The sequence below is a fragment of the Haliotis rufescens genome, unplaced genomic scaffold, assembly GCF_023055435.1.
Source record: "Haliotis rufescens isolate VD_foot unplaced genomic scaffold, xgHalRufe1.0.p SCAF_32, whole genome shotgun sequence".
NCBI lineage: Eukaryota > Metazoa > Mollusca > Gastropoda > Lepetellida > Haliotidae > Haliotis > Haliotis rufescens.
The window spans coordinates 2373092-2445180 of NW_025964024.1; the positions used below are offsets into that span (position 1 = coordinate 2373092).

Here is a 72089-nt window from a genome sequence, read left to right on the forward strand (position 1 = left end):
GCTCTATCACTATACCTCGGAGGCGGTACAAACGGTCTGGGGTCGGTTGCGTGAAAATGAGCAATACAATTGTAACATTTTACTTAATTAAATGTTTGTTTAGGAAATGCGTTTAATCCAATTGTAGTACTGCTGCGTCTGCAGAAGGAAATTCCATTGTGACGTAATTACACCACGTGTTGCTTTACATCTTCAAGCCATTTAGTTTGACTCGATGACTATCTTTAGTTCTTGTATTTTCTTCCATGAGTTGGGGAGCATGCTAGAGCATACAAGAGCATGTACATACTTGTTCCACAAATGTGCAGTGGGTTGGAGTTGGGCTTTACACTGCCAGGAACGGTATTTCAGTTTTACCACGGCTGTCAGCTGTGTTTGTTGTTTAACGCCGCACTCACCAATATTCCAGCTATATGACAGCGATCTGTAAATAATCGAGTCTTGACCACACAATCCAGTGATTGACATCATGAGCATCGATCCACGTAATTGGGATACGATGACATGCATCAACCAAGTCAGCGAGCCTGACCACCCGTTCCCGTTAGTCGCCTCTTACCACAAGCGTAGTCGCCTTTTTATTGAAGACCTATTCAACCCCGGGTCTTCACGGGCCCTCTGCATAGGAATGTGTGGTACAGTCAGAAAGTGCAGCGACAGGTCTACGTTGAACATCACCAAGATTACCTTGATCTCATCTTCGAGCAAAATGACAGTAACCAGATGTTTTAATAAATAAAACAAAACACAAACTTTAGAAGCTGAGGGGGAAATAACCCGACCAGGTATGGAGGCTGCTGACCTACGTTAAAGACATAAACCAATGCATAGGGATGAAAATATCAAGGCCCTTTTTGAGGCCATCTTAGGCCCACTGGCGATTAGGTAGTTACTGCAGGTGGGTCCTTATACGGAAAATAGCAAAATGATGTCTCTGACTAAAAGATGTTATTTTTGTTTTCATTTATGAAACCAATATTCATTTCTGTATTTCAGCACTATCGATGGGTTTCCTGTCCCCGCAGACACCAGAACACGTGTCTCTAGTACACGTGCTCAAAATAACCAGAATATGTGAAATGTGTTCTTTTCTAGTGTGTGCCGTGAGACAACAGTTTGCTTTATTTAAATCGACGGAAGCCATGCTGAAAGGGAATATATTTAAGTGATTGTGTGGGAAGGTGACAAAAAAACTCATGTAAACCTACAGACTGTGAAAGATGAAAGTAGACCTGCGTTGGTTATGAAACGACTTAATGTATGGTACAGTCATGCCTCGTTTATACGGACACTTGCGTCATTTCACAATTCGTCCGTATAAACGAATTTCCGTATATGTATTAATTTCGGTGCTTATGCAGAAAATAGCAAAATGATGTCCCTGACTAAACCATGTTATTCTTGTTTTCTTTTTATGAAACCAATATTCATTTCTGTATTTCAGCACTATCAATGGGTTTCCTGTATCCAGTACACGTGCTCAAAATAACCAGAATATGTGGGTTACCAATGGGTTATATCCAAACACAAAACACTGTGTTTAAGTGTATAGCTGACGAGTTATGACAGTTCAAAGATGACGGGAGTGTCCTTTTTTGCATGTCCCCGAGTGCTGTTTGAAATTTTAACTCGAGTTTGTCTTATTGAAATGTAGTACTTCAAGTAAAGATGTAGCTTTATGAGAGTGAGTGAGTGAGTTGGGTTTAACGCCGCTTTTAACAGTATTCCAGTTATATCACGGCGTGTCAGCTTCATGTGGGAGGAAAGCCCGAAGTAATGCAGGTCTCAGACGTTTACCACTTCGGTGAAACCCACGAGCACGGGTGTGGTGCTGACAAACCTAGAAACATAATCGGGGCGACCCGGGATTTCGAACCCATAATCATAGGTTTCTGGCGTGCCCAAGGGACGCAACTCGGCGCAACGAATCGCGGCGCCTTAGACGACTTGGCCACCCGTGCCCCCTCCTTTATGAGAACAAGGAGACCTTTGTTAGAAAGTTTCACAAACAATAGTAACATTGTAACAATTTTTTTCGATATATTTATTAGATATTCTTCTTGCCCCTACAAAAAGTGGCATTACCGCAACAGCCTACTTTTTGGGGCTTACAGTCAAAGGGAGGTAATTATTTCAATAGGGTCACATGACTAGAATGTTCTGGAGGAGGTCATCTACGAAGGTCATTTACGAAGGTCATCTATGAAGGTCATTTGTGAAGGTTATCTGTGAGTGCATCGGCGGATGACTTCGTAATAGACCCTCTTTAAAAGATGCTCGGTGAACAACCGCGATTACAGAAACATTTTCTCAAATTGTACCTTGCCAAAGATGTAGTCCAGTTACAAACAAGAACTTCGATCCCAAGAAACCATAGTGACAGGGTGTCAAAGCAAGCCTAATAAAGGTTAAAGCGATCGCTCGTCACACCTCAAGGTCATTCTTGGTGTCTCTTGTCACGATATCGATGGCATATTGCATAAACAAGGACAAATCCCACCTATATCCTCCCAAGGATACAGTCGGTTAAAGCATTGTCTGACTGTCATGGTGGCATCACACAGAGCGGAAAGAAATTTCAATGTCAACAGTACTTAAGGAGAGTACAGAAACCGCATTCCCTACACAAAATAACATGGTGACAAGGCAAAAATGATAAAAAAGACTCGCCAACTAATAATTAGAATTATAGCAACATTATATCTTTTTATTGCCTAAATCGTCAATATCATGACTTTAAATGTTCATTTAATCACATCTATAATTTGTGAATTGATTTAATAGCATGTGAAGAGAGTCGATATTGATTTGACATCTGTGTATCAAAAGCGCGGGTATTGTAAGTCGACATTGGAATAGAAGTCCTTTCCAGTCCGTGATTTGAATCTCTGTTGAACATGATTACTTCAATTATTGCATCTCTTTACTTCTAAAAAACTTCTGTTGATGGAGAAGGCTTTATCCCCCGCCTTATTACCCATTTCCGCATACACCGAGAAGAAACTCTAGATCATTAGGACACATAATAACGTCGGTTCTCAACTTGTATGAATGAAAGAAGTTCTAAAAAATGCCGTGTTTTAATATAATTGTGTTCCTAAAATCTTAAACCCGCAACCCTATAATTAAAAGTCTGGGTTTTGTGTGATCAAAGACCGTGCTAGTCATACATACTCCGCTAAGCTTGATCGGGGAGGTCGTGGCTTTCTCTCAAGGCGTCGGCTGTCGTCTCATGCGCTGCTACATTAAATCCGGTTGAAACGTTAACAAAATGATCAGTCAGGTTTGGTTATGAGAATGCAGATGCACCCTCGTCTCTGTAACCTTTCCCAAACAACCTCCCCTCGTTACCAACCCATGATGACATCCTCCCCGCTGATGAAATCAAAAGGAATATGTAATCCCAGAGATGCTTTCTTCCACAAATCCGTAGGTTCATTACATTTTATAATTTCATCTGGTTGATATTTCCTATTGAGCTGTTAGTGATTTCAGGTTTGATAAAGTTCGACTGTACCCGCGGTTTGTGGTACCTGCGCGTTAATTGGGTGAATTTACCCTAGCAGCTCGTTCCGATTGATAACGCACCTAATGTTGGAAGGTGTTTTGTGTGGATTGGAGCGTCACGAAAAAACAGAGATCATGAATGTTACGGGCAATGTGGGTATTCGCCGAATGGGCAGGTATCTTTAACGTCTTCACTCTGCAGATAATCACACGTGTGAATAAAATGGTATGCGCTCAGAAATATACACAAAGACAAAACGTTAAGCACAAGCATATATTTCGTTATTGTTTGGTCCCAATATTTGTAACAGTCATGAAAGATATGGGAAGAATCATGTTTTCTCGAGATGTAATCAGTCATGCGTGACGAAAGCTCACGTGCCATGCATAGTATGCCCGTGCAGCATGCTACCCTCGAGTATTTCTAAAAGCAGTATATCCAAACGTTAAAATTGCTTTCTTTAGCTCGGTTTTAAACAGTTGTTCCATGACATTGTGTGACCAAGATGGCAAATAATCGGCATGCATAACGCAGGAATGTCTTGTAATGCCATTGGTCGGAATTTGGGGTATAAACACACTGTCGTAAGCTGTTTAGTCGAGAAACATGCTCAGACGGGTGATGTTCAGGACGGTCCCAGATCCAGAAGACCTCCTGTAACGACACATCGCGAAGACAGGGACCTTCTTCGTCTCATACGCCGAGAATCCTTTTCAACAAGTACTAGTCTAAAACAGCTGTGGTTGCCCCATCGTCGTTTAAGCACCAGAACCGTCAGGAACCGGCTGAAAGCAGCACGACTGAGGGCTAGACGAGTCATAAAGTGTCCCTTGTTGAGAGATCACCACAAGGCTGCTCGTTTAGCATGGTGTATTGCGCGACAGAACTGGGCCTACTTGCACAAAGCGATCTTAGCGCTAAGATGATCGTAACTCCCATACTTTAACATAGGCTTACAATGGTTTTAGCGCTAAGATCGCTTTGTGCAAGTGGGCCCTGGAATCTGAGAACATGGAGACGTATCCACGTTTAGGTCAAAGTCGCTTTCTCCTCCACGTTACTGATGGAAGAACGAGAGTTCGGAGGCACCGGCACACGGCCTACACCTCCAGGAACATTAAACCGACTGTTGCATACAGCGGGGGCTCGGTAATGGTTTGAGGGGTGTATCTCTCATGATTGCAGGTTGGATTTGGTCACCATAAGGGGCAACTTAACAGGGGCTCAGTACATCCGGGACGTTTTCAGGCCAGTCGTCGTTCCTCATTTTGACAACCACCCTCTTGCTACTCGACCTCAGTACATGGATAACAATGACAGCCCTCATCGTCCGCATGCAGTCGTGGATTACATGAGGGCCAATGCAATAACGACTCTACCCTGGCCAGCAATGAGCCCAGATTTGAACACCCTTAAATATGTTTGGGATATTCTGGGGCGGCGCATACAGGCACGAGATCCTCCTGTACAAGATTTACGCCAATTGGAAGCAGCATTGCATCAGGAGTGGTTGTTGTTGACTGGAGGCATGAGGCGTAGGGTGGAATGCGTCATCCGGGTACGTGGCGGTTTTACCCGCTACTGATCGTGTCATGTCAAGTAGAGACTTTAAGGAACATGTTCACCTGAAACATCCAACGTAACTCGTTTACTTAATCCTGCAGCTTCATATATTTTTTAGGTATTGTCTTATGTCAAAAACAGTGCCTTTTGTTACCTTGATTTTTTTGTCAGTAAATTTCAATCACAACTCACCAATATCTTCTTTATTTGTTGTCAAATGTTTGTTCTATCCAATGACATTAGCATCGCCCAGCTCCTGTGGTCAGTCATCCCATGCCATGACTTTTGCCATTTGTCATGGTTCATAAATAGGGGTGTGCTTAACTTTTTTCTTTGTGTATATGTAGACGCAAAATATTGAACAAAAATGTTCATTGGACGGGAGATCACGTCATGTGTTGGCGGTTCACCCGTGTGAAGTGTTCACCGCCAGAAACTGTTGCTTCCATAGGGTGAGTATTGTTTTACGCCGCTTTTAGCAATATTCCAGCAATATCACGGCGGTGAACACCAGAAATGGGCTTCACACATTGTACCCATATTGAGAATCGAACCCGGGTCTTAGGCGTGTCGAGCGAACGCTTTAAACGCTAGGCTACCCCAACCCTTGTTTTCATAGAGGTTCTGAAATAAACAAATACTGATAAACAGTTGGTACTTTACCATTTGTTTTTGTCTAAATGCACCATGTTGAAGAGACGAGTATTGAAGCTGATAACTTTCGATCAAGAGAGACCCCACTTCACTCCCGACATCACCGATCTAATGTTTGTTTGTTTGTTGTTAAACGCCCCATTCTGCAATATTACAGCTATATGACTGCGTTCTATAAATAATTAAGTCTGGACCTGGTAATCTAGTGATTAACATCATGAGCATCGATCTACGTAATAGGGATACGATAACACTCATCAACCAAGTCAGCGAGCCGTTAGTTGCCCCTTCGGATAAGCGTGGGTTGCTGGGGACTAATTCTAACCCGGCTGTTCACGGGGGACAAGCATGGGTTGATGAAGACTAATTCTAACCCGGATGTTCATGGGGGCCGGTCTACTGAAGCATGGGTAGCCAAGTTGTCATACGCGACTCAATTCGATGTGCAGAGTTGCGTGTCTCAGTCTCATAATCGTGAGTTCAAATCCCAGATCACGTTTTTAGGTTTGTCAGCACCATCTTCCCGTACTCAAAGTTTACCACCAAAGTGGAAAACGTCAAAGACCTAAATTCGGGTTTCCTCCCACATCAAGCTGACACGTAGGGAGATAACTGAAAAACTGTTTAATGTGACGTTAAACCTAACCTACTCACTCACTACTGAACCAGGAACACTGCAGTGACATTGGACCCTAATGCGACACACGCCGGTATGTCTGCCTTGTGAAGGTGAAGATGGTAACATCACTCTCGCACAACACTACTGTAGCATCAATAATTCAACTGTCGTAGCAAGTAGTACAGGGGATACAACTTGTGCCGCAAAGCCGCATTGAAAGTACAACTTCGAAATCCCATCCAATCTTCACTATTTGTTTAAATAGTATGGAAATAATATTTTGAATTGCATTATTTTTTTTCAATTGCTATCCTGTATCCCTGTTATTGCTTATATTGGCTGATATTTCCCTATTACGTTCAACGGTACATGCATATGTGCTTGTGTTGACTGATGTGCCTCTATTACGTTCCACGGTACATGTATATGTGCTTATATTGACTGATGTACTCCTATTACGTTCCACGGTACATGTATATGTGCTTATATTGACTGATGTACTCCTATTACGCTCTACGGTACATGTATATGTGCTTATATTGACAGATGAACTCCCATTACGCTCTACGGTACATGCATATGTGCTTGTGTTGACTGATGTGCCTCTATTACGTTCCACGGTACATGTATATGTGCTTATATTGACTGATGTACTCATATTACGTTCCACGGTACATGTATATGTGCTTATATTGACTGATGTACTCCCATTACGTGCCACGGTACATGTATATGTGCTTATATTGACTGATGTGCTTCTATTACGCTCTACGGTACATGTATATGTTTATATATTTACTGATGTACTCCCATTACGTTCCACGGTACATGTATATGTGCTTATATTGACTGATGTACTCCTATTACGTTCCACGGTACATGTATATGTGCTTATATTGACTGATGAACCCCTATTACGTTCCACGGTACATGTATATCTGCTTGTATTGACTGCTGTGCTTCTATTACGACCCACGGTACATGTATATGTGCTTATATTGACTGCTGTGCTTCTATTACGTTCCACGGTACATGTATATGTGCTTATATTGACCGATGTACCCCTATTACGTTCCACGGTACATGTATATGTGCTTAAATCGACTGATGTGCTTCTATTACGATCCACGGTACATGTATATGTGCTTATATTGACTGATGTACTCCCATTACGTTCCGAGGTACATGTACCCTTATACCCAAATGGATAATCTTCAATCTCATCTATTGTATTTCGGTTTATCCCAAGTGAGACAATCCTCCGAATAAGTCTCTCCTTTAAAAGCACGATTGTCTCGCACGCTCTTGTTAGTCGGGGCCCGTGAGTTTACTACTCGGCATAGAAATGTTCTCATATTGGAGTCTTCAGCAATGGTCGAAAGGAACCTTAGCACATCAACATTGTCTAGCTATAAGTTGGAGTTGTCTCGCTTGTCTTTCATCCATATCCCCAATTATACAAATGTTGACCACCGATTGTCGTATATTAGACATGCCCTGGCGAGATGAAAAAAAATACGAACAGGTGCGTGTACTTTACATACCATCGTACAACACACACGGCCATCTAGCATCTACACGGATCATCAGCGTTACACGTGTTGTGGTCAAATCAACCATCAAAGTGTCACATGTCTTGGACCATGTTAAATTGTTGTGCGCATGAGCGGGCAGTCGTCGGCCATGACACTGTTTGTTCAGAACCCCGCGACATGCGTATTCCGCTGACAGAAGTCACGGATTCTGGATTTAATGTAGACGGGTAGGTCTTCATGGGAGATGAATCTGTTCTGGAAGATTGGTTTGGCGAAAGATGGTGAAAGCACATGCACATGTCAATGAACAGGAAAAACTCACTTTATTAGACTATATGATTTGTCCGCAAACATGCACAAGACGTCAGGGACAGGAGTGTGTGTGTGTGTGTGTGTGTGTGTGTGTGTCTGTGTGTGTCTGTGTGTCTGTGGTGATCAGTCACAGTACCGTATCATATTTTGCATCACCAAAATATTCGAAATATCCGCACAATTGGGATAACTAATATTCGACATATCCACACATTCGTAATATCAACACGTATTGACAAGTCAATCAAGATATCCATACATTCGAGGTAACCGCACATTCGAGATATCCATATTTTCGAGAACAACGTTCAACACCAGTCAACAACACATTATGCATGTGGATTGAAAAATACACTAATCGATGGAAAAAGGTATTTATGTGAATATTTTATATTCAAAATCATGAGACAGTATTTAATGAAGCTTACATACACAATCCATTTCAGAAACTGGCTAAGTTATCTGACACTACAGTTCACGCTTTGCTACAGACTAAACCATGGTTACAAATATATCACGTTAATAATTAACGAGGGGTGGGTTTCTCACTTTCTGCATGGTCTAATTCGAGATTCGTTATTTGACTTAACTGTAGGCAATGCAACTTCGTATTTACGCAAAGCTTTTAATTTACTCATAACTTATTGCCAGTATAAGAAGACATGGCGACGAAGGTAGACGGTCACGTGGCTTGAAAGGTATCTGTCTGGGCCAATGCGCAACTTGTGAATGGAGTTTAATTTTAATTTTTTTTTCTGTGTTATTTATTTTCAATTCAAGTGCGATTAATAGATTAAAGGGGTTATGCAGTACTAGTCAGCATGGCTAATTTCATGGTTGTGTGTTTAATGAACAAATACCTTTCACACCACAATCCTCCCACCTCGTAATCTTTCGTGCTCCAACACAGAGACACATTAAGATATTTTGTATGGGATAATTATAGGACACAGTTGAAAAACAAATATACCTTCACCCTTTGATGCATTCTTGACGTGAAACGTTTATCACCGGGGAAGCTAAAATGGAACTTATCATAAACCAAAAGATTGATCGATTAAACATTTCTCAAAGAAAGCATATAATTTCACGAAGGCTATTAAGCAGATATACCTGACTTTCTGAAGGTGTCATATGTTTTTCAAATTTAATATATGTAAAGACGAACAATATTCAAATATTATTCACAATTTCTGAATAACTCTATGTCCTCCATTTAATTATCACACACTGGTGTCTGGAAGCTGGTGGTTAAGTGAGTGGGGCTTTTATCAATGTGTCACAGTCGAGTCTGCAGCAGACAATCCAGTGATCGATAGAATTACGATTTTCTACATAGGAAATATTACGATGAAGCGCTACGAAGGCAAACCACCTTTCATACAGGTCACGGTTGACAATTAATCTTGCCTTGTTTATTCGCAAACTTATACATCAGCCATTTTGACCACTCGATCTCCACTGTATTAACCGTCTACAACGACAAACATGTGGTATAACAAGCCTATCTGCCTCGCCCGATAACCCCTCAGGGGTCCTTGTTTGATAAACCAGTTCTGAAAGATGCAACAGTGATATCTGAGCGTTGAGAGTTAAGTGGGCGCGACATTTATTTATAACCGAGTGCGTGGCCAGCACGCGGTGCAGAAACCGGTTCCCCGCAAGCGTCTCTAACCTTTCTGTTGGGTAGGTACAAATAGATAGTTGGGCGTCACGTGACATGCTTGGCACAGCGCCAGAGTGGGAGGCGGTAGGCCAGGGCGCGTGCCTGGCTCGTGAGGTCAGAGGTCAACCAGGGCCGAGACGAAAGGTGGCGGTTAGCGTGCGACATTCGGGTATCAGGAATTGCGTCATCTATATTCATAGTGGTCTATCTGTTCAATGCATGAATATGGGTTTAGATAGATTATTGTTAATAGAAAATTAACATTCGTTTTCATAAGGTAATTACAAATTCAAATCTGAATTTTAAAATATATTTTGAAATAATGCATAACGAATTCAGGAAAAATACCAGGTCTAGAACTGTGCAAACGTGAAAATATCAATAACTGTAATTTAATAAGACTTTTGAAATAGAAATATAGGTCAATGTCAAGACAGAAAATAATGCAAAATCATACATTTTATATGAAATAAACTTTATCAACATAACCTTTTGTCATGCCAAAGGTTATGTCATTCTGATTCAAAGGCAACGGACATAAAGTCTTTGAAACTGTTAACATTCTGTCCCAGACATATATACCCAACACCACCTAAGATGCAGCGTTCCCGGGCCTAGGTGGCCAGTAACATGCATATATGTTCGAAGCTACAACTGACATAGGCCATACTATCCACCGTATAATTTTGCTGTGTTTGAGGAAAGCATTAATTTTATAAAATGTCATTTTCTTCTTGAAAAAGCATCAGAAATGGCTGAATTTCTGCAGAATATGACAGATCGGCAAACCTAAGGTGAGACTGGGGAGAGGTAGCTAGATACATTGGGGGTGGGGGGTTAGAAGTATAGAGGTCGACTGACACTTTTATATTTCTGCGGAGACCTCAATCGTACCATGTTCCTGGTGACTGTAGGCGACATATATCGCCACGGGGACCTATCTGGACTGCTCGACTAACATTTATATCGTATAATTTGAGATTAGTATTTTACATTTAACAAAATGAAACAGGTACCACGAGGCATACCCAGCTACAGCAAAATCTCCACAACCCATATTATATGTGATATGTGTTTCAACGGCCATTGACGTATGCAAGGCTAAGATTTATGTATGTGTAGTTTGACATGGAATTTGGGAGGGTTGAGGGAGGGGTTGAGACGAAATAGGCTCACATTATATAAAGACAAGATGGGGTGGGGGGTGAGGCTGACCGCGCTGGGCTAATGTAGGGCACGAGGCGGTCGCGTGCAGACAAAACTGGGACAGGGTCCTTCCCTCCCTCTTGAGCTCATCTTCACCGGGCCCCACCCTCGGGCACCTGGGTCCGACTAGGGGTAGCGAGGGCGAGGGTACGTCGTTCTACACTAACTGCATTAGTACCATAGCAGGGAGGGTTATTCACGAACGGGGGAGGGGTTTGATAAAACCACTTCATTTTCATACAGCTGGTTTGCCTCGTGGAGGAGTCACGTGACTATTTGGAGCACCTCTTTCAACAAGTGTCTGTGGGTCGTAGGAGAGAGAGATTTCTTAGTCGAGCTATTTTTGCAGGAAATCGATATGTTCAGGTAAACAGACTTGTTGATAGAACTTAATAGGCGAGTCCTCGATGCTCAATTTATTTTGAGGGCTTTGTATGAATGCTTGTTAATTTGACGTAATGCATATCTTATCGAGCAGATGGCTTTGTCCAGTGGCATGGGGAAAATACTAGGCTTGGAAGCAGAAGGGCAGTGTTAGGGGCGGGGAGGAGGGGGAGACGCGAATATTGAAGACATAATAAATTTACAAATAAATTTGATTTAAATATGTTTGATTTCATATCAATGTTGAGAAGCCAATCAATTTGGATAACGTCACGTGCCTCTCACGTAAGATTTATTACTCAATTGTTCGAGCACTATTTGATTATTTCTTTGCAAAACATATCATTTTGCAATCTTAAACAACAGACACCCTGCTTTGCAGTCTCAGTAACAACTACAAAGGGTTCTCATTTAAAACGGTATTTTTTATGCTTCATTTTTGTGTATTTTCTTTGTTGGTATTTTATATTTTTGAAAACTCGCCATCGAAACAAATCTGAACAGCAACATTTATTTGATTGTAACTTAGCCAATAAACGTCTGGCATAATGCATATGATTTTAAACCTCCATTTAAGTACATGGTTTAAAAGTCTCATACAGAAATCTGAAAAACAATTTCCACGTTAAAGAATGTTAATGCATTTTTCATTACCATCTTCGTTTAGAATTTCAAAACAAATATTTTTTAAACTTGTGTAAATATCCTTTTTGGGGGGGGCCACCTGTCTCTTCAGCTGTTTGTATGCCACCTTCTTATCTCCATGGAAACAATTTTGGTAAGGCTCAGTACATTTTAAAATGTCCATATTAATGGACCCTCTTTGAAGAGCACACATAATAAATATGGCGTTTTGTAAATGTTACCCAACCATAAAACATCTATTTACAAAAACACACACTCATGTGCATTTTATGATAACTTAAACAACCAATCATCGTCAGCGGTGTTTTGTAAAAGTGTTAAAAATATGTTTATTATCACATTAAAATTACGCTTAAAAGGTAGCCTAGTGACAAGAAAAAGTCACGAATGCTTAAGGAAACTTTTCTGTGTGAATTGAGAAAAATATAAGTTTTACGAATCATATATTGTTTCCACAAATATTTCACATACATCTTATGTGTGTTGATAAAATTAAGACAAAATGTACTTTGATGTAAAAATCAGAAACCTTGTCAGATAATGTCAGTTATCTACGTCAGCTGTCCTATCTATAGTATGTAAATATGTACTTCAAGCTTAGAAGCCTAACGAAATGTAACCCGTATTTACCATCACATTCGACAATAATGCTAAAAACAAGTCACTCACTATGCAACAATTGCACATGTATGTTGTAATTGTGTTAAATCGGAAAATGATTTACTGAGTGCTGATTTCAAATCTCCTATTCTCGATTCCCCGTCAGCCCGTATCATGGGTAAAGAGGCCCCTCAGCCCCTTAGTCCACTAAGGAGATTTCAGAAGCCATGTGCTTGTGGCCACTAGATGGCGTCAGTGACGCTGTCGCACGTGCAGACTCCCGCTATCTACCCTCTTACCTCGAACTGAGTAACTATATAACACGGTCAAGGTCAGAGGGGTCAAGAGAGGGTGATAACTCGTTCCTATGATTACTTTATATCAGTGCCTTTGTTTCAAAACGGTTTTTTTATACCCCCATGGCTTACACCAGAACATGACAAATTGCTGTTAAAACAGAAACTAACTTTTCATTATTTTTTGCAGCTTCATTTAATTTTGAAAAGGCCCCTAAGCCGTGTTTTCCTAATCGATGAAAATTTTCAAAGTTACTCATGTTGATATGATGTTACACAAAACTACGGTTATAACGAACTCAAAGAGACCACTAATTTTAGTTCGTAATAACCGTAGTTCGTTATAAGCATATGTACAGAATATATACAACAAATGACCGGGACTAAAATATAAGTTATATCGGTCAGTTCGTTATAAGCGTGTTCGTTATAAACTTAGTTTACTGTATCTCGTTCGTGAACACCACTATATTTTTCCGTGGTGGACAGTTAATTGAAATGTATACATTTGCAACTTTCTGATGCAATTTAATTGTTAGGGATCGATCATTTGATATTCTGGAAATGGTGGGGGTTTGGGCCTGGGATTATCTCAAAACAATTATATTGTCCCAGAAAAAATCAATTATGCTTCAAACTGTTGAAAAAAAAAAAATTCGTGCCACAAAATGGATATTGTAGCCAGGTGTTTTTACTTTTTTAATATACATTCAAGTTCATAGTTTTAAGTAAACAGATTTTGTAACTGTTCCTGAAACAATATCTAATCTTGATACAAAATATGAAAAATAACCACACAGCTAGAACCACAAAATAATGCATGATTTCTGATTAACCACACCGTTTGACAGCATGTTAATGCTAAAATAGAAACGGTTTGTGGACATTATCCCCTTCTTGAAGCCACGAGCGTCACTGTGATGGAAACATACCACAATAGGAGCCGAAACGGGATTCGAAACAATCACAGTTATACTGACTCATTTTAAAATAATTATCTATGGAACCATATAGTTTAGTTTGTAGAAACATGATTTGTTTGTTTGTTTAACGTCGCACTCAGCAATATTCCAGCTATATGACGGCGGTCTGTATGCTGTCAGGCACGCCATAATCCCATTCGTGACCAACTCGTGTTATTCCGGGACAAACCGAATAGCGACTCGTGCCCCTCTCATGGCCATTTTTGAGACTGGGTTCCGTCTTAGCGCAAACGGGCATACCTAAAACAATTGTCAACTCGTTGCGTAATGGTTCACATATATTTCCTCATATATTACATATATTTCAGATGCAATTTAAAGCACACCAGGACGTGCGGAGTTATACGGTATTATTGAACACATTTAACTGTGTCTTGGGTATATATTTAGATGCAAGACATATATGTAAAATCAAAAAATAATTCTGAGGGATTCTTTGACGAAGAACTTGAAATCATACGCGCATTCTGATTGGTTTGTCGTATTTTCGCACATAACATTCATTGATAGGGGGACGAGTCTTCTTGCAGGTCACGGAAACGGGCGAGTGGTGCCGAAAGGCCATAATCCAAGTCGCCGAGCCTGACCACCCGATCCCTTAGGTCACTTCTTACGACCAGCTTAGGCTACTTGTCCGCACTGACAGTAAACCCACTATGAATATGCATTTTATATACCTCTTCATATTTCATTTCAATTTCATCACAATTACGATATTAATGAGGTCAAGAGGGAAGCCAAACGATCACAACAAATCTCGTCGTTACGAGATGTGAAAGGGCGAGACTTGTGTGAGGGTATATTTACATGGCGAGTACATTCTGCAATGTCACGTTCTCAAATCTTTAATCTAACAATGCCAGGTTTTTGTTTTGAACGAAACATATGCTAACTGACAATAAGAAGGAGGGCGCGTTGTCCGCAGGTCGCCTTCTATTCTGGGACGGCCGCGTCTCCATCTTGTTCGTTGTATGCATCGTCGTTGCAATGTTTGCTCAGTACGGCTGTAACCGCGCCATCTAGCGGCGACGGGGACTCTCAGCTATTTCACTTTGTTAACATGTCTACTTTCAATGTGGCAAACATTTCCTTTTTTTCAATGTTTGTATTCCCCCGTTACGACGCAATGCCTCCTCCCCGTTCGGGGTACTCCAACAAAGTGACAAGACTCCGACCGTGGGGAACAGCGGGAGGGGTCCCCAAATATACCCTCTCCCGTTCTTCCTCATCGCGTGTGCTGTTTTAATTGCTATGCTAATAAGCAGTTCCGAGCTACTATGTTCCGTTTTATTAAAGCTTTTCTAAAGAATTTAAACAAGTTTGAAAGCTATTTTAAAGGTGAAGAAACGGTAGAGAGATCTTTGCTACCGCGCCCCTTGAAGAGAGCGTTGACTCTCCAGCCCACCCTCCCGTCGTCGCACGGCATTATGGGAAATTGTTTGAGTGACAGCCGACGTCGATGGATTTATACACCGTCTAAGTCGACGCACAATCGAAAACTACTTGCCATTCACACGATAAATTGGGTTTTGACATGATGCAAATCAACTTTAAATTTACAGTTCAATCCCCAAGGCTTTATAGAGCGAGCTCACGGTGTTGAAAGAGAAAATTAAAAATACACTGGAGCGCGATGGTAATTGGTATTCGGTGCACCTCTGGGAAGGGGGTAAGGAAGGAGCCACGGCACAGTTATCGTGAGGGGGGATTCAACATCATGTATAATTTATCTATTTATTTATGGGCTCCTTGAAAGTGTCACAAAAGTCGTAATTCTCACTCATTAGTTACAGAAAGCAGGTCACGTGATTGGGCATGAGCTGGGAGCGACACTTGCCACAAGGGGGCGCTGATGGCATGGATTAAATACCCATGAAGGGCACATTGTGAGCTTGTTACAGAAATACACGTACTGATTTGCACTTAATTGCATCTGACGTGAACTATTGCCGCTTGAAGCAGTTGTAGACGACAAGGCAGTGTGCAGTGGCTGCTGATGCTGGACGGGAGTTGATGTCCCCCCCTGCAGCTGGGGATGAGTGCTGAAGTCCCCTGAGAACCTGATCACGATCACTGTTGGTTGATGGTTCTTTATATACGCTAATACAATAATCAGTGTAAGTTTAGCTCTAATGCCATCGACATATTCTTTGCAAATGCCGTAGAGAAGTTTTATTTGAATGTGCAAATGAAAAGGGGAGCAGCAAGAATGGACAAGACCCTGGTATGAGCGAGGGGGGCATCTGGACACAGACACGCCGACCCTGGGGCTGGGGGAGAATGATAGTTGTCATGTTTGACGGTATCATTCGGACACATGGTGTATGGTAGTCTGGAACATGATGAACATATTGGACAATGTCCTGCTGCTCGGCAGGCCTACTCTTAGATGGTCTGATGTGTGAAGGTTTGATGGTCTGTTCCTCGATGATGAGTTAGGTTTGTTCCTCGATGATATGTTTGGTGTGTTCCTCGATGATATGTTTGGTCTGTTCCTCGATGATATGTTTGGTCTGTTCCTCGATGATATGTTTGGTCTTTCCTCGATGATATGTTTGGTCTTTCCTCGATGATATGTTAGTTCTGTTCCTCGATGATATGTTAGTTCTGTTCCTCGATGATATGTTTGGTCTGTTCCTCGATGATATGTTTGGTCTTTCCTCGATGATATGTTAGTTCTGTTCCTCGATGATATGTTTGGTCTGTTCCTCGATGATATGTTTGGTCTTTCCTCGATGATATGTTTGGTCTTTCCTCGATGATATGTTTGGTCTTTCCTCAATGATATGTTAGGTCTGTTCCTCGATGATATGTTTGGTCTGTTCCTCGATGATATGTTTGGTCTTTCCTCGATGATATGTTAGTTCTGTTCCTCGATGATATGTTTGGTCTGTTCCTCGATGATATGTTTGGTCTTTCCTCGATGATATGTTAGTTCTGTTCCTCGATGATATGTTTGGTCTGTTCCTCGATGATATGTTTGGTCTTTCCTCGATGATATGTTTGGTCTTTCCTCGATGATATGTTTGGTCTTTCCTCGATGATATGTTAGCTTTGTTCCTTGATGATATGTTAGTTCTGTTCCTCGATGATATGTTAGGTCTGTTCCTCGATGATATGTTTGGTCTTTCCTCGTTGATATGTTTGGTCTGTTCTTCGATGATATGTTAGGTCTGTTCCTCGTTGATATGTTAGTTCTGTTCCTCAATGATATGTTAGGTTTGTTCCTTGATGATATGTTAGGTCTGTTCCTCGATGATATGTTTGGTCTTTCCTCGTTGATATGTTTGGTCTGTTCCTCGATGATATGTTAGGTTTGTTCCTCGTTGACATGTTAGTTCTGTTCCTCAATGATATGTTAGGTCTGTTCCTCGTTGATATGTTAGGTCTGTTTCTAGTTGATATGTTTGGTTTGTTCCTCGATGATATGTTAGGTCTGTTCCTCGATGATATGTTAGGTCTGTTACTCGTTGATATGTTAGTTCTGTTCCTTGTCGATATGTTAGGTCTGTTCCTCGATGATATGTTAGGTCTGTTCCTCGATGATATGTTAGGTCTGTTCCTCGATGATATGTTAGGTCTGTTCCTTGACGATATGTTAGGTCTGTTCCTCGATGATATGTTAGGTCTGTTCCTCGATGATATGATATATATTGTGCGACGCATGATTATATACTGTGCGGGGCATGATGATATTTTGTGCGGGGCATGCTGATATATTGTACGAGGTATGATGATATACTGTGCGAGTCATGATGATATATTGTGCGACGCATGATTATATACTGTGCGGGGCATGGTGATATATTGTGCGGGGCATGATGATATATTGTGCGGGGCATGATGATATATTGTACGAGGCATGATGATATACTGTGCGAGTCATGATGATATATTGTGCGAGGCATGATGATATACTGTGCGAGTCATAATGATATATTGTGCGAGGCATGATTATATACTGTGCGAGTCATGATGTCATAATGAGCGAGGCATGGTGATATATTGTGCGGGGCGTGATGATATATTGTACGGGGCATGATGATATATTATACGAGGTATGATGATATATTATGCCAGCCTTCCAGACATGATGCCATATTGTGCGAGGCATGATGATATACTGTGCGAGTCATGATGTTATATTGTGAGAGGCATGATGATATACTGTGCGAGTCATGATGATATATTGTGCGAGGCATGATTATATACTGTACGAGTCATGATGTCATAATGAGCGAGGCATGGTGATATATTGTACGAGGTATGATGATATATTGTGCGGGGCATTGTGGATCATATAGGGTTAAACGTGAAAGCACAGCCTCATGTGCACGAATCTGTTTACAAGTAATGGATTATCGAAATATATTTTATATCATAGTCTGAGGTCTTGTAATTCATTGCCTTCCAACTTTTTGAACATAAAATAACATGAAATAATAAAAAACCCAAATGGCCTAAAAAGGCTTTCGTAATAATCTCTATTCCGCTCTATATATATACTGTGATAAACATCCTCAACAACAGGCAACATGAATAAGAAACGTGTTTGTGTCATGTTCACATTGACATAGCTTCCATCAATTTTAGCGTTATACTCTTTAGTACATGGGGACATGGGATTTTATCGAAAAAATATATTGGCCCAGAAAATCCTTGAAAAATATAATTATGCTTCTTACTGTGAAAAAAAGAAGAAATTGTCTGCCACACAAATTGCATTTTTGCAAGGTGTTTTCCTTCAAAAACATATTCAGGCACATAGTTTTGATTAAAATAATATCTGGTTTTGCCGCTGTAGCTGAAAAAATATGAAATCTCCAGAAAAAAATCCTGTAAGTCGCCTTACAACAGGCATAGGTTACTGACCAGCTCTAAACCGGAATCCACACGAGGGTTAATGGTATACTGGGTAGTGCGGAGGAATAAGATTCGGAGAGAATATCACTTAAAATTTCGATGTTAATTTGCAAACCGACAAAGACAAACCCAACGAACCAAAGAAGGAACATTACATATTTTGAAAGTTGAAAACGAATATAGACATCAATTCTCGAAAATTGTCTCGAAATCAACATAACAAAGATCACGTGAATGATATTATTAATAAAAGAGTCTAAGCTGAAGCTTGGTCCTATAGGAACGGGGTCTGTTTTTTTTCACGCACTGGTCCACCATTGAGGCAGGCTTGTATGTAAATTATATGTGATGCAAATATAGATGAATGAATACAACTAGAAAACGAAAGAAGAAAATCTTTAGAAATGCCACCTGCGCGTTCACTGAGACAAGACGGGTGCTGGTGGTTCTAGCAGAAGTCAAACAAACCCCTATTCAACTGATGTAGATATCATGGGAATTATACAACAGAAAACATTCGAGAATCTGGTACAATCTGATTAAATGAACTAAAACAGCCTTTACTCAACTGATCGACATTGGTCATGTAAAAAAGACCCGTCTGACTAACCTGTACGATAATATCAGTCATCTAAAGTACCGGGCAAAAGAAAGTATACACCCATGTTCGACGGTAGCTTAAAATGAAAGAAGAAATGATTATTCGATGGCCATGTATCTAATACAATGATGAAGTTTGTAGTGTTTCGGCGACTGTTTTCAGCATCTTAACGTTTTGATAACGATTGCAATTTATTTTGGCAAAACCAAATTTCGAGTGTATACTTTCTTTGCATGTTCACGGAATGTGTGGATTTTACATGTCAAATTAATGGATCGTTCACATAATTTGCTCTTAAATGGCACACGCTCTTTCAGAGATTTTGTCATTCTATGACTTAATATCAAACTGAAATATTTCAATTGTTTGAAATTGATTAATCATGTCGTGGATACAATATACAAACTATAAAAATAAACGATATATTGTATGCAGTTATGAATAGATAGATAAGCGTTATACACCTTTATTGTGGTCAGCTTTCGGTCTGATCAGTTTCATTTCGTCATCCGATGGTCATTCCCGAAATGCGAGAACTTCAGAGACACATCTTAGCCTCAGTATCAGCCAAACACAAGCTGCTGTATAATAGTCCTGTGTGTGGTAATGTACGGAGGCCTTTTAAGGCCATTTGTTTTTTTAATGTTTCTCTTGAAATCTCAAGATGATATGTTGAAATTCCAAGTCACAAAGTTGAAATTTCAAGTTCGTATCTTGAAATGTCAAGTTACAAAGTTGAAATTTCTAGTTCGTATCTTGAAATTTCAAGTTATTATCTTGAAATTTCAACTTAGCATCTTGACATTTCAAGTCAGTATCTTGATATTTCAAGAAAAAAACAAAAAAAACAAATGGCCCTGAAAGGCTTCCGTAGTAATCTCTATCCCTCTCTCTATATATCATACTATGCCAAATGTCTTTACCATGACGGCTTGTGCGTGTGACACAAAAATAAACATTCTCTCTCTCTCTCTCTCTCTCTCTCTCTCTCTCTCTCTCTCTCTCTCTCTCTCTCTCTCTCTATATATATATATATATATATATATATATATATATACTGTGATAGACATCCTAAAATAACATAAAATAAAAAAAACAAATGGTCCTATTTTAAAGGCTTTCGTAGTAATCTCTATTCCTCCATACATATGCTGTGATAGACATCCTCAACAACAGGCAACATAAATAAGATACGTGTTTGTGCCATGTTCACATTGATATAGCTTCCATCAGTCTTGGTGTTACGCTCATCAGGCGACAGACATGATGGGGAACTGATGGAGATACAGTCATACAGTCAGTACTCGGATAGCTATGCGACAGCTTAAAATAAACGGCGATCTAGACATTAACGCATCAAATCCATCATAGTTAATAATGCCTGTTTTTAGAACAAAGCAGGCGTTTTGAAGTTCTTTCAACAATAGAACATTTAATTTGATTCAGTTATTCAATGAATAATTCGTTTGAAAGTTCACAACCAAATCAACAGTTATGCACATAAGGAAGAGAATATATAGATGTCGACTTCTTTATTATGAGGAACACAACGTTTCGGGTATATGCTAACTCCTTCATCAGGTGAATGATATACTCCGAAACGTTGTGTTCCTCATAATACAGAAGTTGACATCCATATAATCTCTTCCTTATGTGTATCACTTCTAAATGCCTTTCAAAGACCAGTTATGCACATAGTTTATTGATGGGATGTCACAGTTTTACTTTCATACTCTTGTCCATTATTAAAAGGTTAATGCCGTTTTACTCTTGATAAGACATTAATGTAATCACATTAATCTGTACGAGGTAACAGTCTCTGAGTGGATTTCAAAGCTTAGCATTGTTGTTGCAAACAGCAAATACCTTGATTATCGATGATTCATGACAACTCCCAAAATTTTGGAACTAACACAGCCGGGTGAGCTTATTATAAGACTATTGATTGCTGAACACATAAAGCAATAACATAAACGTATATTATAACATATCACGTATATAATAACATATCACGTATATAATAACATATCACGTATATAATAACATAGCACGTATATAACAACATAGCGCGTATATAATAACATTGCACGTATATAATAACATAGCACGTATATAATAACAGCACATGTATTATAACATAGCACGTATATAATAACATATCACGTATTTAATAACATAGCACGTTTATTATAACATAGCACGTATATAATAACATAGCACGTTCATTATAACACAGCACGTATATTATAACATAGCACGTATATTATAACATAGCACGTATATAATAACATAGCGCGTATATAATAACAGAGCACACGCGGATATGCTTTCAATAACATTCTGCTGTGGTGGGATAGCATGTACCCCCTTCCCTCTCGCACTCTCCAAAAGAGCCCCCCCCCCTTTCCAGCCTTGCTGCACAGTGTAGTCTACCCTAGGGCCTACGTTACTTGCATGGTCGCCCCAACTGGTCGCGTTAGCCACGCTTGTAAGCAAGCTCGCTCGTCCGTCTTATACAACCATTTAGGAAAAAAAGATTCAAATTTTGGGCTATGTTGAGAATGATGTGATTGAAGTTGTAAAGAGTCTGGTTAAAGATGAGCGCTGGTGTGGAGCTATACAACGCGCTCGCTCGTGCGTAACGGCGCGTGGAGTCTAGAACAAGGCATTTGGACTCCGTCTTGGCTTAAGAGGCGTGGTTTGCCTTGGGGGGCACACAGCGCGTCCTAACCCTCATCAAATGTCCCCTGAAATAGGCATATCGTGGAAGCGTGTAATCGGGTAATTTTAATATGTTACAGCGAGATGCGGCGGTGTAACAAGTGACAAAGCCGAGCGTTGTTTGAAAAAAAAACTTGAACAGGTAGCTACCGACTGGCCGTGCCGCGTGGCAGAGGGAACGCTGGGAGATGGGGCTAGTACTTAGCAGCGCGCACACAACATTTATAACTGTAACCACAAACTACTCTCCAAATGTAGCGCAATTATAGACCACATGCTTCTTTATTACGATGATAAATTTCAAAAGTTAATGCGGCGAACTCGTAAAAAGATTCTAGATGATATCCTGTCTACGCCAAAAAACCCAACTAAGTGTGAGTTACAGTCTAAATACGTTCCAGAAAGGCTTTTTGTCTTTAATTTGATGTCAGTGTGGTTTTTTAACAAAGGCCGTAAGACGAGATGTCTGAGCGATGGAGTTTACAAGACGCTCTGCGTTATTTGTTTTTTATCGCGTGCAATAAATATGAACATGGTTCAAGCGCAGTTCTGACACAGGGGCACCTTAAAGCCCTGAAGACAGAATATTTAATTTAGTTATGTTCACATACATGTTGATGTAGATCCGGGGTAGGATAGGTCTTCAGCAACCCATGCTTGCCGTAAAAGGCGACTTTGCTTGTCGTAAGAGGCGACTAACGGGATCGGATGGTCAGGCTCGCTGACTTGGTTGATGCATGTCATCATATCTCAATTGCGTTGGTCGATGCTCATGATATCAATCACTGGATTGTCTGGTCCAGACTCCATTATTTACAGACCGCCGTCATTTAGCTGAAATATTGCCGAGTGCGGCGTTAAACAACAAACAAACAAACAAACATGTTGATGTACAATTTTTAAGTAAAGATTTATGTTGTTATCACCAAAGACATATCTAAAAACAATATTTAGGAAATGATGTAAACCTTTAAAAGATCCACTCAGTTAAAAAAACACTAACTTGTTACTATAGCCCTTGCCACTTGAAATAAAATCACGAAATATCGCGATGATTAATTAACGAAGACAGCTGCATGTGTGCTAATACTTATAAAGGGAAAACAAGACAGTCCGGCGATAAGGAATATTTATTTTCAGTAATGACAAAAATTGCAAAGTGCGTTTTTCAAGTAATATCCTTTTTGTTAACGGTAAACATCCTCACTTAGTTTTGATCACGTCGTTACAACCCGTATAAGACCCGACAGTCAGGTGACTGCGAGTGGTTATGTTTAACAGTGAACTTGGTAAATAGGGCTTTATATTTCAATACTACATCTGCACGTTTTTTGCTTTCGGTTCGTGCTTGTGATATACGTACTGTGCACACTCTGCTAAACATAGCCGCTCACAGTCACGATATTTCGTGATTATGTTTTAAGAGGCTTAAGAGTATGCATATGATCATGCCTTACTGATTTAAAATTTCTAGAAACTTCTAACAGAAAACAATAATTAAAATATTAGAAAAGAAGAATTTCGAATTTTCAAAATGTTGCACAGCTGACTTAGTGATCGTTGTGGAGAGTTGTCGCCCCTAGATTCCTGACTCCGAGTCAGAATCTCAGACTTGTCCCAATTATCGTCAGTCCGAGTTTCACCGAAATGGTGAAGGTATTCACTCTTCACTTCTTTAATTTTCCCCTCACAATAGCCCGGAAAGCCGTTATGTAAGTGAAATATTATTTAAATCGGCGTTAAACCCAACTCCCTCACTCACTCACTTATATCCATTCAGGAGTTAGTCCGGGTCTTGTGTAGGCTTTTGGCTATGATCGTTTCCCCAGAGATGTTTTTTTGTTTGTTTTTTTGTTTAACGCCGCACTCTGCAACATTCCAGTTATATGACGGCGGTCTGTAAATAATTAAGTCTGGACCAGACAATCCAGTGATTGATATCATGAGCATGGATCCACGCAATTGGGATACGATGACATGGAGCAACCAAGTCAGCGAGCCTGACCACCCGATCCCGTTAATCGCCTCTTACGACAAGCATAGTCGCTTTTTACGGTAAGCATGGGTTGCTAAAGACCTATTCTCCCATGGATCTTCACGGGCCCCCCAGCGATGTGGAGCGACACATTCCCATTTATATTTATAGATATAACAGTACACACCAACGTGATTCTTGGGGATTTTAGACCTAAACTGTTACAATTACTCTTTGCATTTATAAAATAATTAGAAAGAGCAATTGTAACAGTTTGTACCAGAGACCACACAATAGATGTCTCTGGTCTGTACATATTAATTAGATTTTATTTTATATTAGCTGATGTTGTTATTTCATTGTTTCAGTTGACGTACGTATTACATTCTGAAAAAAATCTACATGCTGAATAACGTCATCAGCCTCACATCCTGCAGCTGTTTGTGGTCATTGCCGACGCTACCTCGTCGACTATCAGATGCCCCAAACATGTCGCTGTCACACAGGTGTATGCTGCTGATCGTCAAGGCCGATTACAATGGAGGTTGTGCGGATGCGCGTCACGTACCCCGATCGTTGCTTAATGAATGTGGGAGAAAAGTCCGAAGTGATGCAGGTCTCAGACGTTTACCACTTCGGTAAAACCCACGAGCACGGGTATGGTGCTGACAAACCTAGAAACATGATTGGGGCGAACCGGGATTCGAACCCACAATCATAGGTTCTGGCGTGCCCAAGGGACACAATTCTGCACAGCGAATCGCGGCGCCTTAGACGACTGGGCCACCCGTGCCCCGAGTGACCGTGAACGCCCTAAATGGGGTCAAAGAGAAAAGGCCATTCCCAGTCTTCCCCTCCTTGATATTGTCTGGCAACAATTGAAGAAATAGACGGCCGTGTTTTTACATAAAAGACAAAAAATATAATTTCAATCAACGATACAAACACTAGTTTTATGACATGGGTAGGGGCTGAGCCAGGGCGGACGCTTCTAACATGTGTCTATCTTTAATATACTCCATGTTACCTCTTTCGGCATGTGATGTCCTTTTTAATACTGGGTAATCGACCGGACTAAGACATGCCGCGATTAACAAACCTTGTTTCAGAGTTGTCCTTTGTATATATGGATAAACATTCCTAGAGTATTTGTCTGGAGCGTGGGCTTTCTAGACTAACAGGGTTTACGGACTAATAGAGTTTCTGTACTAACAGGGTTTCCAGACTAACAGGGTTTTTGGACAAATAAGGTTTCCGGACCAATAGGGTTTCTGGACTAGCAGGGTTATTGGACAAACAAGGTTTCCGGACTAATAGGGTTTCTGTCCTAACAGGGTTTTTGGACACACAAGGTTTTCGGCTAATAGGGTTTCCGGACTAACAGGGTTTTTATACAAACACAGTTTCCGGACTAAAAGGGTTTCTGTACTAACAGGGTTTCCGGACTAACGTTCTTTTTAGACAAACAAGGTTTCCGGACTAAAAGGGTTTCTGTTCTAACAGGGTGTTTGGACACACAAGGACCAAATACCAAAAAATGTTAGAAGATTGTTCTTGTTACCCTGTCTGGCGCTCGGCATTAAGGGGTTAAAACAAGGACTGGTCGGCTCGGAGTCCGTATACTGTGTCTGAGTGGGATATTCATGTTAAACTGCGGCATTGTATCTCAGTATGCTAGCACTATAAATCGGCATCACTCCGGACTAGTACAAGCAGCCACACACACACACACACACATACACGTGCATGCACGTCGCTATATAAGTGCAATAATCTTGGACGCGACGTTAAACCCCATTTCACCTCACCTCCTTACTCGAACATATAAAAGTCAGAACGAATGCCTGCATAGTGAGAAAGAAATGTGAATATTAGCTATACTTGTAGTGTAACCATTCAGTTTTATTGTTTATGTCATAACATCATATCACGTGACTAACCCCGGGTCCGGGTAGTCATGTGGGTACCCGGGTGCTCCTCAGGACCCACCCGACCCGAGTACCCGAGTTACCCGTCCCATCCTATTGTTTACCTTCAGGAAATACCCTTTCCTACGGTGAGGTGAGGTGAAATGGGATTTAACGTCGCTTTCAAGATTATTGCACTTGTATAGCTACATAAAATCACGTATCTGTGGCTTCTTGTACAAGGCCGGACAAATGCTGGTTTTATAGTACTAGCCCACTGGGATACCCTGCCGCAGTTTAACATGGATACCCCACTAAGACACGGTAAATTGACTCCGAGCCGACCAGTGCTTGTTTTAGCCCCTTGCCAAGCGCCAGACAGGGTAACTACAACGTCTTTTAGTATGACACGGTCGGGCATCGAGCCCCGGACCTTCCGCTCTCCGGTCAAACACTCAATTCATTAGACCTGAGACGGACGCTACGGTAAATAATACAATTTACATTTGGGGAAATATATTAAAGATGTCTCATCTGGTTCTGTGATCCAGGTAACCAATAAAATATTAATGGTAATATACAAACACGTTTTACATATCGCACATTCTTATTTTATATTTGCATTCCAGAAAACTGGTTTGTCTATCTGGTAGCTTTGAAATGCATTAACAAAATATCTATAATATCTACCAGAGTTTTTTCATGCATACGAAACGAAAGTGATAATGTGATATAAATGGTTATATGTACATACTGATGTACAGTCAAGTTTCGTTAATCCGACACTCGTTAATCCGACACTCGGCAATGTACATTAATTATTTTGTTATAATTCAAATGTACAGAACAGGTAGCGAGCTCGCTATTTTAGCGGGATGGAGGGGCGTCGTCTACATCACGTGACGTGGATATAACAGGTAACACCACGTGACCTAGATGATGGATGAGGTCGCGTGGCAAGGGGAGGTCACTCATGTGTAACGGCGTGAGAAGTGTATTCTGCGCAAGGGTCTACACGCTCGCCGATTTGCGCGTGCCAACAACCGCGCCGAAAATAAAATCAAGCTACGGTCTGTTTTATGAATCAGATGTACCTCCGGTCAAGCTAAGACATACCTGATGGGTCATTGCGGGGGTGTCCCTGGGGTCAGGGAGGGGTCACACCTACCGGACACTGTCCGGCACATCTAGATCTTCTCACTAAATAAACAGAAAATAAATCTCTCCCATAAACGATTCAGAAATCATATTACAGTTTTTATCAACAGAATAATTGAGCTTGTCAGAACTGACCGGCGTTCAATCATACCACCAGTGCTAGGTAAACACGGAATATAATTTTGGAGGTTTTTTTAGGGGTAAATACGGGTGAAAGTCTACAATAATTTTACAGAAAGTGTCAAGCAAAGACTGAATACATGTTGACATGCGTTTGTTCTGTATCTGCCAGGCTGAACTTGATTTCAATTTGTGAGGAATGCCTGTGAAAATGGTTTTAACAAAATACATTGCAAACATTCTGAAAATGACAGAATGATTACATACCACATCAACAGATAACACTGTTTTGAAATGCGGAATTTATGAATTTAACTGCTTGGCAAAAGATGGACGTGGATTTGGATTGATCAATTGAAAATTGGATTTGACCAAAAGATTACAAACGTTATCGAAACGTTACTGGTATGAAAACACTCCGAAACACTGTAAAAATAAGATCAAAAACATAACTTATGATGCCGGGATCAAATACTTTTTTGTTTTATTTTTTGCTACCGTATATGCAGCATGGGGGTATACTTTCTTTTGCCAGGTTGTTTATTTCGTTTTGAATTTCATTATAGCCACTCAGCTGCAAACCCCTACGTCCATATGTATATATTTGAATTAATAATATATTTGGGCATTTCTCATACAGCATTGTATAAGATTCCACTCCATGTGAACGTGACCCGTGAAGATCCGGGATGGGTAGGTCTTCAGCAACCAATGCTTGCCGTAAAAGGCGACTTTACTTGTCGTAAGAGGCGACTAACGGGATCGGGTGGTCAGGCTCGCTGACTTGGTTGATGCATGTTATCGTATCCCAATTGCGTGGGTCGATGTTCATGATATCAATCACTGGATTGTCTGGTCCAGACTCGATTATTTACCGCCGTCATATAGCTGGAATATTGCTGAGTGCGGCGTTAACCAACAAACAAACAAAACTATGTGAACGTTGTGGGTACCCCCACTAGAATAAGCAGAACCTGCTCCGATGTACATTGTACATTATGTAACTAAGACTTAAGACACAACTATGATACACCTATCCCTTCATAGTGGAAACAACGCATTGACAATATAAAATACCTGCATCAACATAACTTCAAATGTCGATGTATAAGAGCTAATGTTGATCTCTTGCTGGTTAAGATTTTTGGGTAACACGGTGCATACCTGTACAATGTTATATTCGAAAGAAGCGTGGTTTATACAGATATCGGCCATGATACAAGTTTTTGGCCTCTGCACTAAGCAACCAACTGCCGCTAGAACAGAAACTGTCTCCAACGCTTCCATCTTCGAAGGGTGGACTGTAAACACATCTGTTACAGAAATATTACGGCCTAACATGAATTGTTCTTCATATCATGCATCAGTTTTATTAACCCTTTTGCGCTATAAGAACCACCTGTGAATGGAATTTTGCACAATACAAATGTACTTCTCTTCTTCTTCTCCTCCTTCTTTCTCTTCTCCTTTCTCTTCTCCCCTCCTTCTTTCTCTTCTCCTTTCTCTTCTCCCCTCCTTCTTTCTCTTCTCCTTTCCCTCTTTTCCTCCTTTCTCTTCTTCTTTTTCTCCTCCTCCTTTCTCTCCTACTCCTTTTTCTTCTCCTCCTCTTTCTTTCTCTTCTTCTTCTCCTTCTCCTTTTTCTTCTTCTTCTTAGCATTAAAGGTATGTGTTTGTGTCTGTTTTTACTTACATTTTGCAGTTTAAAATGAAGGTCTTAAATTGACAACCACATACTGCGTATGAAAACAAATAATTTAAATAAGTAACGAGTGTGGAAATAGAAAAAGAAATATCTTTGTTGTGGGTAAATTACAAGATGTACGTTTTCTGAGCAGAGTAGGAGTTCAGTCGGAACGGGGGAGATGGTTCGAGTTTTAACCTGGTTTTAAACACCCAATATCTTGATCCCGGCGTTTAGAAGGGATATTGAACGAAATAGGAAACACTCCAAAGAGTATCATTGTGGGTGGGGTGGTGTATCAGTGCGGGGTGAGAGTGAGGGGAGGGGATCCCTGTGTGTGGTGAGGGAGGTGAAGGGGATGAGTTTTCCTCCCCACTGTCAAGTCGTCATTCCGCCTCCCACAAACTGACCACAAACCTATCAATGCTTACTCAAGGTTGAAATAGCTTGCTTTATGATCGTCTCATGAAATGGTCGTTAGTCCAACTCGCCCTACACCTGAGGTAACCTGACAGGTGTGTTGACAGCGTCCAATCTACCTGTCACACCTACACATCCCCGCCGACCCGCATAACGCCGATCCCCACAACTGCTAGTGTCCAGATAACATCAACTTGACCGCTTCTCCAACCACGCCACACACGCCGACTCCAGATCTATGTAATGTACATTCCAGACCGTATTTGTGTCCAGGGGTAATGAAGTATACACCGTCCTCTTCTCACCTCGGACCTGTCAACTTGTGTATGCATGGGTGAAAAGTCTGGCAATATTTGAAGAAATAGAGACGGCTGTGGTTTCACACAAAAGACACCAAATATCATTAAATTAAACGATACAAACATTAGCTTAGCGTTATAGGTAGGGGCTGAGTCATGGCGGTCACTACCAACATGTTCAACTCTAAGCTTCAAATGTTTTTTTTTATAAATTCTTCGTCTTGTCTTTTTTTAATACAGTAAAGTACGGTTATAACGAACTCTAGGTGAAGAATAATTTTAATTCGTTATAACCGTTGTTCGTTATAAGCATATGTACAGTATATATACAGCAAAATGACGGGACCAAATACAGTTAGTTATATCCGTCAGTTCGTTATGAGCGTGTTCGTTATAAAAGTAGTTTACTGTATGGTTTTATGGACTCTGAAATGTCAGTATGTATAATCTTAAATACTGGGAACATGTAAATAACATTTAGCATACAATGCGTCAAGTTCTCGGCAGGATATAGCGGACAAAAATATATCCGTTGGGGGCACCCCCGGATAAATATGGAAATATGAAAGGTTAGGTGCTTTTTGTCGATTCTCCTGTCAGTGTTTACCAACAAACATGTCGTCGCCCTTGTCTATCGTCGATCGAGTCCAAACTGAAAATCGGGGTTCTGATCAAATTACTTGGATAACTTTCATCATTATTAAAATAATAATCTAAGATACCGAAAATCGGTGTTTAACAGGGACGTAACTGATGCCTGGGACACGTGACTGAATTTCGTTACGTTATGACATGCCATGCAGAGTATAACAAACGCCTCATAGACTGGAGTAACGTCCCTTTAGCAAAGGGCAATTACTCTTGCGGGCGGACTGAAGGATTGCCGCGAAAGGCGATCACTGACACTGAAAAAAATATGTATAGGCAATTGTGTTTTGGCCTACATGTAAATGGTAGTTTAAATACAAGTTGAAGTTGGAACCAACTACTGTCACTACCCGACTGGCTAAACGCCCACCTTTTAACGTAATACATTAACGCGCACATTCCAGGAAAACTTGTTAAGTTAGGGTATCGTTGGAAAGAGATGATAATACGTGATCGACGATAGAAATTAAGAATTACGTTATATGATAAACAGCTTATCACGCTTGTGTATTTTGGGATGGTAAATATCCTCAATTAAGAAGAAACGTTGAATTTAGTAAGCCTTGGCGTTGGTATTTACCATCCAAAAACACACTTCCGTGGTAAACTCTATTATTAACCCTTTAGCTACCCCGGCAGGTTTTAGTATCTTGTCAGCCAATAAGGCTGGATGCTTCAAGTACGCGACTCTATGCCTATATAAGTATGTTTCATCTCCTTGTTTCCTTCTCCCTGACTTGCAGTTGGCAGAGAGTACGAGAAGAAAATACCTACATTTAAAATAAGCAAAACCACAAATGATTTATGGAAATGAATGAATACTTCTAAGTTTGGATTAAAAAACTGAGAAACTACACGTCACCATCAAACAGGACGAGAATCTGCACCTGCGTGGCGTTACGTATTATGGGCGTATGGCCTTCATACTGAATAAATCTATGTCTATCTGTATCAAAAGAAACGCAGGTACGAGTTAAATCACCACTACCAATTGCCTTCCCAAAAACATATTTACACCGTTTTTTTCCAAAATTTGATATCACTTAGTTTTAAATTCATTTTCTATAAATGGTCCAAAATTCAGAATGCCTCCCCAGACCGGGAGTTGTAACGTAACCACGCCCTTGCATGATATATATTCATATCTAGACTATCTAACTTATCTAACAAGACAGACCGCTTGAGGCCCTCGTACATTGGTATAAGCTCTTTGCAGCGTGTCGTCGCCAGGCTCCACACAGCCACCTGTACGTCCCATCCCATGACTCATGCATGTCGGAAGGTTTTTAGCCGAAAACTTGAGATGTCAGGGTGTAATATATTCTGTAATCCCGTCTCAGGTCTGGCGCCATTCCCTTCGCCCTCCAGCTAGACCCGAGCTCGTGAGCCGCGCGTGGCGTCACGGACCGTGTCACATATACCTACTATATACAGAGAACTATAAGTTAGACAACGAGTAATGTTTGGCTGTCTGTGTTTCGGGCTCAAGAAAATGAGAGCCTTTCAACTGTATCAAAATCTCACTTTTAGGTAATAACAAACGTAGGCGCTTCTCAAGCATAGATAAGTGTAGCAATAAAACATTGTTATCAAAATGGGCGATTGAAAATACACCGACCTACTTCACTTCAAGACGACGGGCGCAATAATTATTTTAAAGCTTTATTAAACATTAGTAATTCACTCGGTGTGTTATACCCCATATTTATATTTATATTGCTTCCCAATTCAGATACTGAAATTGCGTTTGAAGAAGCTTGAGAAAAATTCGCACAAAAGAGCATATTCAGTGATCCGCTATTCATGACAAGGAACTGCCACGTGCTAGGGCAATGTGTTCAACGAAGTGTTAGTTTGTCGTTGAGAGCTTTGATGGCCAATCCCAATGTGACAAACTGTGTGGTTTTATTCGGTTAATGTTGATGTAGTGATATTAAAGGTACGGTTTATCATGTTAAAGCACAACACATTTTGAAATTAACCAGTCCTTAGAAACATATACTCAGTATATGATTAAGTGTTTGAATGGCGTTTAAAAGCGATAGACACGAGGATGTGAATTTATGGATGTCAACTTCTTTATTATGAGGAACACAACATTTCGGAGTATTTACTTACTCCTTCATCAAGTGAATAAATGCAATGAAGCAGAGCACATACACATGTATCTGGAAGAACAACAAAAACAACATAACATGACTGATGTTATCGACAAACTATGCAGCCAGGATCTCGTGTAAAAGCGTGTATACATTTAATTATTACAAACTGGATTTTTTCTGCTTCACTTACATTTATTACATTTTAAACATCGATACATGGTGTGTAATAAATATATACTGCTTAGTTGTTGATACGGAGCCTGAGAAATACTACTTCAAAAGAAGTTAGACCCGTGAAGATCCGGGGTAGAATAGGTCTTCAGTAACCCATGCTTGCCGTAAAAGGCGACTACGCTTGTCGTAAGAGGTGACTAACGGGATCGGGTGGTCAGGCTCGCTGACTTGGTTGAAGCATGTCATAGATCCCAATTGCGTGGATCGATGCTCATGATATCAATCACTGGATTGTCAGGTCCAGACTCGTAATACAGCTGGAATATTGCTGAGTGCGGCGTAAAACAACATACAAACAAACAAGGAACCAGGGATCGTGGATTCCAATCCTGGCCCGGTTTCACAAATCGGCCATAGCGCTACGACTGTCGTAACTCCTATACCACACTGTCTCCCAGACCTAGAAAATATAAAGAAATGAATCCAACTCAAGTCTACTATTATTTGGCAAGTCTAGATTGCCCAAACCTGGAAATAAGCATTGTTCTGAGCTCCATGTGGAATATATTTTTTTATTACAAGATATATTTTGATTAAATAAGATCACTTTATTTGGGGGATACCAAATCAAGTAAAGGACCACCAATCCTTTCATATTACTAAAGTGTATTAGTCATGCCACTGTCCTTAAATTATTTTGAGTGGTATATCGCATAATGAGACGAAACCCAGAGGATGTATGTATGTATGTATGTATGAATGTATGTATGTGTGTGTGCGTGCGTGCGTGCGTGCGTGCGTGCGTGCGTGCGTGTCTTTCTGTGTCTGTGTCTGTGAGAGCACTATTTATAAGTATATCACCAACAAATACATGTATATATTTTTGAATGTGTGTGTTTACTTGAGTGTGTGTGACTGATGGAGATGGATGTCTGTACGTAACTTACATGTATGTATGGGTCTGTCCATATCTGTGTGTATACAATGTTTAAATTGTATCTATATGTAGGGAATGTACATACATGTGTATAATCAAAGTTAATTATCATATATCATATATTTTAACTGAATCTCGGTAGCACGCATGCACGGTATCTCGTAGACCTATTGAATGTTGTTATTTACTTTACAGGTAATATCTCTTTTTATTAACATATTTTTCATGTATGTTGCTCTTGTATTTTATGTGGTGCATGTACCCTTAGACACGTATACAAAATCTCTCACCACCTTTACAGAGTGTTTCGCGTATAACAATATGATATAATTGTATTCTTATGTTCTTTGACATGTACATGTATATAAGATGTCTGTCTGTCTGTTTTTAGGATGGTTTTACTCTGCATTTTACGTTATTGTACAGAAAGTGAGACCTAAATACACAATTTTCTCTGTGTGTGTGGAATACTCTTTTTTCTAATGTGTGATGGTATTAAAATCTGATGTGTACACTGGTCAGTGTGTGACCTTGATACGTTCGTGAAAAACAACAGTCCCTACGTCTAGATGCTTACTCCATGATACCCCCTCTTCATCAACACAACTTCTTTGATGAGTCTTTGTAGTCGCGAGTGCGGCAAACTTCACAGTATAAGTGATGATAAAAAGAGAAATTTTGACGAGTTAAGTCCAGCTATCTCGAGGGTATGTATTATCTCTCCGGGGAGAGGTGCAGTTCAGGTAGGGGTCAGTCACAACAAGTGATTAGAAGAGGGAGAATTAACGCGGATTATCCTCCATATATCACCAGAGGCGGGACCGTCCACGTGGACGCGGATTAGTATGGCCATTTGCCCATCTATACATGACTCCATGTCCAGCGTCCGCCGAGTGCTTATACAGAACCAGTCACAATAGATCCTTGACAGCCGAAACGACTCGGAACACGCCGACGTCAACGCGACACAACGCACGAGGCCAATTTATGGCAATACCTCCCAACCCCCTATTTAATCCATATTCTGTACATGGCCGTTTTACAGCGGGACATATTGTCGGAGGTCAGTAATTACAACAAGTAGCGAGCAATCTCATGTTATTACTAATGAGACCAGGATGGGCGTACTGTCTCGCCTACAGTGACGGGGGCGCCTGCAACGACTTGTCCCGAGTGGACATTATTATGCGCTCTCGACAGAGACCTGGCTACAGCGTTTCTTCACGGGAATTTTAACGCGCCGACTTGAAATCAAGTGGACATAAACATTATAAAAATGTGAAGACAATCAAAGCTACGATATTTCGTCTTGGAAGCGTCAAGGTTTGAGATATAGTAGGCATAAAACCTCCCCCAATCAGCCGCCACATATAGCGTTTTTCATCCAAACATTTGAACATTCCCATGACAACTGGCGGCTTTTTCAATGAAATTCTACTTTTCTACAGACATGGTTTAAGTGTTAATGTTTCAAACAATAGACGTTTATTTGTGTGAGAACCGGATACACCTTTGCACATGAAAACCGGATACAGGTTTTCTGTTAAATGAGATAGATAAAAAAACAACCAAGCTATTTAACATATATTATGTAAAAAAACCGGAAAAAACAACAAACAAAAAACAGACTCGGGTCTTTTGTGCTGTTTGCTATATAAACTGCTGGGCAAAAGAATGTATACACTTGAAAACAAGATTTGCCCCAAAAATTACAAACGTTATGAACACTTTACTTGGCTGAAAACAGTCAAACCTAAGGACGAAAACGCAAGTGACATCAATACTAAACGCAGCACCACTGAATAACAATTTCCTGTTTGTTTCATTTTTAGCCGACCCGTGAAGATTCCGGGGTAGAATAGGTCTTCAGGAACCCATGCTTGCCATAAAAGGTGACTATGCTTGTCGTAAAAGGCGACTAACGGGATCGGGGTGTCAGGCTCGCTGACTTGGTTGATGCATGTCATCGATCCCAATTGCGTGGGTCGATGCTCATGATATCAATCCCTGGATTGTCTGGTCCAGACTCGATTATTTACAGACCGCCGTCATATAGCTGGAATATTGCTGAGCGCGGCGTTAAACAACAAACCAACCAACCAAATCATTTTAGCCACCATCAAACATTAGTGTATACTTTCTTTTGCCTGACACAAAAACACAACTGTTTTTCGAGTCTGCAATAAAAAACAAACTCAGATGCGATAATCAACCGACACGGCTGGTGTTCTCTGTGGGATTTTAACATATTTTTTTCCTTTCACAGAAATATGGTTTTAAATAAAATATTAACAATATATTACCTATGTCAATATGATTATATCATACCGTGTACATGCATAAATCATTACTTCCTGCAGAGATGTTCTTACATTATGTGACCTTTTATTCCAGCCCTTAAATTCTTATGTATATATACACTGTATGTGGTGAGGCGTCGCGAAGGGATATGTCTACCTGTGCTGCGATATATGGGTCAGGCAACCTCATGCTGTAGGTGCGAGGCAATGTGCTATCATTAACAAAAGACATCATTCAACTATTAGTGTTGGCGGTTTTTCATGCAGTCATGAAGTGCGGTAGAGGGGGATTGGGGTTATTTTGTGAACTGAACCAGGGAATACGGATGGGGTCGGGTTGGTGTGGTGTGGAAGGGGTGAGGATTAGTGGGGTGGGGGGGAATTGCGAGAGTGGGGGTCGTGTTGATGTGGTCGTGGGGAGAGAAATAGGTGCGGATCGGGTGAAATAGGTGCGGATCGGGTGGGATTACGAGAGTGGGGGTTGGGTTGGTGTGGTCGTTGGGTGAGAAATAGGTGCGGATCGGGTGGGATTGCGAGAGTGGGGGTCAGGCTGGTGTGGTGTGGTTCCTGGGGCGAGGAGTAGGTGGGGATCGGGTGGGGTTGCGGGAGTGGGGGTCAGGCTTGTGTGGTCGTGGGGTGAGAAATAGGTGCGGATCGGGTGGGATTGCGAGAGTGGGGGTCAGGCTGGTGTGGTGTGGTGTGGTGTGGTCGTGGGGTAAGGAGTAGGTGGGGATCGGGACGGATTGCGGGAGTGGGGGTCAGGCTGGTGTGGTCGTGGTGTGAGAAATAGGTGCGGATCGGGTGGGATTGCGAGAGTGGGGGTCAGGTTGGTGTGGTCGAGGGGTGAGAAATAGGTGCGGATCGGGTGGGATTGCGAGAGTGGCGGTCAGGCTGGTGTCGTGTGGTGTGGTCGTGGGGTAAGGAGTAGGTGGGGATCGGGTGGGATTGCGGGAGTGGGGGTCAGGCTGGTGTCGGCGTGGGTTGAGAAGCAGGTGGGGTCGGGTGGGATTGCGAGAGTGGGGGTCAGGCTGGTGTGGTCGTGGGGTGAGAAGCAGGTGGGGTCTGGTGGGGTTGAGAGAGTGGGGGTCAGGCTGGTGTGGTGTGGTCGTGGGGTGAGGAGTAGGTGCGAATCGGGTGGGATTACGGGAGTGGGGGTCGGGTTGGTGTGGTGTGGTCGTGGTCGTGGGGTAAGGAGTAGGTGCGGATCGGGTGGGATTGCGATAGAATTGTGGGAATGGAATAGAATGGGTTGAGATGGGGACGTGATTTGGATTTGGATTGATGTTGGTTTTGAGGTTGGGGTTGGGGTTGGGGTTGGGGTTGGGGTTGGGGTTGGGGTTGTGATTGATGTCAACATTGGGGCTGAGGTTGATTTTAGTATTGGGATTGAGGTTTGGATTGGGATTGGAATTAAGGTTGAGGGTTGAGGGTTGAGGGTTGAGGTTTAGACCGAAGTTGAGATTTGGATTGAGATTGGGGTTGAGGTTCAGACTGAGGTTGAGATTGGGATTGAGTGGGCATAGGAAGCGGACAGTGTGTGGATTTAGGTTAAAGTATTGATGTGATGGCGTGAGATGGACTGAAGTGGATATCGAGTGGGAACGGAGTTGATGTTGATTGGCTGGGCATTAAATGAGAAAATGATGGATGGTGGTGGGACTCCGCTGACAAATTAATAAATTTCCTTTCCACGGAAACCTAAAAAAAACTGCAATAAAAACCCAATGAGACAACTTGCCTCTTGTTTCGTGTGATTAATGATCTACGCCTGCGTGTCATCATCACGGGTGACGTCATACGTCACCATTTGGAAAACAAGGGGGAGAAGCGGATGTAGGGAGGGGTGCCCGAGGCTGTCACGTGACCTGGACATTAGATTGATAACCCCCCAGCCATTACCATACAGCTGAGTGGCTTCATTATGGTCCGCCATTCAAATCAGACCATGACAACTCCATATACCAGTCTCACAGCTTGTACTTTTTATATTGCATAATATCCTAATGCGTGAATACCCTCGGTGATATATCTAACCCTCTTCAATACATCACAATAAAATATAACCCACAAACTTAATTCATCAGTTTGTTCCTTTCTGTTTCAGATGTTGCCAGAATATATACTATTCTATGATTTCAATGATTTTCGAATGAAATTAAATGTGACTCTTGGGATCAAAGTGGTTTTGTTCCCATATGACCTTTTTTTAAAATTTATTGTTTTATGTCCGCAGTCCTGACTTTGCAAGATTTAACAGGTCAGAATTAGATTATTTTATTCAAATGGAAAATTAACGTTCAAATAAAACAGTTTAATCTTTTATCATCAACTTATTTTTCCTATCATATCTTCAGCGAAACAGAAATAGTTTTCTGGTATTATGTTGTTAATTTTGCACTGGCGAAATCTCAACTACCAATGTTTCCTAGCCGAACAGGACGTTCCAGCAACAGAACTGTACATGCCAGTTGAACAAAGAATGTTTCACTTATTCTTTAGCCTTTACTTCTGAAGCAAGCATCCCACGTCTATCTCAGTGCTTAATCTTAAATAATCTGATTCTGTCTCAAGTCTGTCATTTTAAATTGCTTTTTCGCCTTTTCTCCCTCCGACAATTAACGCTAGCAAATAATACATTCTTCCAAACATTTTAATCTGTACCCGCCCCAAGATTTCCATGTCTCCGTTCCCCCTCTTCATAATAATCCTACCTAAAGCCTCCCTACCCTTTTCTTTTCCCTAAACGTTTTCTCCACCCGTTCCCAAACCCCTTTCGCAAATTAGTCCCCCCCCTACCAAAACTAAACACTCCACCCCGAACCCTGTCCGACTTCAAGAACAATTCTACCCTAATGTTCTTCCCGAATTCGGTTTCCCCTCTAAATCTCCCCACCCCATCCCCTACCCCTACGCTACCTTCCCCACCCAGCCCTGCCCCCTCGCTGAAACCAGGTTTAACGGTCTCCGTTGCCGTACAAAGCGCTCTCACCAATGCATTGTTTAACCACCATAACGAACACTGAGGCAAGGAAGCGAAACACGCCAAGTTGGGCGAAGGCGTCATCTAGCTTTGATGGCGAACTGTTAGGGGCTAAAGACATTATTATTTCACAAACTTTGATGTCGGAGAGGTGTATGGTTTCCTGTCAGATTGCGATCCTTCCAAGCAACAATGGGAAACACCACCTTTATAATGAATTAAGGCTGAAATGAAATTTTGACAGAGGGGGACAAAACGTCCCCAATCAGTGTTCAGTTCAGGAATTATTTAATCATTTCATGATAGAAAATTAATTCAATATACTGTTCCAATAAACAGTGCCAGTGTTGTTTCTAAACATGAATTGCTCATAACCCTGGGAACGAGAAAAGAGACACAATGTCATGCAAGACTTACTCGAATCTCGTTCTTATTTGAATGTCAATCAATCACCTGCATGCATTGCTGAAATCGTTAATTTCACATTTCGTATTCAGTCTCCTATATCGTAAAAAAATATCTAACGAAGAAACCCTTAGCATATTTAAATTGTGATCTAAAAAGAGTTTTATTTTGGAAATATCTTCAGGAGTACGTTTAGTTCAGATACCCTTTTTTTATCCACTTTCAGCATCAACCGTGTCTGGATGCCTTTACCAATTCCAACTTTAATGGGTGCAACGTGTATTTCATTTGCCGTAGCCACCATCTTATCAATTTTGATAGATCAAGGGACGTTGTGATTTGATGACGGTTGACGTCCCGAAAAAGCAACTCTCCCGAGTTGAGATATTTCGATTTAAATAAAGTTAGGTGTTATAAAAGGATTGTTTTGCAGACATTGTTTGACGACAGTGCCTCACGTGAGCTAATTTTTCCACGAAGCATTTCGCGACATGCCTCGCGTCGATCAACAACAAAATATATACATAATTTTACGTCTATTATTGAAACAAGAAGATAGAAAAATCTAAACTTCCGCACCCATTAGTAAATTAATAGATCCGGGTTTGGAACATTTTATTCCCCCCAGACAATTCAAATAATAAGAATATATTACCCATGTCGATATGATTATATCACCACAGTGGACATGCATATGTTATTACATACAGCAGGGGAGGAGTGCGATCCCATTGCCCCCCCCCCCCCCCCCCCCACACACACACACACACACACACACACACCACACACACACACACACCCATCACCACACACTTTGGATCCATGTATTCAGTCTAATGTATATATCTAATGAAGGAAGTACATTCCGTCCCTATCGGTCGTATCGGCGTATCTTTCCAGGCATGGTGGCCTCTTGGAGTCTGCAGAGAAACATGTAGAGTTCTGCCACGGAATACACAGATTCCATTGCGAACTTGCTGGGATGAAACTCCTATGAACTTCTAGATGCTAAACTGTTCACTTGTCATGTATAAAACAGTGCCGACAATGCATACTATATTTTTGTCTCTACACCCCTATTTGTAAAATGTGGGAATGCTGTGTTTTGAGATTGTTAATATCCAGGTACTGATCCGGTCGAACACTGTTTTCTTAACTATATATTCGACCCACGGGGGTGACAAAACCATCACATACCGTCAGTGCCCAGTTAATCGCCCCCACCCCCACCCCCACCCCCCCAAAAAAACAACCGTCCTTCTCCCCCCAACCCCGCCTTCCCCATCCCCTCTGTAAACAGCTCCAAGTGTAATCTGGGTGATATTGCCTGCGTCCAACGACCCGTGACCAGTCAGCACGCGCCAGGTCGGGCGGGCCCTTTGATGTGTGCCACCTATTGGTGACCTCCCGCAATCTCATATCTTCCAATCAGTGCTCTCATTACGGCCTCTGATAGTCTCCACAACAATTGTTCACAGATAGCCGCCGACGGATTGCTAGACGGAGCGCGATGGTCACAAATTAGGACTGCATCGATTTTCACCATTGCCATTCCTTTGCTCTTAGCGGCTGGCGCCAATACCAGCGTCATGGATTTAGATTCCTCTAGATGTGGTGGCCATTGTGGGCGGGATCTCCATGAGGTCCTCCTCTCTATGGACAATGGCTTATTGACCTAACTAGACCACACGTGATCTAGCGTGTGTGTGAGAGTATGAGTAAGCGCTTGTCTAAGGGTGTGTTCAAGAATATGGGTAAAACTATGTTTAATAATGTGTGCGAGGGTTTGTAAAAGAGTTGGTGCAAGGATGTTGGGGTAAAAGTGTTTTGGTTTTGTTGTTTAACGCCGCACGTGTATGCATGGCAGCGGTCAGCAAATAATCGAGTCTGGACCAGACAATCCAGATGCCATAAGCTGTCTTCTTCTTCTTATGTGTGTCTTCATACAGTGTAACCCCGTTAATCAGGAAATCTCGATAGTTCAGACCCCGTTAGCTTGTAAAACTCGATAGTTCTGATCCATTAGTCGCAGACTCCTTAATGCGAACTGCGCCCTTAACGTAGATATTGTCTTGGATCCTATGCACATCCTACACCCGTGGAGACTGGATTTCCTCGCCTGCAGCCGCTGGGGTTGGGGGGTTGGAGGGGGGGGGGGGGGGGGGGGGGGGAGGGCAGGGTACCAGTCTAGCTCTATCCGTCCTATTATCTCATACAGCATTTCGCTGCGGTGAAACGTTGGCCCATTTCCGTGGGTGTCTGTCGAGAGGGACGGTAACAGGCCTATCGCATATCGCTCTGCGGGAAACGTTAACCTAGTTTCCGTGTAGCGAGATATTAGCATTTTTGGACAGTGTGAATAATTGACGTGTCAGGCTACAGGAGTAAACATATTACCATTAGGAACGTAACTCTCATAGAGAATTATGGTTCATGGTTAAAAATAACAGTAAGTGTTTCAAGTTTAACAATGTCTGCATGTCTCCATGTCTCCATGTGCAGATCTACTTCATTACAAAATAATATTACAACACTGTAGCTATTACTTTGAAAAGATTAATCATGAAAAAAATATTAATAACTTTACCACTGTAGATATATCATTGTCAGACGTATCATGTAAATCTATTATGATTTTGTCAACCTTATCCCCCATGGTCCTTGAAAACAATAACAAATGTTTCAGGAAGCCATTGTTGTGAAAGAACATCACTAGGTTTGTTTTCTACTTTCAATTTACATAAATATTTAAACTGAAATATGCCATATTCCCATTCCTTAATCTGAAGGTACCGCATGCAAGTTACAATCTATTTTATCTTCTCGGTAACACTTGTGCACTTTATAGGTACTTTGTTACAGGGCAGTGTAACAATGTAACAATGACTGTAACTGTGTTACATTGGGTTTTTTTCAGATTCGGTAGACGCTCATTGCATTGTATTTGGACAGTGATTATTCGTCAGGAATGTTGTGCCATTTGGGGCATTTGTCGGGAAGTTACTATATTTAGACGCTAGCGTAATGTGTAAACTTCCGGAAACGGCGAGACTGGCCCCGCATTGTATAGAGCCTTACATCACTGTCTGGAAAGTTCAGGAAGCTAGTTGGAATGTATATATAGGAGACACGAGTGTGTTTACGCATATCTCACAGATTTGGTCTCTCAATCATTTCGTGTCTCAATCATTTCATCGCTCTGGAACCAGCTTTCATGTGAGGATCGCTCAACATCCTTGATTCCTTGCCGAGCCTATCTCGGAAGCTTGAATATATATTATTATCACTGAATTTTGCCATCCCCACTATATTTTTGCATTTGATACTGACCACTGTCATCATATTATATATTGTCATTGAATATTGTACTACCACTCTATTGTTTACTGCCTTTGTAATTGCTGTGCAGTAATTTGCATTGGTTTATAAACTTAGTAGATGTTGTAATACATTTGTTGAACGTATACCATTGATTGATTGTTTGTTGGTTTCACACTAAGTTCTTTTACGTACAGACTTCTGGATTGACATATTGTTTTAATTTGAGAATCACACGTAACAACTTGCATCAATAGGAGCTTCGCTGCAAAGTTCCTTTGTGCCGTGTTGATCCTCAGGAGTCCTGTATAGCTTTGTAACCATCTAGGTTACGGCATGGCGAAGAAGCTATTCTGATCTATGTCATATGCAACCGAACAAGGCGACAGGGTCTCCCTGACCGTTTGACACAGTTACCTCCCCTTCATTGGTAGTCATTCGTATTCGTGGCCATCATGGGGCACTCGTGTCATTCCGAGAGAAGCCGAATGTCTTGCAGGTTACGGTATGGGGCGAGTGGAGACGAATAGCGCCATCGGTTAGTATCGTTCCTTTCCGAATATTGCCGTTTACAAGAAAGATAATTTATATATATATCGTCCAAGCAACCATTTGAAGATAGGGGCGTCATGGTGGAACGTCAGTATGAAGTACTGACCATTTGAGTTATGGTGTGTTTGTTTGTTTAACGCCGCACTCAGCAATATTCCAGCTATATGACAGCGGTCTGTAAATAATCGAGTCCGGATTAGACAGTGAAGTGATTGAGCACCGATCTACGCAATTGGGAAACGATGCCATGCATCAACAAAGTCAGCGAGTCTGACCACTCGATCCCGTTAGTCTCCCCTCACGACAAGCATGGGTTGCTGAAGACCCGGGTTCATTTGAAGACATAACTAAAGAAATTGAACCAGTCATAAAGTATAAAACCAAAGTAACCTAATCATTTATTAAAGGGATATTTACATTAGGACAATTCAGTGTTTGACATTATGAGCATCCTTCAACGCTATTCGTTGGTTGTGTGAAGCCCATTTCTGGTGTCCCCCGCTGTGATATTGCTGGAATATTGCTAAAAGCGGCGTAAAACCATACTCACTCACTCACTATTGGCTGGTTGGTTGGTCGGTTGGTTGCTTGGTTGGTTGGTTTGTTGTTTAACGCCGCACTCATCAATATTCCAGCTATATGACGGCGGTCTGAAAATAACCGAGTCTGGATCAAACAATCCAGTGATTGATATACTGAGCAATTGAGATGGATGACATGCATGAAGCAAGTCAGCGAGTCTGACCATCCGATCCCGTTAGTCGCCTCTTACGACAAGCATAGTCGCCTTTTACGGCAAGCATGGGTTGCTGAAGACCTATTCTACCCCGGATCTTCACGGGTCTCCACGCAATTTGGATAAAATGACATGCATCAACCAAGTCGGCGAGCCTGACCACCCGATTCCGTTAGTCGCCTCTTACGACCAACATAGTCGCCTTTTACGGCAAGCATGGGTTGCTGAAGACCTATTCTACCCCGGATCTTCACGGGTCTCCACGCAATTGGGATACAATGACATGCATCAACCAAGTCGGCGAGCCTGACCACCCGATTCCGTTAGTCGCCTCTTACGACCAACATAGTCGCCTTTTACGGCAAGCATGGGTTGCTGAAGACCTATTCTACCTCAGGTCTTCACGGGTCCTCAGGTTTATGGCACGATGAGACACAACTCTGTACTTACGCATTGAAACACTAACACACTTAAGTCATTCGTACCCAAGTGTGAAGCAGGCGGTTGTCAACGTGGATGAATCAAAACACGTTACTAGAAAACGCGAAATTATAATTAGAAAATACAATTTCGACTTTAATAGAAAAGTGAGTCATTTTAAAAAAATAAATCAATCATCATTTTCAAACCGGATGTGCTACTGGGTGTTTCAAACAATCGCGTTTAACCGTCATCATTATTTCAACGAGGTCACAAAAACGGATGTTTCCGATGTGCATTCTTAGAGTGAGTGAGTGAGTTGGGTTTAACGCCGCTTTTAACAGTATTGCAGTTATATCACGGCGTGTCAGCCTAATGTGGGAGGAAAGCCCGAAGTGATGCAGGTCTCAGACGTTTACCACTTCGGTGAAACTGCATTCTTAGAAATGTTCAGTTATTATACCACAACATAATATAGAAATATCTGTGGATCTTAGGAACATTACTTTGTTGTTCTTTGTACAATGGGCTTTTATTCTGAGTGAGTGAGTGAGTGAGTTGGGTTTAACGCCGCTTTTAACAATATTCCAGTTATATCGCGGCGTGTCAGCTTAATGTGGGAGGAAAGTCTGAAGTGATGCAGGTCTCAGACGTTTACCACTTCGGTGAAACCCACGAGCACGGGTATGGTGCTGACAAACCTAGAAACATAATCGGGGCGAACCGGGATTCGAACCCACAATCATAGGTTTCTGGCGTGTCAAGGGGACGCAACTCTGCACAGCGAATCGCGGCGCCTTAGACGACTGGGCCACCCGTGCCCCCCTTTTATTCTGAAGTTATGTGAACTCTTTATGTCGGATACGATATTGCCAATTAGTAGCTCATATGTGAGGGTAAGAAACCACCCAGACTTGAACCATCTAGACTTCTACTGAATGGTTACGCAGCACACACAATAGTAAATGAATCATGTTTTACGTCGCAGTCATTACTCCAACTTTATCACGGTGGTCGTGAAGTGCGACTCTGGACCAGGCAAACCACCGACTCATTGGCACCGAGGGGGCACGGGTGGCTGGTCCAGTCGTCTAAGGCGCCGCGATTCGCTGTGCAGAGTTGCGTCCCTTGGGAACGCCAGAAACCTATGATTGTGGGTTCGAATCCAGGTTCGCCCCGATTATGTTTCAAGGTTTGGCAGCACCATACCCGTGCTCGTGGGTTTCACCGAAGTGGTAAACGTCTAAGACCTGCATCACGTCGGGCTTTCCTCCCACATTAAGCTGACACGCCGTGATATAACTGGAATACTGTTAAAAGCGGCTTTAAACCCAACTCACCCACTCACTCATTCATTAGCAACGAGTCACAGAGCCAAACCACCAGATCATCTTTAGTCGACTCCTGCGAAAAGCATAGGGTATTGTGGACGTAATGTTCCGGGAACATCAACGTTAAAGTAAATTGCCGTGCAAAAACAGTATACACCCATGCTTGATAGTGGCTAAATGAAACGAACAAGAGACGGTCATTCGATGGCGATGTCTTTGATACGGGTTTCACAGTTGTGTTTCGGCGACTGTTTTCAGCCCAGTAACGTTTTGATAACGTTTGTATTTTTTTTTAACAAATCCAATTTCAGGTGTATAATTTCCTTTGCCCGGTAGGTTAAAGAGCGTATGTTATAACTGGTTCCATCTTTGATATACTACAAAGGTCTTCTCTAAATGTGTGTATGAGTCAGTGGATATTGGGTAGTGTGAGTGAGTCAATGATCGAATGAGTGAGTGAGTGAATGAACGAAAGAGAAATAAAACCGATCTATATGTTTGTTTGTTCTTTGTAGTTTAACGCCGCACTCAACAATATTCCAGCTCAATGACGGCGGTCTGTAAATAATCGAGTCTGGACCAGACAATCCAGCGACTGACATCATGAGCATCGGTCCAGGCAATTGAGATACGATGACATGCATCAACCAAGTCAGCAAGCCTGGCCACCCGATCCCGTTAGTCGCCTCTTACAACAAGCATAGTCGCCTCTTATGTCAAGCATCGGTTGCTGAAGATCTATTCTCTAACCAGATCTTCAGGGGTCCTATATAATATACATTAAACAATCGCACTACCCAAATGCTAACCCAGCGTCTTGCTACCCATTAGAATTGAAAGTGTTTCCTTTCACAAAGGCACCGAAAGTGATCGCAACTTCCCAGAATCAGCCGCCGACTTCGTAATGTCACGACCACATCCCCAGACTCCTGATCCAGTCTCTCCCTATCTCTTCATCAGCATCCCTCCCCGGCCTGGTCCCTCGGGGGTGGCAACCCCCTGTTGACACGCTCCCCAGGTATCCGCATGTACCCACGGGCAGACACCCCTGATGTGAGGCCTCGACCCACCACAACTACGGAGACAGATTCATAACTCCGCACAGCCGCGGAGGCAACAAAGAAGAAAGAAGTGTCGTGGTTTCATAATAGGAAAAACGATCCGTGTTCCTTTGTTGCTTATCTGATATAAACACAATCTATAAATTAGGGTAATAATGGTGAGGAACAAGACGTCATTTCTGAGCAAATAGCGTGTGCTGCCTCGTCACTAAGCACTGTTATGCCTTAGTTTCCGAGTAATAACCGTTACAGCAAATCTACCCCAGCCCCTATATCGTCTCGGTTTGCGTTTTTTAGGGTATGTGTCATATTGTATTCATATTATACGTGGTATTGCACTTATCATTGCCGCCTGTTTCCATTGCAGCAGTATCCATGGTCACCGCTTGTGTGGAAACCACCTTTAAAAGTAAGTCCGATATCCTCGTTTTGCACGTGCTCGGACAGAACATGCCATGTCATACTTTTGTTTTCTCCGCGAAGAAAGTTGCATTTCAGCTCTCTGTTCCAGCTCTCTGTTCCCGCTCTCTGTTCCAGCTCTCAGTTCCCGCTTTCTGTTCCCGCTTTCTGTTCCAGCTCTCTGTTCCCGCTCTCTGTTCCAGCTCTCAGTTCCCGCTCTCTGTTCCCGCTCTCTGTTCCAGCTCTCTGTTCCAGCTCTCTGTTCATGCTTAACATGTTTTCAAATCACTGGTCATATGTTTTGTTTGTTTGTTTATTTGTTGTGTAACGCCGCACTCAGCAATATTCCAGCTATATGACGGCGGTCTGTAAATACTAGTAATCGAGTCTGGACCAGACAATCCAGTGACTGACATAAAGAGCATCGATCCACGCAGTTGGGATACGATGACATGCATTGGTGATATGTACGTACCCTTTTGGCCCAACCTAAATACTCCAACCAATACAAGCTAAATGCTGGATGACACACGATTTATACCACAGTGTATTTAGTTTTATAATTGTTTGTTGTTTAACGCCGCACTCAGAATTATTCCAACAATATGACGATAAATTCCAATAAAATAATCGAGTCTGGACCACACAATCCAGTGATTGACAGCATGAGCATCGATCCACACAATTGGGATACGATGACATGCATCAACCAAGTCAGCGAGCCTGACCACCCGATCCCGTTAGTTGGCTTTTACGGCAAGCATGGGTTGCTAAAAATCTATTCTACCCCGGATCTTCGCGGGTCTAGGAACAACGCCTATGGTATATGACCTATCGTGATGAGGAAATGAAGTGATGACAAAAGTCCAACTCATAATACCAACTAACCATACACAAAACTATGCCTTTACTACAAAAAGCCAATTTAAATGTAAACATTTTGTATATATGCAACACAAAAATATTCTACCACCTATTTCAAACTAAAAATTAAAAGAAGCGTTTATTTGCGACGAGTGATACATATTTTTTATAGACGAACTCGCGCCGAAGACAAACAATCTTATTTCCTGTTTTTTTAGAAGAAGATATCGTCAGTGGCTCGTTGGCGATTACGATTGCTGATAGAAATATGATTCATAAGATTTAACAGTTACTGTTGGTCTAGACCTCTGTGAGTGACGTCAGTATGACGTAAATCGGAACACAAACACATATTGTTTTTCATATTTCTTTTATTTTAGTCAGTACCACCGAGTCCAAACCCACAAAAACAAGACAACGCTTTGAGCCAGTGTTTCCAGTGAACGACTTGTTTTTTGTTTTGTTTTTGTTTTGTTGGTTAACGCCGCACTCCGCAATATTGCAGTTATATGACGGCGGTCTGTATTTAATCGAGACTGGACCAGATAATCCAGTGATTGACAACATGAGCATCGATCCACGCAATTGGGATACGATGACATACATCAACCAAGTCAGCGAGCCTGACCATTAGTCGCCTTTTACGACAATCATAGTCGCCACTTACGGCAAGCATAGTCGCCACTTACGGCAAGCATGGGTTTTGAAGACCTATTCTATGCTGTAGACCAGCTCACAGAGCACTTATGCACAGTGAATGCTGCGCTAACACTAACAATGCATTAGAGCAAAGTCAGGCCTACAGTTGACTCAAAGATGGTTATTTACGGTATGACTTTGTAATACAAGTTGATAATATTGATAATGAAATATGACAAGAATGTAAGCTTTGACATGTTGTCGATATCACAGCATCATCATCAGCAGTCAGCGTCCGATGTAAACGGCGTCGTTCTGTACGCGGAATATGTTGACGTTGGCGTCTGAATCTCAGCCTTGCTTTGTGTTGCGTCTTTCGCTTACCTCACAACCCCGAACCTATTCGTATTGACGTTAAAGTGTCACTTGCTGTGTTATAATGGCATGTTACATTCTTCTGCACCTCATTAATTACACGTGCCACGTGCTTGTGACCAGTTGTGACAGTTCTGAAACAACACACACCCCCTCCCCTTGCTCGAACTGTAACTAACGCGTAACATGCACGTGCTGTAACCACGCGCCGGTTGCTTGTTACATCCCCGTATTCATGAATATCCGCGTGGCGCACAAGCGTGGGAAAAGACTTATTTATTTTTTACTATTTGAACAAAAAGTACCATTGCTAACACTGTACAAAATATTTTTTTTACCATATTGTTTAGTAGACTGGTATTAGACCTTGGCAAATGTCAAGAAATCGCTTGGTGAGATAGTATGGATTAATAAATCATATTTCACAAATCTCTATTTAACTCGTTCGCGTGGACCTCAGTTACTCAATATTCTGTCACAGACTACGGCTCTTTGCTTTCCAGCTGAAATCTTCTTTATTCGTCATCATTCAGAGGTTTTGTAACCGCACTGCTGCTGTGACCATAAATACTTTTTCAAACGTTTTTTAGTCATCGTGCAGGTCTTTTAAACATATTGTGGGAACGATTTGATTTCCGTGCGATCAATAACGCTTGGTTTTGTCCGCTTAAAAATCCGTAATTGTTGTTTTTATATTAGTTTTGTGGAATTGACGATTGCCCGGATGTGATGGTTCAGGTGGTGAAGTTATAAAGGCGACGTAGACCCCAAAGAGTTTATTTGCGCCCATCAAGAAAGAGCCATCTTTATCTTTCCTTGCTTATAAACTATTCCGCTATAGTTTCTGACGACTTTTCTGCAGACTGAGATAATAAAAACGGGGACAGTAATCTATGACCCGTGACAAAACACATCAAAGGAGTTTCTAGATGTCCACACCCGGGCTGGATGACCAGAAAATGACAAACGCTGACAAACCGCCCATGATGAGATTCCGTTACAGAATAAGTCCCATCACCCCATGCTTGTTGTAGGAATCGACGTCGATTAAGCTCGTCCATATGGATCATTTTTCTGTATTCGCTGATTCGCTTGGACTATACATTTAGTTATGCATAAGCCGTTACACTATCGCTTGAGAACGCCTCCTTGGTCTATTGGTAGAGCGTCCGCCCGGAGATCGGAAGGTCCGGGGTTCGATTCCCGGCCGCATAAAACCAAAAGACGTTAAAAGATGGCACTTGTTGTTACCCTGCCTGGGCATTAATGGGCAAAAATAAGGACTCGTCTGCTCAGTGTACTGTGCATGAGTTGGGTATTCACTGGGTATTAACTGCGGCGTGGTATCTCATTGGGCTAGCACTATAAAATCGGCATTAGTCCGGACTAGCACAAGCAGCCACACACACACACACACACACACACACACACACACACACACGTGCATTCACGTCGCTATACAAGTGCAACAATCTTGGACGCGACGTTAAACCCAACTTCACCTCACCAATTCACTTACAACACATAGGGGCGGTCGGGTAGCCTTGTGGTTAAAGCGTTCGCTCGTCACGCCGAAGACCCGGGTTCGATTTCCGACATAGGTACAATGTGTGAAGCCCATTTCTGGTGTCCCCCGTCGTGATATTGCTGGAATATTGCTAAAAGCGGCGTAAAACCAAACTCACTCACGACAACACATAACTCTTACCAGCTCTGTGATTTGACATGTAGACTTGGTCGATGGTTGCGAGAAACCCAGTACAAAAGATTAAGGATAATTTAATGAGTGCTGAAATAAAGAAACATTGAGGCTGATAACCATAATGTGGCACACGTCTCACTAACCTTCCACTTGGCTACCAACCATCCACCAGTCATCGTCCACCATCCCAGCCTCTGCAAATATACGTATTTGTTGGACACAAAGCCGTTGCATACATTTGGCGGACAAGTGGTAGAAACTCAAAGTCCAGTGCAGAATTTGACTTTGTTTTCAACCAATATTTGAAGATAGGAACCAATTATCGTCTTGCCAGAAATGAAAGTTGTCAGTTACACTTATCCAGATTTGCCACCGGACCTCAAACTGATATCGATCAGATCTCTTTCTAAAATATTGTTGTAATCGTGCATGTTATTCGGAGGCATAGTCAACTTGGCGTTATATTGCTACACTCCTCAGCCCCAACCCCCCCCCCCCCCCCCCCCCCAACCTTCTCACTGGGGTCCTGGGTATGGGGTGAGCATGCACATCGGTGTTCACGTCCAAGATAATTTCAAATGTCACAGGCGACTTCACATAATGTAATATTATGTTTAATTCTAGCCCAGGAATAACCCTGTCAGCCTCGCATTTCCTTCTTAAGAAACTCTACTTTAATTATGTCTTAATTATACCCGCTGAGTGAAGGTAGTGTGTCCCGTCACATTACTTCCAGCCCATACAGGGACAGAACTGCTGTAATGTACCCGTAATACACCCGGCCACGCCCACAATACACCCTTCATATGAATTACATGTGAGGAATAACGGTGCGATAGCCACAGGCTGTTGCCTTCATTTGGGGAAGGGGTATATATACAATGGTCGCAGACAGACAGCACCAACCCATCACCCCTTACCCTCACACGTCCGCAACACCTCCCCCGGGCCAATTCAACAGTTTTCACTCGTGGGAATAATGTGTGTAGTTAACCCACAATCATTGCTGCCACCAGAGGTGTAGGTTAAGTACACTAGGCTTTGCTAGTAGCACATCCCGTGCAACCCACCTGTCGCGTGGAAGGGTGATGTTCCACGGCTATCAACGCCCAGCATCTCCCCTTCTCCGCTACCCGAGTCCCCTGACACACGTCGAGTGATGAGACTCAAGGTACTGTTACACGCTGGGTAGGTTGTTTGGGGTGGGGGAAGTATGCTGGTCGGGACAGAAATTGGGAAGGGGTTGATGGAAGTGAAACGGAGAGGATGCTTGTTCCACAGTCCTCGTGCCGTGTGGGTGACGGGAAGGGAGAAGGATGCTGGTGGGGGTGGGGTGGAAGAAGGATGCTGGTGGGGTTGGGGGTGGGGAAGGATGCTGGAGGGGTGGGAGAAGGATGGTGGTGGGAGAAGGATGCAGGTAGGATGGGAGAAGGATGCTGGTGGGGTGGAAAAGGATGCTGGTGGGGTGGGAGAAGGATGCTGGTGGGGTGGGAGAGGGATGCTGGTGGGTTGGAAGAAGGAAATTGTAGGGTGGGAGAAGGATGCCGGTGTGTTTGATGGATACGAAGGGCTGGTCAAAAAGTTTCAAGTCTGACTAACTTTCAACTTTGGCCCATAACAAAGTGAACTGGTCAATGTAGTACATTGTTTGAGTGGTTCATTGCAAGTGTATTTGGTCTGTTGAGGTCTGTTGGTCTGTATATTATTGACAGTCAGTTGGACGTGATAGGGGTCCAAATGGACACAGAAATGGTAAAGAACGAGTACCGAGCAGTCATCACGTTTTTTTACTTTAGAGAAAAAGTACTCCAAAAGAAAAGCTTGACCGCATGTCACAAGTGTATGGGGATAAGTGTCCTAGCTATTCCACTGTTGGACATTTAACAGCTATGTTTAAGGCGTGGAGAACAAGCCTTGATGATGGTCCTCGGTATGGATGTCCCTCAACTTTTATCAGTGAAGATTCAATCAAGGAGATAGAAAAACTTATACTGTCAGATAGACGTATCACCACTGCTAAACTTGAGGAAGACACAGGTCTAAGCTATGGATCCATTGAAACTATCACTAGTATTCATGAATATTTACAGATGAATAGGGTATCTGCTCGTTGGGTGCCGAAGGAAAAAAGAACTGACATTGCTAGAGAAGATTTAGAGCTAATTGAGGAGGATTTCGTAATAATTCAAAAGAGATCAGTAACGCTTGATGAAACATGGGTCTACCACTTTGATCCCGAGTCAAAGCAACAATCTATGGAATGGCACCATTCCATTTCTCCGGCACCAAAGATATTCAAGTCTTCAAGATCAGTGAAGAAAGTTATGGCCACTGTATTCTGGGATGCAAACGGTGTGATACTTGCTCATTACTTAGAAAGTCATAAGACGATTACCGGTGCCTACTTTGCTGATTTTCTTCATCGCCTGCGAGATTATATCAAAGAACAGCGGCGAGGAATGTTGACTGTTGGAGTTCTACTACTTCATGGCAATGCCCCTTCTCACCTCTCGACTTGCAAAGGCTGCTGTGAGACAAATCTGGATTCGAAGAGCTTCCTCGCCCTCCACACTCGCCACACCTAGCACCATGTGATTTCCTCCTGTTTCCTAAACTGGAAGAACACCTTCGTGGAAAGCGCTATGACGACAACGATGACCTCACAGCTGCCGTGAATTGGTTTTTCAGGGCGGTTTCAGAAAACTTATTCCTGACTGGAATTTAAAAACTTCACTATCGATATCGGAACTGTATTGAAAAGCAGGGCGATTATGTTGAAACATATCTTTTCAAACACTTTCACAATTGTTGGTTTTGTTTGTTGGTCTCAGAACTTTTTGACCTACCCTCGTATTTGAAGGATGGGAGAAGGATCCGGTAGGGTAGGAGAAGGATACGTAGGGGGGGGAAGAGAAGGATATTGGTCGGGTGGGAGGATGCAGGTGTCTTTACCATCAAGATCACATACTAAATTGTTTACAACAACACAATACACTTGTCTAATGCTTGCTGCCTGGATTAAAAAAAACAATTAAAAAAACCGAAAAGAATAATTTGAATCCTGCCTTCAATCCCATAAAAGACATTTTTTTGATTAATCACTTTATCATACATATCACCTGTGATTGCAATTGTGAAAACCCTGGCAATGGATGGAGCAGGTGTCTGACAGGTCTCCCCGACAACGCGACATCTATCGCCAAAACAGACAATATCATGACATAAAATATGAAATTATAATAAAATGTGATAATCAGTTAATAATTACGCGGTGATGTTCAACTACGAGGGGAACTGCGTGACTGATGCCTCTGTATTATATGTTTGAGGAGGGAGACAAATTGCTAATGCTGTGTCCCCGCCGTCGTGTATCAGGTGGGGGTCACTTGTAGCTCCGCCGTCCTCTACTAGGGGACATGTAGCTCAGGCGTCCTGTATAAGGGGGATTGTAGCTCCGGCGTCCTGTATTCGGGGAACCTGTAGCTCCGGCGTACTGTATTAGGGGGATTGTAGCTCCGGCGTCCTGTATTAGGGGGATTGTAGCTCCGCCGCTCTGTATTAGTGAGTGAGTGAGTATGGTTTTACGCCGCTTTTAACAATATTCCAGCAATATCACTGTGGGGGACACCAGAAATGGGCTTCACAATTTGTACCCATGTCGGGAATCGAACCCGGGTCTTCGGCGTGACGAGCGAACGCTTTAACCACTGGGCTACCCGACCGCCCCTCCGTTCTGTTTTAGGGGGAATGTAGCTCCGCCGCTCTGAATTAGGTTACCTGTAGCTCCGGCGTGCTGGAAGAGGGAGGGGTGGTCTGTAGCTCCGCCGTTCTGTATTATGGGGACTGTACCTCCGCCGTTCTGTATTAGGGGGAATGTAGCTCGGACTTCTGTATTAAGGGGGGCCATGTAGCTCGGCCTTCTGTATTAAGGGGGGCCATGTAGCTCGGCCTTCTGTATTAAGGGGGGCCATGTAGCTCGGCCTTCTGTATTAAGGGGGGCCATGTAGCTCGGACTTCTGTATTAAGGGGGGACATGTAGCTCGGCCTTCTGTATTAAGGGGGGACATGTAGCTCGGCCTTCTGTATTAAGGGGGGACATGTAGCTCCGGCCTTCTGTATTAAGGGGGGACATGTAGCTCGGCCTTCTGTATTAAGGGGGGCCATGTAGCTCCGGCCTTCTGTATTAAGGGGGGCCATGTAGCTCGGCCTGCTGTATTAAGGGGGGACATGTAGCTCGGCGTTCTGTATTAGTGAGACATGTAGCTCGGCCTTCTGTATTAAGGGGGGCCATGTAGCTCGGCCTTCTGTATTAGGGGGACTGTAGCTCCGGCTTCCTGTATTAGGGGGACTGTAGCTCCCCCGCCCTGCATTAGAGAGACCTGTAGCCCGGCGTTGGCCGAGAAAACACGAGTCCGATAGCTCACCTCACGCTGCACCTTCGTTATGCGTTCATTACATATTTGAATAATTTATGATAGGGGCTCGAGTTGAGCAGACACTTGTACACGCCAGTTCTGCGGGCACCGATCCTCGCGCATTGCGAAGTTCAACAAACCAACTTTGTAAACATATGGCCCTGGGTAGAAACTTATTGAAATGTCACCGACTTGAATAACGAGCTACCTGTCAAAATGTAGATACTTTTGTTCGAGCCAGTCTTGTTTTTTCTGGCATATTTGTTCGAGTCCCGTGTCCCCCTCTCCCGACACGGTGCTGACACATGAGCGCACGTGGCAGGAGCGAGCCGCACACAAATCACGCTCTAAATTTCCCCCGGGCTCTTATACGTTGTCATGGTAACTTAGAACTTGACGCAACACCCGAACCCCACTGGTGACCCTGTCTTCCTATTTTGATATAAAGTGAATAAGATTTTCCTCCCCGTGTGTCGTAACAGACGTGTAGTTGGGGAGGGGTTTGGAGGAGGGGGGAGGGGTTTGGGGGAGGGGTTTGGGGGAGGGGCATAACTTGATTATCATACAGGTGAAGCGACGGGTACTCACACAATCTCCACCACGCCATACATGACGTTTAACATCAAGCTATACGCTCCTCTTTTGAACACATTAATTTAGATTTAAATGTCCTGATATTTTCCTACGTGAAGACCATGCTTTCACAGTTTGCGGAGAGTGGAGAAAGGAACAGCAGCTATGAAATATTCATACCCCTTTACAGGGTTAAAGAACTCTGCGACAACCCTGCCCCCTTGCCCCCAATACAGGGGAAGGATAAAGGCATCAAAAGACAGACAAAGTTATCATTTATAATCTCGCCAGTGTTCAAACAAACGCTACCCCGTCCCCCCAAAACTACAACACCCATTTGCACCTCAGTCGAGGCGTGTTTACAATGGTTAAGTCCCAATAACACCTTACTGGGCCCGATGACGCGACGTGACAAGACCTAGGCTTGGTTAAATTTCACGTTGCAATCACCTTGATTGTATTTATAACCATACACCAGATAATGACATGAGCTATACAGGGGCTTTCTTGAGGAGTGCGAGGGAAAGATATGTGTGTTAGGGTGAGCTGGACGTCTGGCGTCGGATGGGACGGTTGGAGAGAGGCTGGGAGGGGTAGGGGAAGGGGTAGGGGGAGGGGGAGGGCACCTGCTGTCGAGATAACGGAACCAGGGTAGATATACCGTAGTGACAATAGTGTCAATGGCGGAATTCAAATATATAACAGCACAATGATGCTGTTACAGTTTCAGCTGCAGAATCAGATGTGGTGTTGAATTTGGAAGTGGCGTCCGTGTTGATCCGTCAGTCATGTTGTGTTTGTTTGATGTTTAACGCCGCACTCTGCGCAAGTCCAGCTCAAGTACAGCTCAAGTATGGCGGCATGTGAGTAATCGAGTCTGGACCAGACTATCCAGTGGTCGATATTGTGAGCAACAATCCACAATTTGACACGTGACGATGATTCTTACAAACAATTACTAATTACAATGACGACTGCCGAAGCAGACATTCACTTTTAAGGACAAGGAAAAGATTTACCGAACTTCCCAGATGACACTGATATCCGCATCGTATTCATGAACAGTATATATGTATTGCGATGTCGGCCAGCATTAGTAGTGAGTTTGGTTTAACGCCGCTTTTAACAATATTCCAGCAATATCACGGTGGGGGGCACCAGAAATGGGCTTCACACAATGTACCCATGTCGAGAATCGAACCCGGGTCTTCGGCGTGACGAGCGAACGCTTTAACCACTGGGCTACCCCACCGCCCCGGCCAGCATTAATACAATGGACACATGGGTTACATCCCTCTCCCTGACCGTGACTTCCACCGTCATTCTTATGATGCTAATAAAGTGTCACACACACAAACATACTCTTATTTCAGATGCTGGGCGGTTCTGAGCGAATTACAAATATAACATAATCGACCAGGACCTGGCAACCAGTGGTCGATGGCACGAGTGCTGCCCGACGCTGTTAAGGTGTACTCCAACGCAGTTTGCCAGACAACATTTGAGTGAGTGAGTTGGGTTTTATGCCGATTTGAGCAATATCACATAATATCATGGCTGGGATAAGAGCAACCTTCACACATGATGATGATGATGATGATGATTATGATGATGATGAGGTTACACACAGGCAGCTAAAACGTTATAAGTTAAGGTTTTGTTTTCGTTTGGAGGGAGGAGCCTTGCGATAGAGGATGGCTCCTTCTAATTTACCACGGAAATTGTGAAAAAACACAATGAAACCAAACCGGAAAGACTGCCACAGCGTGGTCTGTTATTCTGATTTGGTTCTTGTTAAAAGCTGTTGTCGTTGCACTACCGTTGGTGTATTTCAGAGACAAAATGTTTCTGTATCTGAAAAACCTAGAATCGGAGACGTAGTCTAAACGATGATGATGATGATGATGATGATGGCGATGATGATGATGATGATGATGATGATGATGATGATGATGATGATTATCATTACGATGACGGTGATGGTGGTGGTGATACTTCTACTTCTAATGTCCATTTTATTGCAGTACATTATTATTACCCCGATCTCCGATCTGTGCATTCAGATTTCATTCTCACCTCCCTGGGGACCAAACAACCCAGGCTGACGTCTGAGGCGTTTGACGAGGGTCCGTGTTCGAACCCGGGCCTTTGGCCTGGCGCGCGAACTCTTTAGGCTACCATTAGGCCACCTACCTGTCCCCCACAGTAGGTTTTCGAGGTGGTCATCACTCATACAATTCGGCTTTAATAAAATCAACAACACAAGTTACTGGGACACCTATCCGTCCGACCCGTGAAGATCCGGGATAGAATAGGTCTTCAGCAACCCATGCTTGCCTTGAAAGGCGACTGCGCTTGTCGTAAGAGGCGACTAACGGGATCGGGTGGTCAGGAAGGCTGACTTGGTTGATGCATGTCATTGCATCCCAATTGCGAAGATCGATGCTCATGATGTCAATCACTGGATTATCTGGTCTAGACTCGATTATTTACAGACCGCCGCTGGAATATTGCTGAGTGTGGCGTTAAACAGCAAACGAACAACCGAACGAACCTATACGTCCATGATTATTTTTGTTCTTGAGCTGGTATAACAAAGGACGATTGTATCACAGAAATGAGCAGTTCAAAAGTACAAAATGTATAATTAATCAAATCGGCCAGTACTCGCGGAGCTGTCGCTCTGACGCCGACATTGCACCGATCGGTACATAAGAAAAAGGACGTACTTCCGGTAAAGCTCTACAAACGGAAGGCTGCTTTCACCACCCCGTGATTTTCATGCCAAGACGTCAAACTTGTCGGCGGTGCCTCGGGCGCCCACTTTAGCCTCTCACAGGCAGGAATTAGCGGCAATTGACTATACAGTTAAACCAAGACAGCTACAGGACCTGTTAACGCCGCAAAGACAAAGATAGTATTAAGGCTGATTAATCCGACATCAGGACAACACAAGAAATGATTCATCACATGGAGGCAAAATGTAATATATTACTCAAGCGAACTTAAAGACACCCCCCCTCCCCCCCCTCCCCCCCCCCCCCCCTCCCCCGCCACACACACACACACACACACAACCCATCCCCATCCCCCCAACCTCCCCAACGATTCTTTCATATCGGGTGTTCTTTAACTGCTATAGAGTTGAATATATATTGTCGATACGGTTGTAAGGTTAGGTTAGGTGAAATTGGGTTTCACGTCGCGTTCAAGAGTTTTGTATTTACACAGCGCGTGTGTGTATGTGTGGCTGCTTGTTCTAATCCGATTTTAATGCTAGCCCACTGAGACACCATGTCGCAGTTTTACATGAATACACACTCAGACACCATGTACTGACTCCGAGCCGACCAGTCCTTGTCTTATCTCACTGATATGCTGAGCGCAAGGAAGGGTAACAACAAGTACCACCTTTTAGCGTCTTTTGGTATGACGTGGTCGGGGATCGAACCCTAGCCTTCCGCTCTCCGGGCAGACGGTCTTTCTACTACACCACGGAGGCGGTCCGATAAAAAAGTTTCTCAAACGTATATGGTGTGTCGTGTGTACTCCGTGTTTCTAACATGTATACAGCACAGGTTGTGCAAGATGTGGCGTGTGTACTTCGTGTTTCTACCATGTATACAGCACAGGTTGTGCAAGGTGTGGCGTGTGTACTCCGTGTTTCTATCATGTATAGAGCACAGGTTGTGCAAGATGTGGCGTGTGTACTCCGTGTTTCTACTATGTATAGAGTACAGGTTGTGCAAGGTGTGGCGTGTGTACTCCGTGTTTCTATCATGTATAGAGTACAGGTTGTGAAGATGTGGCGTGTGTACTTCGTGTTTCTACCATGTATAGAGCACAGGTTGTGCAAGGTGTGGCGTGTGTACTCCGTGTTTCTATCATGTATAGAGTACAGGTTGTTCAAGGTGTGGCGTGTGTACTTCGTGTTTCTATCATGTATAGAGTACAGGTTGTGCAAGAGGTGGCGTGTGTACTCCGTGTTTCTACCATGTATAGAGTACAGGTTGTTCAAGGTGTGGCGTGTGTACTTCGTGTTTCTATCATGTATAGAGTACAGGTTGTGCAAGATGTGGCGTGTGTACTCCGTGTTACTACTATGTATAGAGTACAGGTTGTGCAAGGTGTGGCGTGTGTACTCCGTGTTTCTATCATGTATAGAGTACAGGTTGTTCAAGGTGTGGCGTGTGTACTCCGTGTTACTACTATGTATAGAGTACAGGTTGTGCAAGATGTGGCGTGTGTACTTCGTGTTTCTATAATGTATAGAGTACAGGTTGTGCAAGAGGTGGCGTGTGTACTCCGTGTTTCTACCATGTATACAGCACAGGTTGTGCAAGATGTGGCGTGTGTACTCCGTGTTACTACTATGTATAGAGCACAGGTTGTGCAAGATGTGGCGTGTGTACTCCGTGTTTCTACCATGTATAGAGCACAGGTTGTGCAAGATGTGGCGTGTGTACTCCGTGTTTCTATCATGTATAGAGTACAGGTTGTGCAAGGTGTGGCGTGTGTACTTCGTGTTTCTATAATGTATAGAGTACAGGTTGTGCAAGAGGTGGCGTGTGTACTCCGTGTTTCTACCATGTATAGAGCACAGGTTGTGCAAGATGTGGCGTGTGTACTCCGTGTTACTACTATGTATAGAGCACAGGTTGTGCAAGATGTGGCGTGTGTACTCCGTGTTTCTACCATGTATAGAGCACAGGTTGTGCAAGATGTGGCGTGTGTACTCCGTGTTTCTATCATGTATAGAGTACAGGTTGTGCAAGGTGTGGCGTGTGTACTCCGTGTTTCTACCATGTATAGAGCACAGGTTGTGCAAGATGTGGCGTGTGTACTCCGTGTTACTACTATGTATAGAGCACAGGTTGTGCAAGGTGTGGCGTGTGTACTCCGTGTTTCTATCATGTATAGAGCACAGGTTGTGCAAGGTGTGGCGTGTGTACTCCGTGTTACTACTATGTATAGAGTACAGGTTGTGCAAGGTGTGGCGTGTGTACTTCGTGTTTCTACCATGTATAGAGTACAGGTTGTGCAAGATGTGGCGTGTGTAGTCCGTGTTTCTACTATGTATAGAGTACAGGTTGTGCAAGATGTGGCGTGTGTACTTCGTGTTTCTAACATGTATACAGCACAGGTTGTGCAAGGTGTGGCGTGTGTACTCAGTGATACTACTATGTATAGAGTACAGGTTGTGCAAGGTGTGGCGTGTGTACTCCGTGTTTCTATCATGTATAGAGTACAGGTTGTGCAAGGTGTGGCGTGTGTACTCCGTGTTACTACTATGTATAGAGCACAGGTTGTGCAAGGTGTGGCGTGTGTACTCCGTGTTTCTACCATGTATAGAGCACAGGTTGTGCAAGGTGTGGCGTGTTGACTCAGTGTTACTACTATGTATAGAGTACAGGTTGTGCAAGGTGTGGCGTGTGTACTCAGTGTTACTACTATGTATAGAGCACAGGTTGTGCAAGATGTGGCGTGTGTACTCCGTGTTTCTATCATGTATAGAGCACAGGTTGTGCAAGGTGTGGCGTGTGTACTCAGTGTTACTACTATGTATAGAGTACAGGTTGTGTAAGGTGTGGCGTGTGTACTCAGTGTTACTACTATGTATAGAGTACAGGTTGTGCAAGGTGTGGCGTGTGTACTCCGTGTTTCTACCATGTATAGAGTACAGGTTGTGCAAGATGTGGCGTGTGTAGTCCGTGTTTCTACCATGTATAGAGTACAGGTTGTGCAAGATGTGGCGTGTGTACTTCGTGTTTCTAACATGTATACAGCACAGGTTGTGCAAGGTGTGGCGTGTGTACTCCGTGTTTCTATCATGTATAGAGTACAGGTTGTGCAAGGTGTGGCGTGTGTAGTCCATGTTTCTACCATGTATAGAGTACAGGTTGTGCAAGATGTGGCGTGTGTACTTCGTGTTTCTAACATGTATACAGCACAGGTTGTGCAAGATGTGGCGTGTGTACTCCGTGTTTCTATCATGTATAGAGTACAGCTTGTGCAAGGTGTGGCGTGTGTACTCCGTGTTTCTAACATCTATAGAGTACAGGTTGTGCAAGATGTGGCGTGTGTACTCCGTGTTTCTACCATGTATAGAGAACAGGTTGTGCAAGGTGTGGCGTGTGTACTCCGTGTTTCTAACATCTATAGAGTACAGGTTGTGCAAGGTGTGGCGTGTGTACTCCGTGTTTCTACCATGTATAGAGAACAGGTTGTGCAAGGTGTGGCGTGTGTACTCCGTGTTTCTATCATGTATAGAGTACAGGTTGTGCAAGGTGTGGCGTGTGTACTCAGTGTTACTACTATGTATAGAGTACAGGTTGTGCAAGGTGTGGCGTGTGTACTCAGTGTTACTACTATGTATAGAGCACAGGTTGTGCAAGGTGTGGCGTGTGTACTTCGTGTTTCTATCATGTATAGAGTACAGGTTGTGCAAGATGTGGCGTGTGTACTTCGTGTTTCTAACATGTATACAGCACAGGTTGTGCAAGGTGTGGCGTGTGTACTTCGTGTTTCTATCATGTATAGAGTACAGGTTGTGCAAGATGTGGCGTGTGTACTTCGTGTTTCTAACATGTATACAGCACAGGTTGTGCAAGGTGTGGCGTGTGTACTCCGTGTTTCTATCATGTATAGAGTACAGGTTGTGCAAGGTGTGGCGTGTGTACTCAGTGTTACTACTATGTATAGAGTACAGGTTGTGCAAGGTGTGGCGTGTGTACTCAGTGTTACTACTATGTATAGAGCACAGGTTGTGCAAGGTGTGGCGTGTGTACTTCGTGTTTCTATCATGTATAGAGTACAGGTTGTGCAGGGTGTGGCGTGTGTACTCCGTGTTTCTACCGCGCTTTATGCAAAATATGCAAACGCGTTTACCACTTGGCCAACCCATCTCCGTTATTTATCCGATATATTCCTGACCATTGCACATATAATCCGATTCTCAGACACAGTATAAATTTTCCGAATGTCATGTGAGGCCATGTTGTGATTTGTACAATGAAAACTGTTAATATGATACTAAAAAATAATAATTTGGGATATATTTCCACATGTAATTCGCGTGCCGTCTACATAAAACACGTCCACTTCGACCTCCAAAGGGAATAAATATTATGTTAATACGTATATTTTTTCAAAGTCTTTGGAAACACCTCATGCTTATCGAACGGCCGTTTAAACGAACTACCAACAAAACTGCCCTGTCAATATTCATTTATGTACGTAATACGGCTTTCAAGTGATGCGACTTTTCTCTTTTAAACAACCCCCTTATCGGAATCTAGTTGCATTTCATACCCTCTTTCCACCCTTACCACACACCAGAGAGTGACGCCACATCTATTAATATGGTTTGCGTCGACTTATGATGGCTAGACAGCGAAAATCAAATTAAAACCAACAAGCGTTGCTTAATGGTTTTATTAGGCGATTTGTATCCCCAAAACATTATGATAATCAAAAATGTGTAATAGGACACGCTCATGAAACTATTATCACCCTTTAACGCATCTTCTGTAGAGGCCGCGATGAATGTGAATAGTGACACCACAAAGAAGGAGTACAACACCATTGTCGGAGAGTGAGAATAGGGACGGGCTCTGGCTACACGTTAATTTAATCAGTTGCGTTAGAAATCATGCCACTCAGAAGCACGGGGCCCAACAGTTAAATCCTGCCCCCAAGGGCCGAGGTGTGAAAGGAGAGACTCCGGTTCGAACCTATCTATTGTCGACTCGTCCTTTCTTCCATTGCTCCCCCCTCGGGTAACTAACGCTACAAGAATAATTAGGGAGCGATTCGGGTGAGGTTGGAGGTATCACCCCACCGACATTATCCTCGTTCCCATACCCCCACCCTACACAAAGAAGCCACCAATCGGGCCTGAGTCTCCCTCGACAGCGATAGCTACCCTGTTGCACATCCCGCACATTCTCCCGGGGCAGGGGTGTACAATGGGGGGACGAGAGGAGTCCCCACCCCGACTGATTACGGCGTTATTAACGATGAATATCTACAGAACGCCGCGTCCTCCTCGCCGGGTTGGTGCAGGGTGCTCGTTCTGCATGTGCAATACGCGCCCGACAGGATCAAATGGGTCCACGTGCCAGCCCCGCAGTCTCCCTCAATTCGGCCATATCTTCCCCCTTCCCTGCCTCAACAAACGAACTTGACGTGTACGGTCACACGAGGGCGGGGCGAGAAGAAATGTGTGTGTGCGTGTGTGCATGTGTGCGTGCGTGTGTGAGTGTGTGTGTTAGTGTGTGCGTGAGTGTGTGTGTGTGTTAGTGTGTGGGCGTGTGTGTGTTAGCGTGTGTGAGTGAGTGTGTGTGAGCGAGTGTGTGTGAGCGAGTGTGTGTGAGCGTGAGTGTGTGTGAGCGTGTGTGTGTGTGTGTGTGTGTGTGTGTGATGGGGGTTGTGTGGGGTGGGGTGGAGGAGCCGTAGGGGTGGGGGGCTCCATGCCGGTGGGACGGGATGCAGGGGCAGGGGTGCCCAATACATACCGGTGGGACGGGATGGAGGGGTAGAGACGCTCCATGCCGGTAGAGCTGGATGGGAGAGTTAGATATATGTATCTATGATCATGGGTGGTGGTGGGTGGGAAGAGAGATATGAAGTCTTTGAAAGGCATATAGAAGTGATACACATAAGGAAGGGAATTTATATTACTGATGTCAACTTCTTTATTATGAGGAAAACAACGTTTCGGAGTATTTATACTTACTCCTTCACCTGATGAAGGAGTAAGTATATACCAATTATTGACACGATGGCGCAAGTCTGTCAAGATGTGTCGCTGTAGACTCTGAGGTGATATTCACCTCCATCAGGCCAATGCTTCAGTCATGCTTGCTATACGGGAATCTGGATACGAGCTTCAACATTCGTCACCACTCGCCCCTTTCCGTAACCTATTCGGCTTGTCCCGGAATAACACGAGTTGGTCACGAATGGAGCTTCAAAACCATTCACCGTGTTCACCCGATCTGGCAGCTCGTTTTGCGGTTTTATTTCTTGCCTGACCAGTGGATCGGTTTGCATTCCAGTTATCATTCTCAACTCCCTGGGGAATATACAACCCTAGCTCACGGCAATATATTTCAGTGAGATGTATGCTAGGCTCAAAACCTTTTGGTACCCCTGCATAGTCTGTAAAACAACCTACTGAAAACCTTACACCCAGGCAGTGCCTCATCAATAATTAAACGTTAAAATATATTTCTTGTTACCCTGTCTGGAGCTCGGCAGTAAGGGGGTAAAACAAGGACTGGTCGGCTCGGAGTCAGTATACTGTGTCTGAGTGGGATCTTCATGTTAAACTGCGGCATGGTATCTCTCTCTTCAACTTAGGATGTAGAGTGAGTGAGTTGGGTTTAACGCCGCTTTGAACAGTATTTCAGTAAAGTAACGGCATCGATGTGGGAGGAAAAACCCGAAGTCTCAGGTCTCAGACGTTCATCAATTTCATGAAACCCACGAGCACGGCCCACAAACCTAGGAACATAATGAGGGTGAACCGGGATTCGAACCCACAATCATAGGTTTCTGGCGTGCTTAAGGGACGCAACTCTGTACAGCGAATCGCGGCGCCTTAGACGACTGGGCCACACGTGCCCGCCAGCAATCAAAAAATACTTCTACATAGTATAATTTTTTCAGATACAATTTGATCTAAAAATTTAAAAAATTAAAAGGGAAAAATTCGCATTATACATAATTGTTGATTTTAGACACATTATGTTTGAAACTCAATAAATGCGACACTGACATAGTAGGGTTGTATATTCATTTCTGACCCAAGTCTTCATTGAAACAATGAACACAAAATTACCTAGCGACAGATTACCTTTTAGGAATCATTGTAGAGATGAGTGAAGGTGAAATAGACATCATCAAATTTATCAACAGTTGTTTCAAGTTTTAATTACATAAAAAACAAACTCGATATACTTTTTTCTATATTCTCACTCACTCATTCACCCTCTCAGCCATAACAATGAAAGCCTCAACCAGAGTATCTTCAAGGGACTACCTAATGTTACCTCTGCATGGATGACAGAGAGCGGCCCGGCTCCGGCAACTTGTCAATGATTGCAGTTAATGGGGACCCTTGTTTCATATATATAGCTCTCGTGAGTGCACATAGTTTTTCTCCGAAAGGAGGAATAAACAATTTTCATCCTAAACAAAGCGTTTTGTTTTTTCGACCCCAACTCCCACTGCTCTTTGTTTTCGTGCAGCCGTAAATGGCGTTAAGTACGTCAGTGAAAGTTGAAAAAATACTTCGACTGTTATACAACATGGATTGCGATAAATATAGACTTGATAACGCTCATCCTGCAATCCTAGACTATATATATCGGCATGAAATCACAGGTACTTACAATAGGTCAACGACTGTCAGGTTGCATTGTGCCATTTGATAGTCACGTCAGGTACGGCATATTTTTGCAGTTGACAGCGAAGACTACGTCCTCGTGCAACATGAGGACGACGGAGTCTACATCCCCGTGCAACATTAAGACGGCGTTATTCTGCGGCTCAGGGGAACAGTCCGCTAATCTGGCTTTTACAGTTGTGCTTCGCATTTTTACAAAATCTATCAGCTTCATCAACTAAACCTTGCGTAGACAAACACCGTGGACGGGCAGGTTCCTTTCTGAGGTCTAGTTGTTGCTCCTTTGGCAAATGGCGGTTCCTCACGTGCGTTCCAAGCGTTACGACATAACCAGACATCGGCACATAATTTTGAAGAAATATGGTAACACCATGACTCACCAATATGTACGTACTCCTACCCAGTGGGGCCCTCACGTTATGGAGAAAATAGGAGGAACTGATTACAGTAATTTCTCCGATTTAAACCATGTTGTGAACTATAGAACGATAGAACGATAGATAGAACGATAGATAGAACGATAGAATGATAGATAGATAGATAGATAGATAGATAGATAGATACTGTAAAACAGGAATTTCATGCGACATGAAAATAATGCGAGCTCTTGATTTTAGACATAAATGCGCATTTTAAAAATGCGAGTGCCCATACCCTTTCCTAAAAATTTATGCACTGGATTTATGTTCTGTGTTATTTTAATTCATGTAACCTACGTAAATAAAAGCCTCACCTGAAAACGCTTCGTTTGTTTCAAGATAGATAGATAGATAGATAGATAGATAGATAGATAGATAGATAGATAGATAGATAGATATGGTGGTCAAGGCTTATCGCAAGGTCAGAGCAAGATCCGACTATAAAGAGAGTCAGTGGTCAAACAGTTGCAGTCGCCGTCAGTCACAGGTTTATCTGTTCCAGATTTCAGGGGGCACGAGTGGCTGGCCCAGTCGTCTAAGGCGCCGCGATTCGCTGTGCAGAGTTGCGTCCCTAGGGAACGCCAGAAACCTATGATTGTGGGTTCGAATCCCGGTTCGCCCCGATTATGTTTCTAGGTTTGTCAGCACCATACCCGTGCTCTTGGGTTTCACCGAAGTGGTAAACGTCAGAGACATGCATCACTTCGGGCTTTCCTCCCACATTAAGCTGACACGCCGTGATATAACTGGAATACTGTTAAAAGCGGCGTTAAACCCAACTCACTCACTCACTCCAGATTTGATTATGTACAGGCCGTCGTCATTGTTTCTCACATTGCCTCCCTGCACAAGGCCGTGTCAGGCAAACACATTCGCTGACAGAAATAGTTAGTGAAGATTACTAACGTGTTAAAGACATTTCACTGTCCACTCGGATACTAACATGATAGTCTCTATTGAGATATGTTAATCCCTATTGACTGATACTAAATTGTACAACTTCTGTGATAGGCATTTAGAAGTTGGAGTACTAAGTAAGGATATGAATTTATGGATGAACAACTTCTTAGTTATAACTAAGAACGACGTTTCGTTACTGGCTTCATCCTTTGTTGATGTCACTGACTTCACCGATGATTGTCATCACTACCCTTGTGTGTACATAACAGTCTTCTCTATTCCAGTATAACAATATGTACTCTACTGTATAAACATTGCCTCCTACTTGTATATATATATATTATAAAACACCAAACCGGAAAATGCCCCCACTGCAACTTAAAAGAAACGCCTGAACACGTAACACAATATTGCATACATTACCTGCAACACAGAACAACACTACAATCCACACTAAATTGCAACAATCAAATGACACTAGCGACGGTACTAAACCCCCTAAATGACTTACAAACCTTTAAAGCACTAGGCATATATCAAATCAAATCAGGCCTACTTGGCCGCATTTAAAAATAAATGTACCACAAACAAGCTGCCAATAAACCCTAAAATTCTAAACCTATAAAAAACACACAAACTCCTTTTAATCCCCCCCCCCCCATCTTTTGCATGGCATATTTCAAAATTCAAAATTTGTTCTCCAAATTAAGTAAGCCTAAAAAGCCCCACCTAGGTTGCCTCACCTATTCGGACATACCCTTTTCGACCAAACACCAAATTGGCCTGGCCGGCCCGTGCACGCAATACGCATATGTCGGAAAGCGCACGTTAAATTCCTAATTTAAGTAAGTAACTCTGTATATCACTTGCTTGATAACGGTGTTAGTGCCAACACCGAAGCGTCGCTCTTAATTATAATAAAGAAGTTGTTTATTCATAAATTCTTATCCTTACTTAAATTGTACAAATCTACGACGGGCTGTAATAGATATTACCATCCACCTTTCGAAGAACTACTAGTTTGTATCAGTTAACAGAGATTACTATCCATTTTTCGAAGAACTACTAGTTTTAGTAGTGAATACTAAATTTAATAATTTAATAATCTCATAATTTAGTAGCTGCAGTTGTTTATCACTAAGCTTGTAGCATAGTTTACTACAATTAAATAAATGCTCGTTTCTTGGTTATTCTGTGTTAATAACGTTACAGGTGCGGTCGGTTAGCCTAGTGGTTAAAGCGTTCGCTCGTCACGCTGAAGATCCGGGTTCGATTCCCGACATGGGTACAATGTGTGAAGCTCATTTCTGGTGTCCCCCGCCGTGATGTTGCTGGAATATTGCTAAAAGCGGCGTAAAACCATACTCACTCACTCACTAATAATGTTACATGGCCAATATACACTTAACACACTAACTCATAATCTTCTCCTTGTCTCCAAATGGCGAGCGTGACATTGACCAAGGCGGAAGTGAGCAATGTCATGTGATCTTGGTGCCGAAACTGAAATATGATACCCTTTTCTCCACCGCTGCCGCATGCAATCTAACAGTCAGGATGGTAAATTCCCTGTTTACTAACCTTTTGGTCGCAGTAGAATTTGGTTGGATTTTCCAACCTCCCATACACGCCTCGTCATGTTTTTTGTACCATAATGTTGAAATATTCAAGAACTACCCGAGCCAATTAAGGTGGTCATCGAATTTACTATGTCGATGCCGTGTGCTTTGCCGCACTGTATCATGGTTTGAAAACACCACTTGAATATATTGCGGTAGAAGTGATTAAACATTTTAAAGTTAAAATACCAGTAAATGTAACTGCATTACACACATGAGTTAGCATGATGCAAATAGTTTAAAACAAACAAGGGGCGGTCGGGTAGCCTAGTGGTTAAAGCGTTCGCTCTTCACGCCGAAGACCCGGGTTCGATTCCCGACATGGGTACAATGTGTGAAGCCCATTTCTGGTGTCCCCCGCCGTGATATTGTTGGAATATTGCTAAAGCGGCGTAAAACCATACACACTCACACACTTAAAACAAACAAACAAACAGAAAACTGAAGGAAAATCGATTACGTTTATCTTGCTTCAGACGTCATTAGAACTGTATATTTGAGGACGTATTGTCAATTCAAATTGAAAACATTATTAACAGCTTAAGAATACCTCATCCACTGACAGAGATAGACAAATTTTGTTGACAGTTGAAGAAAAGTTGGCAATTCACGCGGACTTACATTCATGGGAGAGGTGTGAATGACGTTAGTGTATTTATTTATTACTTGTTTTTATCCTGTGTCGAGCATGTTTTCGTGAGGTTGTTCGTCTCTGCGACAAGTACATACGTACATTTACTGTTTACATTACTTTAACAAACCCTATGGTTTCAAGTGCTGCTTGTTAGGTATAGTTGCTTTACTGCTGAAATATTGTGTGAGAGAGAGCGAGAGAGAGAGACACAGAGAGAGAGAAGAGAGAGGGGTATTCGGCGACGGTATACTACAATGAAGGAACATCTATACTATAATTTAATGACAATTGACACAGTATGTCTAAGAAATCGGGAGAATGTGTGTGTGTGGTGGGGGGTGGGGGGTGGGGGGTGGGGGGTGGGGGGTTCGGGGATGGGGTGGGGGGTGGGGTCACTTAGAATACTGATAATAAAATCAAAGATTATGCAAACTGTTCTGATTGTCCGATTCAGAGCTATCGTTATCTGCAGTGTTCAGAAAGCTGTGTCAATACGCTCTACCCCGTGTTTCCCACGATAACTTCTCGGGTAGTTTTTGTCCCAAAAAGCGCGTTTCCCATGCGTCTTTGTCCCCACAGGGAGACAGGCCACTCTCTGCACATTCACATTCATCATTATCCAATGCCTTTCATCACACGATAGGCTTGTCACGCGCCCTCTCACTTGGCAGTCCCGTTAGTAAAACTTTGAATGTTTAAAATGAAACTTATAATGAAGATCGCCGCGAGACGGAACACCTTCCTTCACTTCAAACGGGTGGATGTTTTTTTCCCCCGTATACACATTAAGTTCCCGATAGGCTTCACGAGCCAATCTCCAAACTTCTTTTGTTTCTCCGTCATCACTGGTTCCGTCGAGTGACGTCACAGCTCGTGCCCTGTACATTGAGCGTGCTTACTCAAGTGCGAGTTGGGAGTCGCGTGGCAGGCTCGCGCAACTTGACAGTTAAATAACTGATAAGGCGGTAGGCGTGGCTAGCGTAACTCTCGCGCCTGGCTATATAAGAGAAGCTTGTCGCGTGAGGGAACAAACAATCTTACTAAACAACACTCCCGTTTGGATCTAGCAGAGCCTGGCATCATGATGGAAAATACGGTACTACCCGTCACGACTCTTGGAGGACAAACAGTCCTGTCGTCACCTCTCCCAGACAGACCGTCGTGCATGTTCTCAATGGCCTCAATGGCCACTTCACCCCACCCATCTCCCCTTACCCCCGGGAACAAGTCTCTCAGGATGTCCATGAAAGAGAACGCGAGGGAGGCGTCCCAGTGCCGCAGACGTCTCGACTTTTCACCCCATCAGACCTACCTGGGCTTCCACCGTCCCCCCACTGTCGCCGTCGCGAGGAGAAACGAGAGGGAGCGCAACAGGGTAAAGCTGATCAACATGACTTTTGCCACCCTCCGCGAGCATCTACCGCACGGCTCCAAGGGCTCCAAGTCCAAGAAAATGAGCAAAGTTGAAACTCTGAGATCCGCCATCGAATACATCCGTCATCTTCAGGGTATGATTGGCGACCCCGAGGCCATGAGGGCTGTGCTTGAGGGGAGTCGGGCAATGCTAGAGGGGGCATGTTCCATGTCCCCCGAGTCGTGCCTCTCCCCCAGTCCCTCCACTAGCTCCCCATCGCCGTCACCCTGCTCCACAGACTCCTCGTACGAGACGCTGACCATCGATGAGGATGATTTGATTGATTTCGCCAACTGGTTCTGAACCCATACAGGTATGTTCCTTCATTCATCGTCTCATTTAACATGCCCTCCCTCTGAAGGTTTACCCGTCGCTATGGCTGATAATAGCCACAACGACGTACTCTCTCTCTCTCTCTCTCTCTCTCTCTCTCTCTCTCACACACACACACACACACACACACACACAAACAATCTCTCAGAATAAATTACTTTATTTCTTAGGTTTGTCATTTATAATTCCATATAGATTGATTTTATTTGTCTTGCTGTTTTAAACTTTCAACTCCATTGTCATCTTATATTTTATATATATATATATATATATAGATATATGCTTTTTTCAATTGTTACACACGAGTGACAAATTATATTATATATTTAATAATATTACAATATTATATATATTAATAATATTATAATCTATCTATATCTATATCTATATATATATATATATATTGTAATATATTATTTATATAATTTGTATTAATAATATTATAATTTATATATATATATATATTGTAATATATTACACATATAATTTGTCACTCGTGTGTAACAATTGAAAAAAGCCGCAACTTTAACTGGTTTATTTAAATTAGAACTCTTACACAGATGTCTATCCATCATGCTGTTGCTAGTATTCACGATATTTATTCACACTTTGAATATTTTATTCACCCACAACCAGAAAATAATTTCTAGGATATTTGCCAAAGCATCAAATGAAACAATCATTTATTTTTTGTGTGGCATGTAACATAGTA

The 72089-nt window shown here is 42.7% G+C and overlaps 2 protein-coding genes across 2 annotated transcripts in view; one reads left to right on the forward strand and one right to left on the reverse strand.

Moving 5' to 3' along the window:
• Nucleotides 1–28702: 28702 nt before the first annotated feature.
• On the reverse strand, nucleotides 28703–53250 carry LOC124152069 (cyclic nucleotide-gated cation channel beta-1-like). The gene is made up of 4 exons (XM_048380643.1): nucleotides 53144–53250; nucleotides 51730–52229; nucleotides 50803–50853; nucleotides 28703–28965 (listed from the first exon to the last, which is right to left on the reverse strand). Exons 1-4 carry the CDS (start codon nucleotides 53248–53250, stop codon nucleotides 28703–28705), a joined length of 921 nt encoding a protein of 306 aa, XP_048236600.1.
• A 17346-nt stretch (nucleotides 53251–70596) lies between these two features.
• The window catches only part of LOC124152073 (achaete-scute homolog 1a-like), a 2511-nt gene continuing 1018 nt past the window's right edge, over nucleotides 70597–72089 (forward strand). The window contains exon 1 of the mRNA XM_046524817.2: nucleotides 70597–71357. Coding sequence (XP_046380773.1) covers nucleotides 70712–71347 — 636 coding nt within the window. The 5' untranslated portion in view covers nucleotides 70597–70711 and the 3' untranslated portion in view covers nucleotides 71348–71357. The remainder of the gene's footprint in view (nucleotides 71358–72089) is intronic.

What these genes read in the sequence shown, in the direction of transcription:
- LOC124152069 (XM_048380643.1), bottom strand. Translation starts at nt 53,250, where the DNA reads ATGGTGCTAGGTGTGGCGAGTGTGGAGGGCGAGGAAGCTCTTCGAATC. An exon ending in ATCACCCTTCCACGCGACAG is followed by an intron (nt 50,854 to 51,729) that starts GTGGGTTGCACG and finishes GTATATTTGCAG; the next exon opens with AGGCTGGGATGGTGGACGAT. An exon ending in GGTTGGTAGCCAAGTGGAAG is followed by an intron (nt 28,966 to 50,802) that starts GTTAGTGAGACG and finishes TTTAATGCTAAG; the next exon opens with AAGAAGAAGAAAAAGGAGAA.